At 47.6% G+C, this 60,948-nt stretch overlaps 1 protein-coding gene and 1 pseudogene across 5 annotated transcripts; one reads left to right on the forward strand and one right to left on the reverse strand.

The window, feature by feature from the left end:
- Nucleotides 1-20,351: 20,351 nt before the first annotated feature.
- On the reverse strand, nucleotides 20,352-56,238 carry ZNF674 (zinc finger protein 674). 5 transcript variants are annotated; one of them, XM_047076115.1, is made up of 6 exons: nucleotides 55,740-56,238; nucleotides 54,942-55,044; nucleotides 53,387-53,431; nucleotides 48,604-48,730; nucleotides 48,201-48,296; nucleotides 20,352-22,433 (listed from the first exon to the last, which is right to left on the reverse strand). In XM_047076115.1, the coding sequence occupies exons 3-6, from the start codon at nucleotides 53,399-53,401 to the stop codon at nucleotides 20,941-20,943; spliced, it is 1,731 nt and encodes a 576-aa protein (XP_046932071.1). In that variant the 5' UTR covers nucleotides 53,402-53,431; nucleotides 54,942-55,044; nucleotides 55,740-56,238; the 3' UTR covers nucleotides 20,352-20,940. The 5 variants fall into 5 exon arrangements, with proteins under 5 accessions (XP_046932071.1, XP_046932072.1, XP_046932073.1 ...); XM_047076116.1 differs by lacking the exon at nucleotides 55,740-56,238 and adding an exon at nucleotides 55,551-55,733; XM_047076117.1 differs by lacking the exons at nucleotides 53,387-53,431; nucleotides 54,942-55,044; nucleotides 55,740-56,238 and adding an exon at nucleotides 49,702-50,013.
- On the forward strand, nucleotides 50,765-51,311 carry LOC124509475 (quinone oxidoreductase-like; annotated as a pseudogene).
- Nucleotides 56,239-60,948: the final 4,710 nt, after the last annotated feature.

The following is a 60,948-nucleotide window of genomic DNA, read 5'->3' on the forward strand; positions in this document are numbered from 1 at the left end:
GTATGAGAAAACAATGTAAACCACCACCATGTACCAGGTGCCTGCTGTGGGCTAAGTCCTAGGTTTGGGGTTCTAAGATGTACCCTACATCAATCACAACAGCCATTCAGGCAGGGGACCTCCAGCTATGACTCAAGGGAACAGAGAGTAGTAAGGACAAACCTCCCCTATGGACTGATATATCCCAACAGCCTGGGCTCGGGATAGACTGGAAGAAAAACTTGGCACGTTGCTCGGTTCCAAAATGACAAAGTCACACTAAAAGTGCTGGCACCGCATGAGTCACAAATGTGTGTCCTCTGCCAGGACCCATGCAAAACAAGAAGTCTTGTTTCTCGGTGAGACCCCTTGCTCCTGTGTTATCAGGGTATGGGGACAGTCTGACCAGGGCCAAAGACGAGGTCCTTCTGCAGCTGGGGGTTTCTCTACTGTCCTTGGGACACTATCATATTAATTTTCTGGTCTCCTGATACCGATGTCTGAAAAGGTTAGCAGGTCGCCTCTCCTCTAGAAACAAATACGATGGTCTCTCGAGGACTGGCCATCGCTTACAAATGCGCAAAGAACTGACACTGGTGGCAATGCCCACTCCCCTGAGGGCAAACAGGCTTCTCTCCTGGGACTCCTACACAAGGCTTGGGACACTCACTTCCCAGAACTCTGCGGTGGAAGTTTGGGCTCTGATGCATCCAAACCACCCAGGAATGTCAGTTACCTCGGAGGGAAAAGGGAAAGACAGGGACAGAGCAGTATGCTCCAATGGAGATCCCATACGCCTATGACGGCTCCACCAAGGTTTTGTCACGTGCTTCTCGCAACACTGCCTGGCACCTGCTGGCTCGGGCACAGAAGGAATGGGGTGGATCTGAGCTGGGACCTTGCGGTGCCCGGACCAAAGAGTTCTGCTTCGTGGCAGGCAGCTCCAGGGGCAGCACGCGCTTGGGCCTCTTTCCCCAGACCCTGACGGGAACCAGAAAACTTTCCTCAAGGCACTTACAGGCCTTTTTAGCAGGCCATGCTGCCACCGGCTGGCACACCGGCCGGCACAGAGAACAACACGCTCGGCTACTTTACGCGGTGTTATCAAAAAGCAAACACCAGACTCTCCCTGGACGCCCCGGGTCGCACCCTGGGAGTAACACGATTTATTTCAGGAGACCCGGGCATCGGGGTTTCTCCCACTGAGCGCATCGCCCGCCCTCCCCGCCCGCTCCCAAGCGTTCTTCCGGGCCACTCCCCCGACGGAGCCCGCCCTCTGCTCTCTGACCCCTGGGGCAGGCCCGGTTCCCAGGGACAGGCACCGCCCCCAAGATGGCGGCGCCCATGTGCCGCTGAGAACGGCAGCAGGCCCCACTACCCTTTCTCATCCCGAGAAGCTGAAGGCAGCGGAGAGCGCGGCTTCGGGGGATGGAGGGTGCGCGGCAGACGGCGCGGGAGACGGCGCCTCGGCCTCGGAGGCGGCGGGACCGGGGCCTCTGCGACCGTCCGCCGGCCCCTCGCCGCCCCCCGGCCTCTCGTGCGACTCGTCCGGAAAACGGTCGCCCGCTCCGGTCCCTACATCGTGCCCCAGACGAACCCCGTCGGAATCACTGGCCGCGACTCGCGCCATCTTGGCCATTGGCCGTAGAGGCTCCGAAGCAGCTCCTGCGCGTGCGCCGCGCTCCGACCTCGGGCTGCGGGGCGCCGGGAGCGGAAGTGCTCCGCTGACCCGAGGGCGGCGCGAGGTCGCGCCGCTTGTAGTCCTCCGACCTGGCTGTCGGGTTCTGGTAGCCAAGTACCGGGAGGCGGAGCGAGCACGGGCCGGAGGGCAGGTGGGGGTGATGGGTTCGCGCCCCTGCGACCTCGGGGCCCTGGGCTGAGTGTGGGCGACGGGCCGGGGGCGACAGCCAGTGATACTGTCATTGAGTCGTTGGGTCAGGTTCAGCGGCCGTTTGCTGAGTGTCTAGTACGTGCGAGGCGCCCTTGGGGTGCACGGTCATCCTCCCGAGGGCTGTGAGTAGGTACTACGATTGTCTTCATTATATCGCGAGAAAGCAAGAACAGAAAGGCTCGTAGCCTGTCCAGAGTCACACGGCTAGAAAACCCCGGGAGATCCTTCTAGCACCTATGCGTTTCTAACGAGCGTTCCCGAAATGTATCAACTTTGTGCTTGCTGTGTGCCTTCCCTGCTAGAACACAGCTCTGCAGGGTCGGGGAACTCATTACTTTGTTCACTGATCTACCTGCAACACGTTGGACAGGCCCACAGTAGGCACTCAACTTTTTCACTGAATGAATCAAAGCGACAGAGCGGGCAATCAGTTCGAGTCCACAGCTAGGACCTTATGGGATGACGCAGTGCTTAGCTCCTTGTCTGGTGACAATTAGGCTGCTACTAAGCATTTACTCTTAACACTGAAACGAGGCCTTGTGGCTGCTTCCATAAAGTATTCCATCTGGGTTTTCCTCACTTTCACTGCCTCAGAGAGGTTGCTCACTGCATCTCCTGTGCGGTCGTTGTTTCCAGGGTCAGGGCGCATCAGTGAGGCCACTGCTCACCTCCTGCGGGCTCCGGCTCAGCCGCCCCTGGGCTTCCTAGTCTACAGAAGAGCCAGTCGAGGCCTCAGAAGGTGAGTTCCCTGGCTCAGGGACAGATGCGGTGCTGTGGCCATGGTCCCAACGGAGATGCGTTTGTCTCTGGATCCTTTGGTCCTGCGTCGTTAGGAGCAAGAGAGCTCTTATCAGAGTCCTAGGAGGAGGAGCCTCAGCCCAGAGCCTAGGACAGAGGGAGGAGGCTCATAGGACAGACCCAGACCCTATGGCAGAGGGAAGAGGCTCACAGGACAAGTGGGAATATTGCACTTCCAGGGTAAGGTGTTCTAATAGCTCATCTGTTTCTTTAAAAAGGTTAAAATAATTTTAGTTACATAAACACTGTATACTGGACTGTCTCAAATAGTGTAGGGAGCAGCAAAGAACATTTGTGTAGACAGTGGCAATGCACAGAGCCTGATGCGGGGCTGGAACTCATGGACTGTGAGATCATGACCTGAGCTGAAGTGGGTCGCTTAACGGACTGAGCCACCCAGGTGCCCCTATCAGCCCCCTTTCTTTTTGTGATGTGTTTCCTGGTAAGTTTCAGAGATCAGTACATTTCACCCCTGAATACTTTCACAGGCATGTCATTAACTATGTTTGTGTTTAATGCTTAATAGGTATTTTAATAAAAAATAAATTCATACATAGCACCATCTGGTATTTGATTGTATGTCATCATGTTTAATATAACCCCTATATTTATTTTTCATGTATTTTCATTATATATTTATGCTGATATGACGCTTTTTTAAGTGCTATTTATTGAGATATAATTTATATATCAAAAGTTCACCTTTCTAGGGGCACCTGGGTGGCTCAGTCGGTTGAGCGTCCGACTTTGGCTCAGGTCATGATCTCGCGGTCTGTGAGTTCTAGCCCCGCGTCAGGCTCTGTGCTGACCGCTCGGAGCCTGGAGCCTGTTTCCGATTCTGTGTCTCCCTCTCTCTCTGACCCTCCCCCGTTCATGCTCTGTCTCTCTCTGTCTCAAGAATAAATAAACTGTTAAAAAAATTTTTTTTAAAAAGAAAAATTTCACCTTTCTTCACTGTACAGTCCCATGGATTTGACGGAGATTGAGTCATGGAACCACCACCATCACCACGATATTAGACTTTTTCATGACTCCCCATCAAAACCATTGTTCCCTTTATTCTTAAACTACTCTTTCCACTCCCAGACTTGATCTTTTTTTTTTTTATTGTACTTTAATTCTTTCTAGAAAGTCCTAGAAATGAATCTTTTAGTATATGGCCAAATGCAGCTCCCTTCTTTCACTTAATGCTTTTTAATTTCATCCATGTTGTGGCACATTGTGTTATTTTGTCGCTTTCATAGCCAAGTAATGTTCCGGTTTGTGTATCTGTGGACCACCTAATGCCCACTGCAATTGTTCAAGGTTTCGCGTTATTCTTAAGGAAACTAGTGAACATCTTGTACAGATATTTATGTGGACATATGTTTTTCTGTTTCTTGGGTAAATATCTGGAGTGGGGTTGCCTGGTCATATGGTAAGCATATGTTTCACTTAGAAGACATTTCCAGAGGGTTCTGCCAACTAGCTCTACCATTTGGTTTTCCCACCAACAACACACCTTTTGTGTAGGTGTGTAAAGGTATCTCATCGTGACTTGAATTTGCATTTTTGTAACGAGTCTCGATGTTGAACATCTTGCCACGTGCTTGTCTCCGCCATCTGTTCACCTTTGGTGAGGTATCTGTTGTAATCTTTTGCCTTTTTTGTTTGTTATTAAGTTGTTATTTTTACAATCTTTTACATACACCTATATCTTTATATACATGCACACACATGCAGTATCTGTTACCTTTATATATTGTAGTTGCAAGCTCTTTATCTTCTATGTGTTTTCCCAGTGTTTCCTCCCAAGTTGGGGCATGTTTTGTTCTTAACAGTGTCTTCTGAAGGAGACCTCTTTATTTTTGATAAAGTGCAACTTAGCAAGTATTTCTCTTGTGGTTGATGCTTTTGTGTTCCATTTATCAAATTGCTTTCTACCCCAGGGTAAGAAAGATTTTTCTCATAATTTTTCTAACAGAAGATTACAGTTTGGTACTTGTAATTAAGCCTGTGGTGGATAATGAGTTAACTTTTATATCCGGTGTGAGGTAAGGGTCAACATTCTTTTATATTCTTATTTTTTGCATACTCCTTTCCATTCGATTCAGTAACATTTCTGAAAAGACTTCTTTCCCAGTTTCCCTAGCACCCTTCCTAAAAATGAGTTGAATACGTATGTATCAGTCTATCTGCATATACCACATTGTGTTAATTACTGCAGCCTTATATCAAGTGCTCAAATCAGGTAGTGTGAGTCCTCCAGATTTGTTGTTTGTTTTCACGGTTGTTTTGGCAACTCTAGGTCCTTGCTCTTTTCATATAAATTTTATTTTTTTAATGTTTATTTATTATTTTTATTTTTTTCAATATATGAAATTTATCGTCAAATTGGTTTCCATACAACACCCAGTGCTCATCCCAAAAGGTGCCCTCCTCAATACCCATCACCCACCCTCCCCTCCCTCCCACCCCCATCAACCCTCAGTTTGTTCTCAGTTTTTAAGAGTCTCTTATACTTTGGCTCTCTCCCACTCTAACCTCTTTTTTTTTTTCCTTCCCCTCCCCCATGGGTTCCTGTTAAGTTTCTCAGGATCCACAAAAGAGTGAAACCATATGGTATCTGTCCTTCTCTGTATGGCTTATTTCACTTAGCATCACACTCTCCAGTTCCATCCACGTGGCTACAAGGGGCCATATTTCATTCTTTCTCATTGCCACGTAGTACTCCATTGTGTATATAAACCACAATGTCTTTATCCATTCATCAGTTGGTGGACATTTAGGCTCTTTCCATCATATAAATTTTAGAATCTGGTTGTCAATCTCTGAGGAAAAGCCTGCAGATTTGGAGATTGCATTGAGTCTGTGGATTGTAGTTCTGCCAGCTGTATTGACTCTTCTGATTTATTAACATGGTAAAACTCTCCATTTACAGGTGTTCTTGAATTTATCTCAGTAATGTTTTGCAGTTTTGAATGGACAGGCCTTGCACATATTTTAAGTTATTCCTGTTGTATATTCCTACAGCATTAATGGTGGGAGTGTGTGTTGTATGTATTCATTTTTTTGCATTTCAGTTTTCTATACCGACTTTGTATCCTAGGACCTTCCTAAGCATACATATTAGGGGCTAGTAGCTTTTTTGTTGAAAGTTTGGCATTTTCTACATAAATAATCCTATAGTTGTGAATAAAGACTATTTTATTTCTTCCTTTCTAATCTGGATGCCTTTATTCCTTTTTCTTGCCTTATTGTACTGGCTAAGATCTTTGGTACAATGTTGCCTATGTATAGGGAGAGTGACATCCTTGCCTTGCTCCTGACCTTGGGCCAAAATCATTCATTCTTTGACCGCTGGGTATAATTCAGCTTGTAGGGGTTTTCACAGATGCCAGGTAGCAGTTGAGGACATCTCCTTCTGATCCTGGTTTTGTGAGAGTTTTTATCATGACTGGGTACTGAATGTCGCAAATGCTTTTAGGGATTAACTAATATCACTCTTTTTTCTTAGTCTTACATTTTATGTAATTATGTATCTTGTCGGGTTTAGGCCTGTCATTTCATTATTTATTTTCTTTTTGTCCTCTCTTTTTTGGTTCTTGTTGTCTTGCTTCCCCATTCCTCTCTGGAATATTTGTGTGTGTGTTTTTTTTTTAAAGTTAAACTTCTAGGGGTGCCTGGGTGGCTCAGTCAGTGGAGCGTCTGACTTCGGCTCAGGTCATGATCTCGCGGTCAGTGAGTTCGAGCCCCGCGTCGGGCTCTGTGCTGACGGCTCAGAGCCTGGAGCCTGCTTCGGATTCTGTGTCTCCCTCTCTCTCAATGCCCCTCCCCCACTCGTGCTCTGTCTCTCTCTGTCAAAAATAAACATTAAAAAATTTTTTTTAATAAAAACAATAAAGTTAAACTTCTATTTTGAGATAACTGTAGATTCTCATGCACTTATAGGAAATAATACAGAAAGATTTCCTGTACCCTTAGGCAGTATTCCCCACTGGTGCCATCTTGCAAAACTATAGTACAAAATACAACCAGGATATTGACATTAATGCAGGCAAGATACACAACATTTCTGTCACCATAAGGAATTTTATACCCATATCCCTTTCCTCCCACCCCTACCCTTACCCCCTCCTTAAGCCCTAGCAAGTACTAATTTGTTCCCCATTTTTGTAATTTTTTTCATTTGAAGAACATTAACAAATGGACTCCTACAGTATGTAATCTTACAGGATCGATTCTTTTCACTCAGTATAATTCTCTGGAGATTTATCTGGTTTTTGTATTAGTAGTTTCTTCCTTTTTGTCACTGAGTTGTATTCCACTAAATGGATCCGTTTATCTAACTGTGTAACTGTTCTTTCCATTAGCAATATGCATTGCAGGTTCCTCCATATCTTTTTTTTTTTTTAGCGTTTCTTCATTTTTTGAGAGACAGAGCATGAGCGGGGGAGGCGCAGAGAATGAGGGAGACACAGAATCTGAAGCAGCCTCCAGGGTCCGAGCTGTCCGCACAGAGCCCGACGCGGGGCCCGAACTCACGAACTGTGAGATCATGACCTGAGCCGAAGTCGGACCCTATTGAAGGGCATCCAGGCTGCTTCCAGTTTTGGACCACTGTGAATAAAGCTGCTATAAAGCTGTCATTTACACATGTAGGTTTTTCTGTGGACAGAAGTTTCACCTCGTGGTTCCTTTCCTTTTGAGGTTTTTGTTTTGTTACGTTTATTTAGAGAGAGAGAGAGTACACACCTGCGGAAGGGGCACAGAGAGAGAGGGAGAGAGAATCCCAAGCAGGCTCCGTGCTGCCAGTGCAGAGCCCAGTGCGGGGCTCAAACTCACGAACCATGAGATCGTGACCTGAGCCAAAACCAAGAGTCAGATGCTTAACCGACTGAGCTACGTGGGTGCCCCTCTTTTTGAGGTTTTTAATTTTTTTACTGTGAACTCATTTTCAGTGAGAGTTCTTTTCCATGGAAATTCTGTGTGCTCGTTATGACGGCATCCCTGCCGAACTGTTGGGCCCGTGCCACTGCTGGGGCCCAGCGGTTTCCCTAAGGCAGGACCAGCTGTCGGGAATTTTTCAACCTCTGGGTTTTGTGCTCTGCTTCAGATGTCCGTGTGGAGTGCGTGCCTGCCTGTGGCACAGGACTTGGGTTCTCATTTCCTGTAAGTGACTCCTGATTCTTACTGTTTTCATCAGCCAGCGGGTGACAGCTTTCTAGTTCCTGTTTTAAAAGCCGCAACGTCCTTTATGACTTCCGGCTTTAAGGCAGTATCTCAGTTCTAGTTCTTTGCCCGCCTGTGGCCTGGAATCCACTCCACTCGTGAATTAGAGTCTTAATCCCCCAACTGCAAAGCCATACGGCATCCGTTTGTGTTCACCCCTCACTTTAAATCACATAATAATATTCTTCATTGATCTTCAGCCTGACTGTGTATTAAGTCTTTTAAATACTGGCCAGCATCTCATCGTATTTGCAGTCAGAGGAGGTGGGGGTGGCACAGGGAGAGCCCATTTACATCAGCCCAAGTCCTGTTGATAGGAGCACGCAGCAGGACATTTATGACTTAATTTTATCCCATAACATTATATAGAGTAGAAATGATGATTTATTGCATTTTTCCCCCCTAGAACTCAGGCAAGTTGAAGACCAGCTAGACCGCCCCAGGGAAAGCCAAGACCAACCTGTGTGGCAGACTGCATTCGCAGATAGGGAAGCACAGAAAGGTCCAAGCGGCCAAGAATTCACAACATTCAGAAAAATCATTTATCCAAGCACAGACTTCGTTTCTACAAGACAAAGACTCTCTAAATACTACTCGTGGGGAAGGTGTTCAAAGTGTAATTTAAACTTTCTCTACATAAGTAAAGACTCTTTAGTTGTTTTTTTTTTAATGTTTATTAATTTTTGAGAGAGAGAGACAGAGTGCAAGTGGGGGAGGGGCAGAGAGAGAGGGAGACAGAATCTGAAGCAGGTTCCAGGCTCTGAGCTGTCAGCACAGAGCCTGATGTGGAGCTCGAACCCACAAACCATGAGATCATGACCTGAGCCGAAGTCAGACACTTAAGCAACTGAGCCACCCAGGCGCCCCAAGGCTCTTTAGTTTTATAAAAATATTACATTAATGGATTTTTCTGCTTTTTGGCAACAATTTTAAGGAGGATAATGACAGTCCCACATCCCCCAACCAAACAGCTAAACTGATGTTTTATAGCTGAAGAAACCATCATAAGGAGTGTGTTTATTTTCTTAAAGTTTTGATTTATTCATTTTGAGAGAGAGAATCCCAAGTAGGCTCTGTGCTGTCACTGCAGAGCCTGATGCGGATCTCGAACCCACGAACTGCGAGATCGTGACTTGAGCTGAAACCAAGAGTCAGACGCTCAACCGACTGAGCCGTCCAGGTGCCCCAGGACTGTGTTTAGGACTCAGAGATAGTAAGTGACATAGCGAGCATTAGCCATCTCCTCTGACATTCAGTGCCCTTCATCCCTCCAGACCTCACCCAGTGGAAGCAAGGTGAGGACATCCTGCGTGGTTATTTACTACTGTCTCCGTTTTGTGCTGGGTTGAAACGTCTAGGAGAAAGCAAAAAGCAGACTCGCATTCCCACGTATACTACAGTTGGTCTTGCCAGGCCAGCAGTCTTGCTGGAACGGCTAGGGGGGAGGGAGGGGAAACTGCAAAGAAAAATGCCTTTGGGCAATCGCAGAGCCGTGGAAACAACGAGGACTCGAGGAATGAAAATTCTAGAGAGTGAAGTGCCTTTTCCAGGTGAGCGGATGATCGCTGTCCGTTATCTGGAGTCATCTGCTGAATCTGGGGGCAAGCGGAGGATGGGGCTCGGCCCGGGCTGATGGACTTTCAGGGGGGGCGGGTAGAGATCCAGAAGAGCTTGTAGAGGTTATATAGGGCCAACTGGGAAACGAAAAGAGCTCCAGGAGCATGACTGCCTTCGTCCAGGGGTGCTTGCCGAGTTTGTGACGGCGTAGGAGGTTAGCGGGCCCAGGCCAGAAACACAACGTGAGCCCTCTTGTGGTGTCGCGTGCTTTGCAAACAGTCTGGACAGAGCACGAGGTCCGCGCGATCGTGGAGGAGGAGGCTGAAGAGCTCAGCTCAGTACCTATGAAGGGGGAACTAAATCTCCAGAAGTCTCACGTCTGAGGAGACAGAGAGCCAACAGGCTCTCTCGGGCAGAAGTGCAGCAGGGACAGCCTGAGGAACGGTGCTGGGGAGAGCTAGGTTATCTTCACCCAGCAGTCTGACCCTGCTCGATCGGAGGTGATCGGTCCCAGGCCTCGTCTGCTGAATGAGGAAAAGGCAAACCCAGGCACCTGTAACCTCCACGGTTTTTTAACATACGCTGATACAGAAGCTTACTAGACATGAGAAAAGGCAGAGAGATGCGGTTGTTGGGACAAAATGAACAATTGTGGTAGGCACACTTCTAAGGATGACGCCCACGGACTCTCTTCCTTTTATAATCCGTGCCCCCTCCCCAGCCCTTTGACTGGGTGAAACGTGTGAATATAATGATAGCTGTGGTTACGCTATATTCTACGCCCAAAGGGGGATTATCTGAGTAGCCCTCATCTTTTTTTTTTTTTTGTACTTTTTTTAAGTTTATTTACTTTTGAGAGAGCAAGCGAGGGAGCAGGGGAGGAGCAGAGAGAGACAGAGAGAGGATACCAAGCAGGCTGTGTACTGTCTGTGCAGAGACCGACACGGGGCTCAAACTCACGAACCGTGAGATCGTGACTTGAGCCGAAACCGAAAGCCAGGACTTAACCAACCGAGCCACCCAGGTGCCCTGCCTCATCTTTTCATAGGAGCTTTTTAAAGGCCGTTGTGTCCAGCTGGGTGGCAAAAGAGGAAGTCAGAGATTCGAAGGTGTGGAAGGGATCCAACACGAGAGGGATTCTCTGTTGCTGACGTGGGGAAGGATCCGTGAGCCTCATCCAGGATCTGAGAGCGGCAGCCAGCCAGAAAATGAGGACCTCAGTCCTCCGGCCACAGCAACTGAATTCGGCCAATAACATGAATGAACTTAGAACTAGATGCTTCCCCACAGCCTCCAGCTAAGACCCAGCCCAGACTATACCTTGATTCCCGCTTTGTGAGACAGAGAGTAGCCAAGCCCGCCAGGATTTCTGACCTACAGAACTATGTAAACGGGTGGTGTTCTAAGCCACTGTTTGTGGGAATTCGTTTCAACTACAGTAGAGAACTAACACACAAAAAAAACCCACACGAGTTTGATGCTGGAATCCACAAAAGGCACTTTTCAGTATCCATTAATATAACAGAAATAAAGGAAAAGACAAACGGGGTGAAAGTTGCTGGCATCTCTAAAAATGGGTAAAATATGTATGCTATAACTGAAAACAAATACAGTAACCAAGAACTCCTTGTGTATGGGTTTTAACAGTGGATTAGACATAGCAGAAGACGGGATTCGTGACTTTGAGGACAACAGGCTTGTCCCAAAGCGAGGGGGCGAAATGCAGAAAACCAGAAGCAAACTTCGAGAGGCATTTGGGAAACAGCCAAAAGGTAAATAAAGCACGTATGTTGAAGGAGATCTAAGCCAGGGAGCCAAGAAGCTCTGCGAATCCCAAGCAGGAGTGATAAACTCCTACCATTCCATTTCCAGCCGTGATGGAGGAGCCAGGACTGAACTTCTTCCCCCCTACAGTAAACAACTAGATGGCACCAATACGGTCCACGAGGTTAGCAGTGTTCATACAGCGGACAGAGGCCATGCGGGATTGTGAAGCTGAGAGTGCAAAGGTAAATGAGGTGGGCCCCTCACTCTGGCTCTCTGCTGGGAGGCACTTAGCAAGATGTGATGTAGGGAGGGGGGGGATCCCAAGAAGAGTTCAGCGGTTCATGGGGTAGAGAAAGAGATCAGTGCTCAGGACAGCCGAGGCTACTAGAAATGTCAGGGCACAGTACTACAAAGGAAGGCGTTCTCGACAAGACAGAGCAACAGAAATGGGGAGGCCCCCCTCCCCGAGAAGAATTCACCCAAATCTGCAGGGGTTGCAGAAAAAGCCTGGCAAGGATTTGGTGCGTGTTTTGGCTCGGCTTCTGGCCTCAAGAGGCTATTAAAAGTTCAGTCTAGGGAATCCTTATGAAAAGTTCCGACAAAGCAGATTTATTTTTTTCGGTTCTTTCTTTTTTTTTTTTTAGAGCATGAGCAGAGGAGGGACAGAGAGAATCTTAAGCAGGTTCCACTCTCAGTGCAGAGCCCAACCTGGAGCCTGACCCAGGGCTCAAGCCCGCGACCCTGGGACCATGAGCTGAGACGAAACCAAGAGTCGGACTCTCAACCAACTGAGCCACCCAGGTGCCCACCAACAAAGCAGATTTAAAAGAACCTATATGGCCAATCACTGTTCTTGCTGAGCTTATGTAAATAATTAGGCCAAGTTGTTAAAACTAGACTTAGTTTGGGGCACCTGGGTGGCTCAGTCATTTGAGTGTCCGACTCTTGATTTCGGCTCAGGTCACCATCTCATGGTTGGGGAGTCCGGGCCCTGCGTCGGGCTCTGTGCTGACCGTGTGGAGTCTGCTTGAGATTCTCTGTCTCCCTCATTCTCTCTCATAAAATAAATAAATAAATAAATAAATAAATAAATAAACAAAAATAAAACTAGACTTATTTTACAAACAAATGGTAACTTGCCTATCTTTGGCAAAAATTAGGGCGCTTATAGAAGAGAAACATGTTTCAATGACCTACCTGAGTAACCGTTAGACTCTAATACTCTTTATTATAAACTGGACTAGAACCTGATTTCTTCTGGTGTCTGACTACAACTCTCCAAACTCATTTCTTTAATTTGGATTCACTTGAAGACTAAAGCCGCCCCTTTTTCCTGAAGCCCTGCAAACTAAGTACGAACGACATGATGTAAACTTCCAAGAAATCACCACCACAGCTCACGTGGAGGCAGTGTTCATGCCCGTTGCTGTGTGAGCCATTCAAAGATGTCGAGATATTTGAACTGCAAACCAGGAGAGCCCATCAGACTGCCACCACTGCCCCTGCTGTATCTGAAGGAGCTTCGAGCCTGACATCTCCAAGTCTTCTCTACTGGCCATCCTCAGGACTCAGAGACTGATTTATATTACGATCTAATCATCGGCCATGGGTGGTTCTTTGGTTTCCATAGAAGGGCCTCTTGTTTGGGGCGCCTGGGTGGCGCAGTCAGTTAAGCGTCCGACTTCAGCCAGGTCACGATCTCGCGGTCCGTGGGTTCGAGCCCTGCGTCGGGCTCTGGGCTGATGGCTCGGAGCCTGGAGCCTGCTTCCGATTCTGTGTCTCCCTCTCTCTCTGCCCCTCCCTCGTTCATGCTCTGTCTCTCTCTGTGTCTCAAAAATAAATAAATGTTAAAAAAAAAATTAAAAAAAAAAAAAAGAAGTGCCTCTTGATTAATACCACGGGCCTAACTGTGAAAACACATCTGCGTCACCACCTCTTAAAATGACTTTAACTAAACTGACCTGTGGTCAGGACTAAGACGGTCTCAATGAGACCAGCTATTTTCTAGATGAACTTTTAATGTGAACTTTTAACATGAACGTCCAGGGAAGTTCCAGATGGGGGAATTGAAGGGGTACAGGATGACACATCCCGAAATGTGCCACTTTGGCATAAAAGTTGTTTTGAATTAAAAGTAATTAAAAGCCTGGGTGGCTCCGTCGGTTAAGCGTCCAACTTCGGCTCAGCTCATAATCTCACGGTTGGTGAGTTTGAGCCACGCGTCGGGCTTTCTGCTGTCAGCACTGAACCTGCTTCAGCTCCCCTGTCCCCCTCTCTCTCTGTCCCTGCCCCGCTTGCACACGCTCTCTCTCAAAAATAAACAAACATTTTTTAAAATTTTTATTAAAACCCAGCAGAGGAAGGAAAGGTACTCTGCCTCCCCCATAACTGCCTAAATTTACCCTGGAAAGGGGCGCCTGGGTGGCTCACTCAGTTGAGTGTCCGACTCCTGATTTTAACTGAGGTCATGATCTTGCGGTTCATGGGTTCGAGCCCCGCATCAGGTTCTGCACTGACAGTGCAAAGCCTGCTTGGGATTCTCTCTGCCCCTTCCCCACTCATGTTCTCTCTCTCCCTTTCTCTCTCTCTCTCTCTCTCTCTCTCTCCAAATAAATAAACTTAAAAAAAATTTACACTGGACTGCAATCGAAAGAAAAGTATTAACAGGCCCCCTTTACCATAGGAACTCATCTGCATATCAGAACAATGTTATTTTTCCAAACATCTCTCACTTTCTTGCTAATGAATTTTCTCCCCATTGTTGTGTCCTCAGGCCCCTGCCTTTTCCCTTAGCTCATATAAGCTTTGTGTTGCCTCATTGTCTTTGGAATTTCCTGTCTGTGTGGATTCCCCACACGTAGGCCTATTAAATTGGATTTTCTCCGTTTAAAAAAAGAAATAGGGAGTGGTCGTCTTCAGAGTGCCTGCTTGGGATTCTCTCTCTCCCTCTCTCTCTGCCCCTCCTCTGCTCACGTACTCTCTCTCTCAAACTTAAAAAAAAGGAACAGGAAATCTGAATTGCCTTACATCTAGTAAAGAAATTGGCCTTTTTTTTTTTTTTAATATCCTAAGAAAACTTCAGGGCCCAGGTGACTTCACTGGCGAAGCTTAGCTAACATTTCAGGATGCCTGTACAGTAAAGAACTGAATCTTGCCCAAAGAAAGGTCTGGCCTGTGCCCTTGGCTTCTGGGAGGTAATCTCTAAGCTCTTGGAATGTCCTGCGTGACAGGAGTGCTTTTATTTGTTGGGGTGCCTTGGGCCAGGCAGACAGTAAGGGCGTGATTTAGGCTGGGAGGCCTGAGTCACACCAACAGCATGATTTAGGGTGGGGCCTTTGGGTCACGTAGTATCCACTCACCTTCCTGAGGGCCTGGTCACCGGGCATGTGGGCATGAGCTCAGGTGACGGGGCCCCAGTAAAGCCCTGGACGCCAAGGCCCAGGTGAGTTCCCCTGGATAGCAGTCCTCTGTGCCTCTCGTTACACATCAGTGCCGGGAAAGTAACGCCGTCCAGGATTCCCTGGGGAGAGAACAACTGGGAAGCTCCACGTTTGAGATTTCTCGGGATCTTGCCCGATAGTCTCTCTCCCCTTGGCTGATTTTAGTCTTTATCCTTTAGCTATACTAACCCATAATCCGCAGTCTAACAACTTTTAGCGGATTCTGTGACTCCTTCTATATAACTATTGAACGTTGGTATTCGCTGGCCTTGGGGTCCCCTGAACTTTCAACTGGTGTCAGAAGTGAGGGTGGTCTCATGGAGACTGTCCTCCAAGACCTTTACAAGGATCTGATGTCAATCCTATACAAACTCTTGAAGAAAATGAGGAAGACCTAATTCCGAATGAATGTGTCAGACCAGCATTACCCTGACACCAGAATCAGACCAAGAAATTACAGGAAAAGAGAATCACGGACTAAATAACCCTCACGAATACCGATGTAAAAACCCTTAAAATATTCACAACTAGAATCCAGTAATGTGAAAATGAACACAAGTTTAACATTAAGAGTTCAGTTTAGCTACATTAGCAATAAGGGAAAAGAACATCTCAACGGTTACAGAAAAATAACATGACAAAATTAATATAAAGTCATTATTAAAAAAAAAAACTTCTCAGTAAAGTAGGAGTAGAAAGGACCTTCCTCAGTTTATCAGAAGACATCTACAGGGGCGCCTGGCTGGCTCAGTCGGTGGAATAGGTCACTCTTGATTTCGGGGTTATGGGTTCAAGCCCCAAGCCTGGCGTACAGATTAAAAATTTTCCAAAAAATAAAAAGACACCTACAAAAACCCACAGCCAACATCACACTAAATGGCAAAAGCCTAAACACACCCTCAAGCTCATTAAATTTTCCTTGTCTATACGGACTCTGCTGATAAGCCTGGCATCTCCAGGAATAAAACTGATGGGCAGTCAGTAGGGCAGCTGTTCAACAGGATGATCAGAAAAGGGCAACATTCAAAGAGCAGGAGTCTGGGGGCAATTGCTTCATCAAAAAGTAAGGGTCCCAGGGCGCCTGAGTGGCTCAGTCGGTTGAGCGTCTGACTTCTGCTCAGGTCATGATCTCACGGTTTATGAGTTCGAGCCCCATGTCGGGCTCTGCGCTGACAGCTCAGAGCCTGGAGTCTGCTTCCAATTCTGTGTCTCCTTCTCTCTCTCTAAGCCCTTCCCCTGCTCTCTCTCTCTCTCAAAAATAAATAAACATTAACAAAAAAAATTAAAAACAGAAGTAAGGGTCCCTTGCTCAGTTCCCAGATCTGAGCCAAATTTCAGATCTGGAACCAATGGTCTGGAGAGGTGCCCATGTCCCTCAAAGGAAGGATCCTATAGCATTGTAGCAGGGGTAGATTATAATGCTTATCCTAGCCCCCCGCCCCCATCCCTGAACCTATGGCCATTTATTGGGGCGACCGCGCAATGACCAGATGTTTTTAGGACTATTAGACATGGCTTTTTGAGTTCACTTTAATACCCGGACACTCGAAGCATCATCATGGCCCTCCGATTAGACCGGGGGGGGCGGGGGGGGGCTGAGTCCCAGCTAAGTCTGACTCACAGTGGCCCACTGCATCTTGGTCATTGGATGAATGTCCCTGTTGGGTCCCTGGCCTGTGCGGCAAGATCCTGCACAGCAGGGAAAACAGAACGGAAAACTCTGACTTCCTTCCTCCCCCACCACCCGAGACGGTAAACTGAAAACAATACTGCACCCCAGGAGATGATGGAGATCAGTGCCACTATTGGTCCTCATCATAGTTCTGTTTAACCCGTCATCCTGGCCCTTGCAGAAACCAGCTGGAACAGGGGGATGATGAGGTTAAACTGCCGCAAGCTCAACCACACAAAATTCCACTTCACAAAAGGAGGTCACGTAGTCCACACCTAGAGATGCTTCCCCGGCCCGTGCACCAGGTGACAGAAGGCTGCCAGCCTTGAGCGGGGCCCAGGGCAGGAAAGCGCAGGCTGTAGCGCAAGCGGCCTTGTCGCTTGGACCATATGAGGTGGCTGACCCTACGGTTGTCATGAGCGTCAGTGGTGGGAAAGGCTGCCCCGGGAGAATCAGGTCCCTGTGAGTTTGGTGCGAGGCCATGGGATCCGCAGTTGAGAATACCACTTTGGAGAAACCACTGCTGGGCCCTGGTAGGGACCAGAAACGCCATTTCATCACACTGCTCCAGACCATTTACTGAATGACACAAAACTGCCGAGTGCTAGTGTGGAGCAAGGGTATACTTGGAAATGGGTCTGGTCTACCATGGGCACGGTCCCTTGGGCTAGATGACCTAGCTTGTCGTACTGAGCTCGACAAGGTAAGAAATGGCTGCGGCAGATAAGAAATGATGGATGGAGCGTCTGGAAGGGCCCTGCATACGAGTCACAGTACCGTCCGTGAGGATTTGGGAGCAGAGCAATACCACCTTCTGCAGATAACTATTCTTTGGAGAAGTTTCTAGCCTGCTACTGGCACTCCTCCCTCTGCCCTGAGCCACCCCCCTCAAAGTACTTCCAAGGCACCTAAGGTGCTTTTAAGATGAATTCTAATACCAGAGGGGGAAAAAAAAATCCATACATTAAATGGTAGGTTTGTGACCCTGGAAAAACAGAAGGCAATTGGAAACTCCAGGAAAATAAAGTACCAGGGAAAAAAGCAAATGACTGTTGGAAACAATTTGCATTTTCTGACGAATTTCCTCATTTTATGTTTTCTTGTTCATATTATGCACTTAAAGACCATGACTTGTATCTCCTATGTCTGAATTGCCTGTGGGTCTGCTTCTACTGTTCACTTTTTTTCTTAACTTGACTCAGGGTGCGCCCGGCAATTTTTAAGATCATGTATTTATTTTGAGAGAGTGAGCGGGGGAGGGGCAGAGAGAGAGGGAGAGAGAGAATCCCAAGCAGGCTCCGTGCGGAGCCCAACACGGGACTCGAACCCACGAACGTGAGATCATGACGTGAGCCGAAACCCAGGGCTGGAAGCTTAACCGACTGAGCCACCCAGGCGCCCCAGCAATTTCTGACTGAATACCACGATGCGTGAGAAATTGTAGGAACTCTAGATGAGCTTTAGTTCCTGACAGGCTAATTATATAAATGACCTTAATTCAGTTAGGTGGTGAGCTAACTCAAGTTGGGGTATCAATCTTTTAAAGATCCGGTCTATAGCCACTTCCTCCTAATTCCTAAAGTCCTTCAGAGATTCCAGCGGAGAGTCTTGTGGTATTTTCCAGGGCCCTTCATCACTGCTGGGATCCGAACTCCAAGTGTGGTCACCTTGGCACAGAATTCTGCTGAAAGCTCTCCTTGGTACCTCAGGCACTTGGCTGTTCCCCATCTCTGAATTTGTCTCATGCCATTTACCAGTGACCCCCTTGTGGGGAAAAGCTCAGTTTATCTCTCGTCACTTGCCTCCAAGATTTTGCCACTCAAGTTCTACTGTCTTAGCTCAGGGTGCCCTCAGGTCCTAGAAGCCAGCTGCAGTTTTTTGGCACATGAGCGTTTTCAACATGGCTGCTTACTTCATCAGACCAGCAAGGAAAGGCTCTGTCCAATCTACGAAGATGGCAGTCTTATAGGGCATACTCGCAGGAGCGACATCACATCACATCACTTTTGCCATAATCTAGTGTTTAGAAGCAAGTCTCAGTTCTGCCCACACTCAAGGGGGGAAGGTTACATAGGGCACAATTCACTGGGGTCACCTGGCACGTGCCTAATACAACTGCTGATAAAAGGACCAGTTGAGGGAAGACGAGCATTCGAGCAGCATTCACGGATAGCACAGTGAAAAGAGCTTTATATTTGGTGTCAGAAGTCAGTTTCGTCTCCTTACTTGTGGTACTTTTGACCATTCGCGACATCTCTTCACATCTGCAAATCTGTTAGCTGGTAACTTACGTCACAGGATTTGGTGAACTATGATGGTACTTTTATTTTTATTTTTAAAAAATTACATACAAGGGCACCTGGGTGGCTCAGTTGGTTAAGCGTCCGACTTCAGCTCAGGTCATGATCTCACGGTTTTTGAGTTCGAGCCCTGCATCGGGCTCTGTGCTGATAGCTCAGAGCCTGCAGCCTGCTTCGGATTCTAGGGCTCCCTCTCTCTCTCTGCCCCTCACCCACTAGTGCTCTCTCTCAAAAATAAATATACATTAAAAAAATGGAAAATAAAAAATCACACACAGATATTAAAAACAAGGGATACCCATTCTCAACACACAAAACATATTCTCAAAACCAGAGACAAAGCTGAATGGGAAAACAGATGTGAAGACAGAAGCAAGTATGCACAGAATTATTTTAATCAACTTATTTTATTGGTGGTTTCTGGAAACTATATTCAAAACATTTAAAAATCGATGATCTCAACACCCAAATGACAATTTGCTTAATAATTTGGTATATTTCGTTCCTAGATTTTTGTTCTACATGTCTACCTACCTACTTACAACTAAACAGCAATAAATATAATACAAATATATATGTACATATGTGCATATAATTTTACTTAGCATAAAATTGATATAGTTCTACCACCCAGAGTCACTGATACAATAGTATTTGTACAATATGTTATTTGTTTGCAATGTAAATCATATGGTATAGTTTTATAATCTGTTTTTCACAATAGATTACCACGAACATTTCCCCAAATCCTCAAACATAAGATCACTTAAAAAAAATTTTTTTTAATGTTCATTTATTTTTGAGAGAGAAAGAGAAGAGAAGAGTGGGGAGGGGCAGAGCGAGAGGGGGACACAGAATCCGAAGCAGGCTCCAGGCTCTGAGCTGTCAGCCCAGAGCCCAACGCAGGGCTCGGACCCATGAACCGCGAGATCACGACCTCAGCAGAAGTCAGATGTTTAACCGACTGAGCCAGCCAGGCGCCCCAAGCAAAGATAATTCTTAATTGTCCACATTATCCCACCTTAACGATATATCGAATTTTAATCACTTACCTATTGTGGGATATTCAATTTCTGATTTGTTTCGCAATTTAAATAATATTGCTGTCACAGGAGATGCTCTGACAATTAAAAATCTTTTATTGCCTCACCATAAAGTGACTACTCTTTCTTACAAGGCAAAGAACGTTAAATTGTAAGCACTGTTTCCAAGCAAGGTGTGCCTTTTCTGTAAGGGATTTGCATTTTTGCACTGAAGATGATGGGTAACATGTGTAAGATCTCTTTGAGCCCCTTTGTGACAGGGACCCTGATGACTCATCTCCCATTCTACTTAAGGGAGCAATTTTTCTAGTTGTTTAAGAAATAATAGGGGGTGGGGTGCCTGGGTGGCTCAGTCAGTTAAGCGTCCAACTCTTGATTTCAGCTCAGGTCATGATCTCACCCCTGAGACCGAGTCCCGTGTTGGGCTCTGCGCTGACAGTGTGGAGCCTGCTTGGGATTCTGTTTCCCCCTCTGTCCCTCCCCCACGTGCCCATATGCATGCGCCCTCTCTCTCAAAAATAAATAAACATTAAAAATAATAACAGGGCTGGGGCGCCTGGGTGGCTCAGTCAGTTAAGCGTCCGACTTCGGCCCAGGTCATGATCTCGAGGTTCGTGGGTTCGGGCCCCGCAGCGGGCTCTGTGCTGACAGCTCGGAGCCTGGAACCGGCTTCCGATTCTGTGTCTCCTTCCCTCTACCCCTCCCCCACTCACTCGTGCTGTCTCTCAAAAAATCAACATTAAAAATAAAAAAATAATAACGGGGAGTTTGCCCCAGCTGGGATTAACAGTTTATGCTCTATACTGTTCTTTCAAAAGTGTGTTCTATTCCAGGGTGAACCTCACTTTTTTCTATTTGACTCCTTGTTACAAGCAGCCTCTGCACCTTTCCCACAGAATGTTACAGAATATGGAACACATTTCTCTCATAATTGCTGACATAGTTTTCTAAACTCATTCGACTCTTAGTTTTTCCTCAGCATAAAGACTCTGTTAGGCGATAACATTTACATTCTTTCTCAAGGTTGTCTCACGTCAATACACTCATAATTCTGCCACCGTTGAATTCCCTGATATACAATTCACTCGTAAGACCTTCTGGGTGAAAAACTGGTCGCATTTATTACATGCTTCTGGAATTATATTTTTGAACCTTTTATTACATTAAAGGAACATTAATATCTGAAGAGTTTCTGACATTCTTGACATTGCTAAGATTACTCCCCAGGATGAACTGATCTATAATGAGGTATAATAGGGAAATTCTCCCACGCTCAAGTATATTAATAGGTTTTATCTCCTGTGTGACTTCTCTGATGTTTAATCAGAGTTGACTTCCCACTGAAGGCTTTTCCACAGTCTCTGCATTCATAGGGTTTTTCTCCCGTGTGAGTTCTGTGATGTACAATGAGAGTTGATTTCACACTGAAAGCTTTCCCACATTCACTACATTCGTAGGGTTTTTCTCCTGTGTGAATTCTCTGATGTTTAATGAGAGTTGACTTCCTACTGAATGCTTTCCCACAGTTGCTGCATTCGTAGGGTCTCTCTCCTGTATGAATTCTCTCATGTTTTATCAGTGGTGACTTTTCGCTGAAGGCTTTCCCACATTCACCGCATTTGTAGGGTTTCTCTCCTGTATGAGTTCTGTGATGTACAACAAGGGTTGACTTTTCACCAAAGGCTTTCCCGCATCTTCTGCACTCATAAGGCTTCTCTCCTGTATGAGTTCTTTGATGGACAGAGAGGTGTGATTTTCCACTGAAAGTCTTCCCACATATGCCGCATTCGTAAGGCTTCTCTCCTGTGTGAGTTCTCTGATGGACAGAGAGGTGGGACTTCCCCCTGAAGCTTTTTCCACATTTACTGCACTCGTAAGCTTTCTCTTTTATAGGAGATCTCTGGTGTTTAATGGGGTTGGGTTTCTCATCAGAGGGTTTCCCATGTTTATTACAGTTAGGTTTCTCACCCGTATGAGTCCTCGGGTACGTAAGGCTGGATTTACCACAGTGGACTCCTTCATAAAATGCTTGTCTAATGTGTGTTTTTTCATGTCTAGTAAGGTGATAGGAACTCTTAAAGGCTTTTGCACATTCACCACATACAAACGGTTTCTCTGCTGTATGAGTTCGCGTATGTTTCATCAGCGTTGACTTCTGGATAAAGGTTTTCCCACATTCACTGCACTCATAGGGCTTCTCCCCTGTGTGAGTTCTCTGGTGTGCAATGAGGGTTGACTTCTGGCTGAAGGCTCTTGTACATTCGCTGCACTCATAGGGCTTCTCTCCCGTGTGAGTTCTCTGGTGCACGACAAGGTTGGCTTTCTGGATAAACACTTTCCCGCATTCAGAACACTCAAAGAGTTTCTCCCTGGTTTGACTTCTTGGAGGTTTATCGAGGGCTTGCTTATGGTGGAGGGTTTTTCCACGTTGATTAGGCTCAAAGAATTTCTCTCCAGGCTGCACAGGATAAAGATTAGGGTGGAAGCACGACTTCCAATGTGCCTTACGCTCATCACCTTTCTTTCTTACAGAACTTCTGCTTTGACAGAGAAAGTTTAAATTATGTTTTGAACACCTTCCCCATGAATAATATCTAGGGAGTCTTTGTCTTATAGAAACAAAGTCTGTGCCCGGATAAATGATTGTCCTGAATGTTGTCAATTCCTGGCCACTTTGGTCCTTCTGTGTTTCCTGGTCTACGAATGCAGTCGGCCACAGACGTTGGTCTTGGCTTTCCTTGTGGTTGTCCATCTGGTCATGCACTTGCCAGAATTCTGGGAAAAAAAAGCAAGGAACTCATTGGACTTGTAATGGGGTAAATCTGGAGCTGAGGTGGATGGGCTGTGTCCATGCCCCACGAGCACCGCCTCCCCTCTCACTGTGAACATGAAGAACTATGCTGGCCCGTGTTGAACAAAAATAATTGAATCCACAGTCAGGCTCAGAACCAAGAAACTGGGTGTCAAAAGTGAAGTGGAAATTTAAAGTGACGGGGTGACCAGAAACAGAAGCTTCGGGATTTGCAGTGGTAATCCAGACCACAGGGCAAAAATCTTCAGGAAACTGGTATAGGTAATTCCCGCTTACAGCTAGAAATCACAAGGGCCTTCCATGTTTGTCAAAGAGGAGCCAGGAAAACTCCCCACTGGACGAGGAAATTGGAAAGAAAGATGTTATATATAAGAAAGCAAAAGCCTAGTTGTGCGACTCAATCCAAAACGATGAGTACAGAGTCCACAAGCTGACAAATTAACATGAAAAACTAGGTTCCTAGATGTGGCAAACCCCAAAAGATATATCTTATGTTTTTATAGCTTAGGACTCACACAACTTCTGTGGAAAGCCAATTCTCACTGAAGAATTCACAGTAAAACAATTTAAACCTCCCAAGGATATGAACCATCTTGATACTCCTGGTGTCAGCAGATAATCCCATTTCCTAGAACTGTAGCTAACAGAACACTCTAGACTTTAAAATAAATATATTTCAAATATTCAAAGAAATAAGGTAAGAGCTATACTATCGGGACGGGAAAGGAACATTTGAGAAAAGGAACAAATATAAATATAAAAGAATATATAGGCATTATTAAAGCTCTAAATAGAGAAGTTGAACAGAGTAGGCACAGATAAAAACCAACTTAATGAATCAGATGACATCTTAGGAAATCACCCTGATTGCAGTGTGAAGAGCTAACAAAATGGAAATATGGTAAGACAAATAGAAAAATGGTGAGTTCCAACACAGGTTTAATAGAAAGTCCAAATGGAAACGGTAGAAAGGGACAGGAGCAGGGCACGCGGGTGGCTCAGTCAGTTAAGCGTCCGACTTTGGCTCAGGTCACGATCTCATGTTTCATGAGTTTGAGCCCCGCATCAGGCTCTGTGCTGACGGCTCAGAGCCTGGAGCCTGCTTCGGATCCTGTGTCTCCCTCTTTCTTTGCCCCACCCCCACATGCGCTCTGTCTCTCAAAAATGAATATACATTAAAAAAATTTTTTAAAAAGACAGGGACAGGGGCAATACGCCAGGAAAAGGGAAAACAGAGCAGCCCTGAGGCTGCTAGGCTTAGAAAGGCTGGCTTGCAAGGTTCGGCCCTGCAGTCTGGGAAACTGGGAGTTCAGCAATGTCTCCACCATTCCCTAACTGATAAGGCTGCTTGTACAAACAATGTGATTTATGCTGAACATTTCCCTTCCTTCTGTGTGCCTGAAATTCTGGTATGTGCAAGGCAGGGCAACTGAGGGTGCTGAGTTTCTACTGGGCCTCCCCGGGCACACGTTGCTGCATTTTTTCCGCTGGGACAAGTGTGCCCCGGGTGACCCTAGATGGGAGGGAGAGAGCATAAGGCATCCTGTACATGGATTCATCCAGACCCTGCTAGTGTCTTCCCCCCTTATGACCTAGGGGTGTATGTTTACTACATCGCTGTAATAGATCGGAGCTGTAGATACAACTATATGCTGAGTCCCACAGATCCTTCTCAAAAATCACTAAATATGGTCTTGGGGACCCCTGATCTAGGCAATATCTGAAGAGACGATGACTGGTAGTTTTCTAGAAGGGAAGAAAGGCATGCATCCTACCACTGAATGTCCAGAGTCCTGAGTGTGGTAAATAAAAGCAGATCGGTACCTGGACACAGTTTAGTGCCACCGCAAGACTTGAGAGTCAGAAAGTAGTGAAAGCTACCATGGAGAAATTTTTAAAGTCACCTATAAAGAAACAATCAGAGGGGCGCCTGGGGGGCTCAGTCGGTTAAGCGTCCGACTTCAGCTTAGGTCACGATCTCACGGCTTGTGGGTTCGGGCCTCGCATCGGGCTCTACGCTGACAGCTCGGCGCCTGGAGCCTGCTCGGGATTCTGTGTCTCCCTCTCTCTCTGCCCCTCCCCTGCTGTGTCTCAAAATAAGTAAATAAACTTTAAGAAGAAAAAAGAAACAATTAGAGCAACCCCAGACTTGATCAGCAATAAAAGAAGCCAAAAGATTAAAGAATATACTCAAAGTCCTGAGAGAAGCCTGACGTCATCTATAAATTATCACAAAGAAAAATGGCAAATGAATATGTTTTTAGACAAGAAAAGGCACGGAATTTGCCACACACAAAGCCTGGCTGAGAATAATGCTTGGTGCTTGAATTTTTCAGGAGGAAAATACCAAAGCGGGTGGAGGTAAAAAAAAAAAAAATGTAGTAAAGGCAGGAAAAAAGGGGTAAAGAAAAAGCAGGATATATAGAAAGTACAATAAAAGCAGAAATACTATCATAGTAATAGCACAATAAATTTATATTAACCCCATTTGTTAAAGGTCAACCATATTAAATTTTATTTTTAAAAATCAGCTTTATGCGGGCGCCTGGGTGGCTCAGTCAGTTAAGCATCTGACTCCAGATTTCCACTCAGGTCACGATCCCGTGGTTCATGAGTTTGAGCCCTGAGTCGGGCTGGGAGCTGACAGTGCAAAGCCTGCTGGGGATTCTCCCTCTTGCCCTCTCTCTCTGCCCCTCCCCCACTCAACTCTCTCTCAAAATAAAAATGAAAATCACCTTTATATTTCCAAAAGACAATTAGAGCAAAATGAGAGAGGAACTTTGAAAATAAAATTATGGAAAGACATGTACCTGGTACTGAATAACCAAAAAAATAGCTGGTAAAACAATGCTTATGTCCTATAAAACATAAAATGACCTTGATGCCAAAAGAAAATAAGGACAGAATATGAGAATATTCTAAAGCACTTTCATTTAAATAGATTCAAGACTCGGGGCGCCTGGGTGACTCAGTCGGTTAAGCATCGGACTTCGGCTCGGGTAGTGATCTTGTGGTTCGTGAGATCGAGCCCCGCGTCGGGCTCTGTGCTGACAGCTCAGAGCCTGGATGGAGCCTGCTTTATGATTCTGTGTCTCCCTCTCTTTCTGCCCTGCTCCCCCTTCTCACTCTCAAAAATAAATTTAAAAAAAAACATTAAATTTTTTTAAAATTAAAAAACAATAGACGCAAGACTTTTTTTTTTTTTTTAGAAAGATTTTATTTGTAAGTAATCTCTAAACCCAACATGGGGCTCAAATCTACAACCCTGAGATTAAAGGTCAAATGCTCCACCAACTGGGCCAGACGGGTGCTCCAAATAGACAAAAAGCTCTTTTTTTCAAGTTTATTTATTCTGAGAGAGAGAGCGAGGGCACACTACAGCAAGGGAGAGAGAGAGAGAGAGAGAGAGAGAGAGAGAGAGAGAGAGAGAATATCCCAAGCAGGCTCTGTGCCATCAGCACAGAGCCTGATGTGGGGCTGGACCTCATGAACTGTGAGATCATGACCTGAGCCAAAGTGAGACACTTAACTCACTGAGCCACCCGGGCGCCCCTACGTGCAAAACGCTTAAATATACAAAGGAAACTGATTCTATTTATGGGAGAACAAAGGTAAATAATATCCAATAATGTTGACAATGTACGTGCCCTACTGTGTATTCCATTTGTGGCTATAACACAGAGAAAATCCTACAAGTGTGAGCCAGGATACATGTATAAGAATGGCAACAAATACAGGAAATAAATTCCCAGTAACAGAGGTATGGGTTGATGGACTGCAATACTCCAACGCTGGAATGCTATACCAGCATTGAAAATGAATGAACTAAATGTAATGCACCAGCTCAAAGGGCAACGCTGAATACAGAAAGAAAGTTTTGGAAAGAACCCTAAAGTTCAAGTGCACTAAGCTGGTAGATTTACAAAAGGAACACCATACAGATTACAGATGCAAATAGATGTAGTCCAAGTATAAAAACATGGATGAGAAGGGTACTCACCAAATTCATGGTACTGTTTGCCCAGGGAGTGAACGAGAGGAGCGGGACTCGGGACAGGAAAAGGACACCTTTATTTGTAAAGCTCTATTTCTTTTATTAAAAAAAAAAACCCACCACCACCAAGTATCAAAATACTAACATTTGCTAATTCTGGGAGGTAAGCACAAAGGTATGTTACAATGATGATTTTCTGTACTTCTCTTCAGTTTTAAGAGAAATGCACTAAGGCAAGACTTCTGGAAAGGGGGAGTGAGGATCTCAGTAAATCTTTTCCCCCCATGAAAGCAATGAAAATACTGGCAAAATTATCAAAATCTATCCTTTGAGGAGTTAGGAAATTAACCAAAGGCATACAACAAATTAAGAAGCGTTTATTCAGGGCCACTGGGTGGCTCAGTCGGGTGAGCGTCTGACTCTTGATTTCACTCAGATCACGATCTCACAGTTGATGAGTTTGGGGCCCGCGTCGGGCTCCATGCTGACAGTGTGGAGCCTGCTTGGGGTTCGTTCGTTCTCTCTCTCTCTCTCTCTCTCTCTCTTAAATAAACATTTTTTAAAAATTTAAAAAGAAGCATTTATTCAAGAAGAACCAGTGAACCTCAGTGAGAACAGCCCAATCTGTGGTGTTTCAGTTGGTGCCACTCACCTCTTCTCCCTGTACCCCAAACCACTGGCTCCCCAACTCTGCCCCGTAAGCAGTGAAAACTGGCAGCCTCACAGCAGCCTGGGGGGCTGACCTGTTTTGGATCTCCACCGAAAGCTCCATCTGTACATCTGCTGTCACTGTGTGACCTACCTTGGAGCTCAGCTCTAAGAAAGAAAGTTTACAATATGGTAACTCAAATCCACATGAAGAAATAAAGAGCATCAGTAAAGAGAGCGTGCAGGGAAATGGTAACACAGCAAGCCTGGCTCCTGGCTGAAGTCTGGAAAGTCAGTTTCTAGAATGTTCCCTACACTGATAAGACTATCTTGCCTGCTTGGGGCACTGAACACCTGTTGTTCTTCTGGGAGTCCAGATGTCCGACCATTAGGGGCTGATGATTTTGTGGCCTGAGGTGCCTATTGTTATAGGGTCAACTTGGAATCTTCGACAAAGTGAAAAGGGCTTTTTTTAAAAAACAAAAAAACGAAAAACAACTTGCTTGCCACTTGGACTTGAAATGTGGCTGTCAGTCTCTGCAGCATCTTGGCTCTGTACAAGAAAGGAGCAACTATCCCTGTGGGGATTGATCTCCTACCCAAGTGCCCAGGAATACTGGTGAAAATGATCCCATATCAAGACACATGGAGAAACGTCACCAAACATGAGATAAACGGGCGGGGGTGGATCTTATAAGCTTACAGACAGAAAAAAAAAATTGATACCAGGTATCAATAATCAGAATAGGGGCGCCTGGGCGGCTCAGTCAGTTAAGCATCTGACCTCAGCTCAGGTCACAATCTCAGGGTCCGTGAGTTCAAGCCCCATGTCGGGCTCTGTGCTGAAGCTTGGAGCCTGGAGCCTGCTTCGGATTGTGTCTCCCTCTCTCTCTGCCCCTCCTCCACTCACACTCTGTCTCTCTCAAATAAGTAAATGTTAAAAAACAATAATAATAATAATCAGAATAGATTCAGAGTTCTCAAAAGGAACATTGAAAATCAGAAGACAATGGTGCAATGCCTTCAGAAGTCTAAGGGAAAGAAACGTCCATCCTAGAACTCTACCCCAAGCTCAACTCTCCATCTAGGACGAGGATAACCAACACTTCTAGATATTCAACAACCTCAACAAATGTACCTCCCATGGACCTACGTTCTTTCTGAGTCGAGTCCTGGAAGACGGTGCTCCAATGAACCGTGGAAGAGGGAGTGGCATAAAGCGAATGGGGACTCCAACAAAGCAGAAAGTGGAGGGAGCCCCCAGAATGATGGTGAAGGATGTGAGGGCAGCCACACGAGCAGCGATGAGGATAATCCACCCAGGAGGGAGAGGGTCAGATGGCTCCAGACAAGCTCAGGGGTTATGACATTGATTGGAACACCTGATAGCTCTGGAAAGCATCCGGAGCCACTCTAGATGGCTGGTTATGGAGTGTTCAAGTTGAGCTGGCAGGAAGTACGTAGAGAAAGAAGCAAAGCAAAGAAATAAAGCAAATATTAACCAAAGGAAGCAAAGAGTTACGCGGGAGAGCTAAACTAATCACAGATTACCGCACGGCTCAGCTGCCTATTATGTTTACACAGCCATAACGTTGTGGACAGAAGTACTGTCGGGAACCACATCTATGGTAGAATCATACTGGGAACACCGGGGAACAAAACGTCTTGGTGTGAGGATGTGTGTGAGAGGCAGGAGAAATGAAGTGAGCTAAATCTCAATCTTCCGTAGCAGAAAATTCTACATAATTATCGTGAGATACATATAAATTATAAGGAAGAGTGATACAAAAGACACCTGCTATCCACCACTCACTAAAAACCAAATTATCGTGGGGTGCCTGGCTGGCTCAGTGAAAAGAGCATGTGACTCTTGATCTCAGGGTCATGAGTTCAAGCCCCACGTTGGGTGTGGAGCCTACTTAAAAAAGAAAAGAAAAGAAAAGAAAAGAAAAGAAAAGAAAAGAAAAGAAAAGAAAAGAAAAGAAAAGAAAAGAAAAGAAAAGAAAAGAAAAGAAAAGAAAAAGAAAAAGAAAAACAGGGGCACCCAGGTAGTTCAGTCAGTTAGGTATCTGATTCTTGATTTTGGCTCAGGTCATGATCTCATGGTCGTGGGACTGAGCCTCACATAGAGCTCCGAGCTGGGCCTGGAGCCTACTTAAGAGTCTTTCTCTCCCTCTGCCCCTCTCCCACTTGAGTGCACGTACACGTACTCACTGAAAAAAAAACACCCAAAAAACAAATTATCATTACCTTTGAAGTTCATGTGCCCATTTCGTTTTCTTTCTTCTCAGATAATCACTATCCTGCATTTTATGTTTATAATGACTTTGACTTTCTTTATAGCTTTGCCACACTTCTCTCATTCTTTAAACCTCAGCCATGATCTACTTTGGTAAAAATGAAACCTATTTTTCTTTTAATCGAAAGAGAATACTGCCTTAGGTCAGTAAATCTGAAATCTCAGATGAAACACAACTGTCTAGAAAAATGACCAGAATTGACAGAGGATATAGGAAACAGGAATAAATCAGTAATGATTTTGAAAATCATAAAATTCACCCTGTAATCAAAAGTCTTGCCCTAAAAAAGGGCATCCTACCCAGAAGTTTTTTTTTTTTAACATTTATTTATTTTTGAGACAGAGAGAGAGAGAGCATGAACAGGGGAGGGTCAGAGAAAGAGGGAGACACAGAATCCGAAACAGGCTCCAGGCTCTGAGCTGTCAGCACAGAGCGCGATGCGGGGCTCAAACTCACGGACCGCGAGATCATGACCTGAGCCGAAGTCGGACGCTTAACCAACTGAGACACCCAGGCGCCCCTGGAAGTTTTCATAGATGATTGCCATCAACTCACAAGAACAGATATACTGCAGTCAATTAGTTTCAGAAACTAGAAAAAGAAGGAAAAGTGCCCAGTCTGTTTTATGCAGCCAGTATAACCTCGTATACCAGAATAAGAGGACAGCACAAGAAAAGAAAATCGAAGCTCTTTCTCACTTCTGAACATTAATGCAAGACTCTTAAACGTGAGCAGACTTCAATTTATTAAAAGAAATGCATCACAACCAAGTAGAATTGAGCAGACGAGTGCAGGAACAGTTCAATATCAGAAAACCTATTAACATAATCCACCCCATGAATAGATCAAAGGAGAAAAATTACCTTGTCAACAGAGGCAGAAAATAAGCATTCGAGAAAATAGTAACACTCATTCATGATGTTTAAGAAAGTCTCATTAGCAAACGAGGAATACAGAAGCAGCTTCGGATGGAAGGGATCTTTCAAGATAGCACAGCAAATACATGTAATGGTGGGTTTTATGAGTTCTGTCACCTCTCTGGGCCTCAGTTTTCTCATCGATAAAATGAAGCTAACAGCCAACCGACTTGAAAGGGTTGTCTAAGGATTAAGTGTGTGAAAAGCATCCAGAACGTAGCAAGCACTCACATACTTCCTATCATTATTTTCCTATCACTGTCCTCATTATTTTCATTAAAATCAGAAACAAAGAATTCACTATCACTGCATCTATTAAACACTGTACTACAGGCCCTGATAGAAGACAAGAAAAAGAAAGAAAATGTACGATTGGGAAGGAAAAGACAAGATTGTTTTTATGAAGAGAACTCTTTACATAGAAGACTCAAGAGAATCTAAGAACTATTAGTATTTTTTTGTTGAGAGACAGCATGATCGGGGAGGGCTGGAGAGATAGGGAGACACAGGATCGGAAGCAGGCTTGAGGCTCTGAGCTGTCAACACAGACCCCAACATGGGGCTCGAACTCACGAATCGTGAGATCATGACCTGAGCCGAAGTCAGTGCTTAACCAACTGAGCCACCCAGGCGCCCCTAAGAACTATTAGTAGTAATAAAAGCCATCTAGAATGGTTTCTGTTCACAGGTTGATTATATCAACATCATTAGCATTCTCATGCACTGATATTAGCCAGTTAGAAAATGTTATAGGAGGGGCGCCTGGGTGGCTCAGTCAGTTAAGTGTCTCTCTCTCTCTTCTTTTTTTTTTTAATGTTTATTTATTTATTTTGAGAGAGAGTGATATAGAGGGTGAGCAGAGGAGGGGCAGAGAGAGGGAGACAGAGAATCCCAAGCAGGCTCCGTGCTGTTAGCACAGAGCCTGACCCGGGGCTCGAACGCACAAACCGTGAGATCATGACCTGAGTCGAAACCAAGAGTCAGACACTTAACTGACTGAGCCATCCAGGCGCCCCAAGTGTGTGACTCTTGATTTGGCTCAGGTCATGATCTCATAGTCATGGGATCGAGCCCTGTGTCGGGCTCTGCGCTGAGCACGGAGACTGCCTGGGATTCTCTCTCTCCCTCTCTCTCTGCCCCTCCCCGGCTTGTGCATGCTGCTCGCTCTCTCTCAAAATAAATAAATAAAACCTTAAAAAAAAAAAAAAGAAAACATTACGGGAAAAAAAGATCCCAATCACAATTGCCGCAATAACTAAGAAGTATCTGTGAATAAATGTAACAAGAGATGTGCGAGCACTTTCTGAAGACAAACAACAGAAAAGAGAAGCTAAGGGTTCGCCGATGAGACAATTCAACAGTGTAAAGATGCCAATCCTGAGCCTGTGCCCAGCTTGTCTTTAAACGCGGTGCAGGGGCGCCTGGGTGGCTCAGTCGGTTAAGCGTCCGACTTCAGCTCAGGTCATGATCTCACGGTCTGTGAGTTCGAGCCCCGCGTCAGGCTCTGTGCTGACAGCTTGGAGCCTGGAGCCTGTTTCAGATTCTGCGTCTCCCTCTCTCTCTGCCCCTCCCCCGTTCATGCTCTGTCTCTCTCTGTCTCAAAAATAAATGTTAAAAAAAATTGTTTTAAATAAAAAAATAAACGCAGTGCAATTGTATTCAGGAAGCCTCAACAGGGTTTTCCACAGACGTCAAGAAACTAACCCTACGATTCCTATACGGATGACCAAAGAGTCAAAGAAGATAAGGGGGGGGTCCACGTGGCTATGAACAACATCAATAAGGATGATAAGAATGGCATAGCAGGGGACATTTATGTGTCCGGCACTGTTTTAAGGGCTTTACATTTTTTTTTTTTTGAGAGAGAGGGAGAGAGAGACACAGTATGAGCAGGGGAGGGGCAGAGAGAGAGGGAGACACAGATTCCGAAGCAGGTTCCGGGCTCTGAGCTGTCAGCACAGAGCCCGATGCGGGGCTCGAACCCACAGACTGTGAGATCATGACCTGAGCTGAAGTCGGACGCTTAACCGACTGAGCCACCCAGGTGCCCCTAAATTTGTTTTTAATGTGTATTTATTTTTGAGAGAAAGAGAGAGAGAGAGAGAGAGACAGATCATGAGGGGGGGGAAGAGCAGAGAGAGGGGGAGACACAGAATCCGAAGCAGGCTCCGGGCTCTAAGCTGTCAGCACAGAACCCAATATGGGGCTCGAACCCGTGGACCACAAGATCATGACCTGAGCCGAAGTCGGACGCTTAACCCACTGAGCCACCCAGGTACCCCCGCTAAGACAGTAAACCTTAAAAGTTCTCATCAGGAGGGAAAAAAAAAGCCCACTCTTTCTCTTTCAGAGGCTGCTAATATAATACTACTAAGTGCTTCTCTAGTCCAGCGATCTTAGCAGGACTTAAAAGGAGCAGGTCCGAACCACTTAATGTCCCTCAGTAGTAACACAGGCCTTAAAAGTCTGAGAGGTTAAGGTGGAAGGAGCAGGGGAAGGAGACCTCTTCCAGGAGAGCTGTGGGAAAACTGTGGCATTTTGTCTCCCCAACAACACGGGAGGGAGGAGCGTATTCACCTGACCCCTCGTCTAGTAAGGACTCCAGGAGACAACTTGCTTGATGTATGTCTGCTAGAGTTTGGGGGACACACAGGGCGTGGCACCCCAGCTGCACCCAAAAAAACTACGGGCGCCAAAGAGGCCACATAGGGGTGTGAAGAGATCAAGGAGCCAGGCACGGGTACACACACGCACACGGTCCACAAGCCAGATGTGGCCCCTCTGGGTGTGAACAGGGCGGGGTTACTTTGGGAAGAAGGCTTCCTGCTAGCATCGAGGGGACAGCAGCAAAGACAGACTGGGCATGCTTCTTTTGCCCCCAAAAACTTCCAGCCTGCAGCACCGAAGCCGGCGTTAGTTGGCAGAGAGGTTTCCCTTTAAATGAGGTTCACAGTTTTCACTGTTATCTGTGATTAAACTTTTTTTTTTTAAGTTTATTTATTTTGAGAGAGAGAGGGAGTGCGTGAGAGCAGGGGAGGGGCAGAGAGAGAGGGAGACAGAGAAATCTCAAGCAGGCTCTGCGCGGTCAGCACAGAGCCCGATGCAGGGCTCGATCCCACAAGCTGTGAGATTATGTCCCAGCCAAAATCAAGAGTCAGACGCTTAACCGACTGAGCCACCCAGGCGCCTCTGATTACACTTTTAAAACTAGAACAAGGCTACCAGGGGCTCTCAGAAATTAAAAAGATAATACAGGAGTATTATCAACAACTTTTGTTAGGATGTCCCTGGAACCACAGTGGAGGGGACAGCCATCTTGCCAGTGCAACCCAACGGAAAGCCCCAGAATGAACTGAAGGTCAACCAATCACCGAGCAACAGCACGACCTGGCGCAAAAAAGGCCCACCCGGACCTAAACCCGGAACCGCTGCAGCTTAAAAACCCTACCCCACCACACCTGGGCGCCGACTTCCCTGACTCCTCTCTCTCTCCCTGAGTTACAGAACCTCGCCCGAGACCTTAATTCCCAATAAAGCCTTTGACTGCTAAAATTTTTTAGCTTCTGACTTTATCTTTACCCTGCCCTACGCCTGACCTTAACATTTGACCTGAAACCCGGGGGAGGCAGTAGCTCGCCTCCCTTGGCTGAACTCCCTCCTCGCCAAGCCAGACGCCAACCACCCTACTCACAAGCGCCTACAGGAGCCGGTAAGTAGGACAGACCCCTCCCTCCCTCCTCCAACTACTGCTGACACCCAGGAGAGATGTCTCGCAAGTCAGTCTCCTTTCCTCCACACGCCGTAAGGCTCGCACGCCAACAGACCCCTTATTGCAGCGCGAGGGATGCCTCGCCCTGCCACGCCAATGGGGAGTAACGAGTCTAAACCACCTCGATCTCTTACCCCACCCCCCCCAATGTCTGTTAAAAAACTTCCTCGGCTTACAAGGCGAACTTCGTCGTAACCGACTCATCCGCCTTTGCACTGTAGTCTGGCCTCAGTACAAATTAGATAATGATCCTCAATGGCCACCCGAGGGGTCTTTACAATACCAAATCTTAACCGATCTGGACAATTTCTGCCATCGGCTGGGAAAATGGGGAGAAATACCCTACGTCATGGCCTTTTGGGACCTCAGGTCTCGCCCCTACCTATGTTCCTCCTGCCCCTCTGCACGCATGCTCCTTGCCCGCCCACAACCCCCGATGACCCCACCTCACCAACTTCCCCGATGTCCGACCCGTTAGAGAATCTAGCCACGCCGCCCACCGGCCCTCACCCACTGGCCCTCGCCCCCCTCCGTACTCACTACCTCCAGCCGTCCCGCCTTCACCTCCCATATCATCCCGAACTTGTGCTCAGGCCCCTCCCATCGAACAGGCCCCAGTGGCCATCTTGCCTCTCCTAGAGGTGGCAGAACCTGAAGGCCTGGTTCCCGTTCATGTCCCCTTCTCCCTCCAAGACTTATCCGCCATTGAAAAGCAGCTAGGGTCATTCTCGGCTGACCCCACCCAATACATTAAGGAATTCCAATACCTTGCTCAAGCCTACAGTCTCACGTGGCATGACATCCATGTAATCCTCACCTCTACCCTCACCCCTGAGGAGAGGGAGCACATCCAGGCCGCAGCCAGAGAACATGCAGACCAAACCCACATGACTGACCCCACTATGCCCGTAGGGGCCGATGCTGTCCCGGCGGCCGACCCCTATTGGAACTACCAATATGTGGGCAACAGTCACCGGCACCGGGACCAAATGATCCAGTGCCTACTAGCAGAAATGAGGGCAACCTCAACCAAATCAGTAAATTTTAACAAACTTCAAGAAGTCATACAGGACCCCAATGAAAACCCCACAGCCTTCCTCAGCCGGCTCACAGAGACACTTACCCAGTATACCAGACTGGACCCTACCACCCGCCGGGGCCACCGTATTGTCTACCTATTTTATTTCCCAATTAGCCCCTGATATCCAAAAAAACTGAAAAAGGCTGAAGATGGTCCTCAGACCCCCATGGCCGACCTGGTAAAGATGGCCTTTAAAGTTTTTAATGGCCGAGAGGAAGCTCAAGAACAACGGCGACAGGCCCGTCTCCAACAAAAGGTACAATTACAGACCCAAGCCTTGGTAGCTTCCCTAAGGCCAGCCACAATAAAGCCCTCTGGACCACAGCCCCCTCCGGGGCCAAGCTTTAAATTTGGCCAAGAAGGCCATTGGTCTCATCAGTGTCCCCATCCCAAAAAGCCTACCAGTCCATGCCCATTGTGCTAGCAAATGGGCCATTGGAAATCCGATTGTCCTAACCCAACGGACGACAGACTCGAAACGCCTCCACGTGGCGAGGCTTCACCCGGACTGGACTCTGCCTTCCAGCTGCTGGAGATGGAGGATGATGACTGACGAGGCCCAGACACAGTAACTCCGGTGACCCACGCTGAGCCCAGGGTAAAACTCCAGGTGGCGGGTAAGTCCATCTCCTTTCTGTTGGACACGGGGGCTACCTATTCCGTCCTGCCGAGCTATTCTGGCCCCACCACGCCATCCTCCGTTTCGGTCATGGGCATAAGTGGCACCCCCTCCATTCCCCCATGCACACCGGTACTCACCTGCTGCCTGGATGGCTTCCACTTCTCCCACTCCTTCCTAGTCATCACCTCCTGCCCCATCCCCCTGTTGGGCCGAGACATCTTCAATAAATTAGGAGCCTCTATACACCTACCAGCTATCTGCTCCTCTCCCTCCCCCACTCATCTTCTACTGGCTGTTATCACAGACAACACAGACCACAGCTTCAACCCACACCCAGACCTCCCAGTAGACCCAATCGTATGGGATACATACACCCCAACAATCGCCACCCACCACCAACCTGTCCTCATTAAACTCAAAAATCCATCACAATTCCCATCTAGATCCCAATACCCAATCTCCCACACCCACCGACTAGGCCTAAAGCCCATCATAGATCGCCTACTCAAGGAAGGCCTGCTAATCCCCCGTCACTCCGTCACTCCCCCTGCAACACCCCGATCTTGCCTGTAAAAAAGCCTAATGGCTCATATAGACTAGCACAAGACCTCCGAATAATCAATGAAGCTGTAATCCCCATCCACCCAGTAGTGCCCAACCCATACACCCTCCTCTCCCAAATTCCCCCATCCACAACCCATTTTCCAGTGCTTGATCTCAAAGATGCCTTTTTCACCATTCCCCTACATCCCGAATCCCAATTCCTCTTTGCCTTCATATGGCAAGATCCAGTCACCTCTCTGGCCTGCCAACTCACATGGATGGTACTTCCCCAGGGGTTCCGTGATAGTCCCCATCTCTTTGGGCAGGCCTTGGCCAGGGATCTCCTCAAAGCCCCACTCTCTAGTCACTGTACTCTACTACAATACATAGATGACCTCCTACTATGTGGAACCTCTTTCGACCACACCAAATAAGATACAATCCATATCCTAAACTTCCTGGCTAACCTGGGGTATCGAGTCTCCCCACACAAAGCCCAAATCTGTACTAATACAGTCACGTTCCTGGGATTCTCACTCACACCTACCACCAAGGCCCTAACCCAAGACCGTCTCCAAGCCCTCCAAACCCTGTCCCCACCTACCAATGCAGATGAAATCCTCTCCTTCCTGGGCTTAGTGGGCTTCTTCCGATACTGGATCCCTAACTTTGCTGTACACACAGCCCCCCTATACAAAGCAGCCAAGGAAACCCCCCAAGGCCCACTCTCCAGCCCGGGATCGGTAGCAAGGGCCTTCCAACGGCTGGTCACATCTCTAGTCACTCAACCGGTCCTTTCCCTCCCCAATGTTTCAAAGCCTTTCCTCTTACACACAGATGAAAGGGCTGGAATTGCAACAGGACTCCTAGTCCAATCATGTGGCCCCAAGTTACAAGCTGTCGCCTACCTCTCTAAACAACTGGACCCTACCATCAGGGGGTGGCAACCCTGCCTTACAGCACTTGCAGCAGCAGCCACTCTAACCAAAGAGGCACTCAAACTCACCCTACACTGCCCCCTAACAGTACTCTCATTGCACCGTCTATCTGATCTCCTTACACATAAGGCCCTGGCACACCTCTCCCCATCACGCATACAATTGTTCAATCTGCTCTTTGTTGAAAATCCTGAAATATCTCTCCAACTCTCCCCCAGACTCAATCCTGCCACCCTACTTCCACAAATCAACACCCTCCAAGCCGCTGCACACATACAGCCCGCTATTTGCTTTTTATATGGCCAAACCAACAGTATATGTTCCCAAACCTCCCCCACCCAATATGGAGGATGCCCCTATAGCTATTGTAACATGCACTGGCTCAACTGAAACTGTTTCACAGGGAAAAAGACCGGCCCCTTCTGCTTACAAGATAGCAACTTTACCCTTACTATCCCTGATCCATGGGATATCCGCTGGCAAACCGGGACAAGGGGCAAACTGTATCAGAACGGCCATCACTCTAACCCCGTCTCCTCTTTAACCATCTATCGAACCTATGAACCCTCAATGGCTCCTTCCCTCTCCAACCTTAAAGATCTTACCCAAACGATCACGGACCAAGAAAACCAGCTCAAAACCCAACTGCAGACACCCCACACACAACATCCCTTCTCATGGCTTACACTAATCAGACAAGGAACAGTCCTGCTTAACCACTCAGGCTTAACTAACCTGTCACACTGCTTTCTTTTGCGCATCCCTCCAGTGGGATCCAGTAATAGCCGTCCCATTACCCACCCCCTTTCCCAACGCCACTAACTCCACCAACCACCCCAGAAGTCAAATCTCCCTACAGGTTCCCATCCTCACTGAGACCCCTCAATACAACACATCTCACCCAACATGCTACTCTTCTTATGCCTCCCCAACCTGCCCCTCCCCCTTGCCTATGCCTAGCCACAATCCCCCCCCAGGGGGATTCTATTGGTGCAATGGCACGGCTTATAAACAAATACCCAAAAACACTTCTATCTGTCTCCCAGTCACCATCATCCCCCAACTCACCCTATACGGACAGGAAGAACTCCATCAACTCCTCGAATTCCATCTCCAAAAACGAGCCATTTTCCTCCCACTAAATGGTCGGACTATCCCTGGCCACCTCCCTACTGGCCACCGGTGTTGGGACCAGCTCCCTAATACGCTCCATTAGCTCCTCCGGGGATCTGTCAGACAGGCTCCAAGTCACAATAGAAGCCTCAGGAACCTCCCTAACCGCCTTACAAAGGCAGATCAACTCCCTAGCACAGGTCACTCTACAAAACTGACGAGCCCTAGATCTCCTGACAGCAGAAAAAGGGGGAACATGCCTGTTCCTGAGGGAAGAATGTTTCTACTACCTCAATGAATCAGGCTTAGTTGAAACCAATATAGAACACCTAAAGGAAATCCAAAAAACTCTATCCGCCCACCCAGGATCCTCAGACCCCCTAACTTCCTGGTGGCAATCACCCCTCCTAACTTGGCTCCTCACCATAGTCACACTAGTTGCTATCTGTATAATACTTATGCTCTTACCTTGCATTCTCCGTTTCGTACGAAAACGAATTCATGAAGTTTCCCAGGTTGCATTTCACCAGATGGTGGTCCGGCCATTATCCCGCATTCCAACCTCAGACCCCACAATACCATGACGTCGCCCTTACACCCGCAGGAAGCAGCCAGATCAGATCCGTCGCCCATTATCACCAATAAGAGGTTGGAATGTTAGGATGTCCCTGGAACCACAGTGGAGGGGACGGCCATCTCGCCAGCGCAAACCAACGGAAAGCCCCGAGCAGCCCGCCAGAATGAATTGAAGGTCAACCAATCACCGAGCAACAGCACGACCTGGCGCAAAAAAGGCCCACCCGGACCTAAACCTGGAACCACTGCAGCTTAAAAACTCTACCCCACCACACCCAGGTGTGACTTCCGTGACTCCTCTCTCTGTCCCCAAGCCACGGAACCTCGACCGAGACCTTAATTCCCAATAAAGACTTTTGACTGCTAAAATTTTTTAGCTTCTGACTCTTATCTTTACCCTGACCTATGCCTGACCTTAACAACTTTATCCCAATAAATTTGACAACTTAAGTGAAACAGACAAACTCCTTGAAAGACACAAATTACCAAAGCTCGTTCAAGAACAAATAACATGAGGGGGACCTGAGTGGCTCAGTCTATTGAACGTGCAACTTCGGCTCAGGTCATGATCTTGCGGTTCGTGGGTTCCAGCCCCATGCCAGGCTCTGTGCTGACAGCTCAGAGCCTGGATGGAGCCTGCTTCAGAATCTGTGTCTCCCCCTCTCTCTCTCTCTGCCCCTCCCCTGCTCGTGCTCTGTCTCTCTCTCTCTCTCTCAAAAACAAACATCAAAAAAAGAAGAAATAATATGAATAAACCAGTAAGTATTTAAAGGAATTGAAATAGTAGCTTAAAACCTTTCCACAAAGAAAACTCCGGGTGCAGTTGACTTCACTGGAGAATTCTACCGGACGTTTAAGAAATAATACCGGCTTCTATACAAATTCTTCGGAAGAGCTGAAGAGGGAGGAAATACTTCCCAACTCACTCTATGACTTCATTATCTTAGTTGTGGTGATGGATTCATGGGTGTGCATGTCAACACTTAGCAGATTGTGCATTACAAAGACATGCAATTTCTTCTCTGTCAATTACACCACAATAAAGGGGTGAAAACAGAGAAATCAGTACTCAGAGACTGTGGTAACTTTCCAAATGCTTACATTAGAAAAGGAAACTATCAAAGCAACGACCTAAGCTTCTACCTTATGAAACTAGAAAAGGAAAGAAATTTAGTTGAAATGAGCAGGGACACGGAAATAATAGAGATAAAAGCAAGAATGAATAAAATCAAGGTTTCCATTACTGGCCACCGTGGAAGATGTCTACTATAGCCTCTCTCTCCTGCTGATTCTTGCAACTAAAATTTACTCTGGACAAAATTATGTAAAGCCGACTACTTGAGGACTCTGAAAAATAAACGAAAGCAGGCAGACTCTGAGGGGAGAGTCAAAAGGTAGAGAAGCAGCTCATATAGTGAGTTTCCTTTTATTTTTTCTAGTGAATTTCCTTTTTGTCCCTCCCTCATTTTTTGCAAGATTCTGTCCCCATGGCATATGAACTTCCCCAGTCCTGTGGCTTGTGTGCAAGGGCAAGAAAAGCCTCACGCCAAAGCTTTAAGAACTGAACTAAACTAAGATTTAAACCACAGCTCAAGAAAGTCTAACACCTGAGTGACAAACGCATGAGACAGACCTGAAGCAGGACGGCAAGGTCTCTGATAACTGCACAAAGACTTACATCACCACTCAAGTCTCAGACCAAGACTTGAATGGTGCATACGTAGGGAAGATCCAAAGAAGCACACGAAAGTCAGTGAAAACCTAACTGATGAATTAACATCCATAGAAGATGAGACAAAACTGGTGATCCGAATCTAACAGGGTTTATTACATGACAAACAAAGATTAAAAACAACAAAACCATCGCCATTATCTAAGATAGAATCCAAAATTATTCAATATAACAAACAACCAGCAAAATGTGACCAATTCTTCCTAAGGGAAGAGATGCCAATCCTGAGATCACTCAGATACTGGAATTATCAAAGACATTTAAGCAACTATTGTAACTAAGCTCTATGAGATAAAGGCAAACACACCTGAAATAAATGGCTAAATTTAAAAAATGGATAAACAGAAGTTCTCAAGAGATACAGAAACCGTAAAAAAGAAACTGAAATTTAGAACTAAAAAACACAATTTGAAATTAGAACACCAACTCACGGGATGGACTTAGAAGAATGGCAACAACAGAGGCAAGAGTCAATGAACTTGGGTGTTAAACTGACAGAGATGATCCAACCTGCCAACCTGCAGAACAGACAATATCCCAAGGCCCAACATTCATGTCATTAGAGTCCTCAAAGGAAGAGAAATTCGTGCAAAAAAAAAGATCTGAATAAAGGTCAAAAAATTTTCCAAATTTGGAGAAAGACATAACAGATTCAAGAAGCTTAGCACACCAGAAACAAGATGAACTCCAAGAAACACCCAGAAACATTACAATCAAATGGCTGGTAAGCAAAGTTAAAAAAAAAAAAAAAAAACAAAACCTGGGGCTCAGGTGGTTCAGCGTCCGACTTCGGCTCATGTCATGATCTCACGGTTCGTGGGTTTGAGCCCCGTGTCGGGCTCTGTGCTGACAGCTCAGGGCCTGGATGGAGCCTGCTTCGGATTCTGTGTCTCCCTCTCTCTCTGCTCCTCCCCTGCTTACACTCTGTCTCTCTCTCAAAAATAAATAAATATTTTTAAAAATTTTTTAAAAATTTTGAATAACAAGCACACCGTGTATAAGGAAACAGTGATTCAAATGACTGTAAAGTTGTCATCAGAAACAATGGAGGCCAGAAGTTAACGGAACATCTTAAAAATACCAAAGATGAAGAACTGTCAACCCAGAATTTTAAATACAGCAAAAATTTCTTTTAGGAATGAAAATGAGGGGTGCGTGGGTGGTCCAGTCGGTGAAGCTTCTGACTCTTGGTTTCACCTGAGGTCATGATCTCACGGTTTGTGGGATCGAGACTCACGTTGGGCTGTGTGCTGACAGCACGGAGCCTGCTTAGAATTCACCCCCTCCCTCTCTCGCTGCCTCTCCCCTGCTTGTGCGCGTGCGCTCTCTCTCTCTCTCTCAAAATAAATAAATAAACTTAAAAAAAGAATGAAGATGAAATTTAAAAACTCACAGAAGGAAAACTAAGAGATATTGTCACCAGTAGACTCGTTCTAAGAGAAATGATACAGAATCTTCAGAGTGAAGGGAAATAGTATCAGAGGGAAGCACAGAACTTCAGGAATAAAGAGCAGCAGAAATGGTAAAATATCTGGGTAAATATAACAGATTATTTTTCTCCTTTTGAATTAAGATATGAATGGTAGTTGACAGCAAAAAATATAACACTGTCTGGGGGGAGTTAAAACGTATGTAGATATAATACATTTGAAAATTATAACATAGGGGCGCCTGGGTGGCTCAGTCAGTTGAGAGTCTGACTTCAGCTCAGGTCATGATCTCATGGTTCGTGGGTTCAAGCCCCGCTTCAGGCTCTGTGCTGACAGCTCAGAGCCTGAAGCCTGCTTCACATTCTGTGTCTCCCTCTCTCTGCCCCTCCACCGCTTGCAGTCTGCCTCTCTTTAGTCTCTCTCAAAAATAAAGAAACATTAAAAAAAATTTAAATAAAAAAATAAAACAAGAAGATAGTGACAAAGACTAAATGTTTAAAATAGAATGTTTAAATTGCAATTGCACTTCCTACGCAAGACCTGTGCATTCAAAACTACAACACTGCTGAGATAGATGTTAAAAGACCCAAATAAGTTGAGAGATACATCATGTTCATGAATTGTAAGAGTCAATGTTGTTAAGTATTTCAATGATCCACAGACTCAAGGCAGTCCCAGACAAAATCCCCGCAGGCTATTATGTGGAAACTGGTAAGTTGATTCTAAAATGTATATGAAAACATCAAGGACCCAGAATAGCCAAAACATTATGAAAAGGAAGAACAAAGTTGGAAGATTCATACTACCTGATGTGAACACTTAATACCAGGCTACAGGAATTAAGACAATGTAGTATAGGCATATAGGCCAACGCATATGTGTTCACCTGTTCTCAATAAGGGGGACAAAGTAAATCGATGGAGAAAATATAGTCTTTTCAAAAATGCTGCTGGAACTGAATATGCATATGCAAAGAAAAGAACATTGATCCTTACCTCACACCAGATAAAAAGAATGCTTATCTCATTATGCCCATTGGCCTAAATGTAAGAGCTAAAATTATAAATCTTCCAAAGGAGGAATCATATGAGAAAAATCTGTGCTACCATGGGTTAGACAGAGAATTGTGTGATGGGGCACAAAGGGCATGAACCATAAAAGAACCATAAACTGGACTTTATCAAAATTAAGAATGTCTTCTTTTGAAAGACACTAGTAAGATAAAAACAAGCCACAGCCTGGGAGTAAATACACAGAGAACACACAGCTGATAAAGGACTTGCATCTAGAAAACGTAAAGAGCTCTTACCATTTAATAGCAACAAAAATGGCAGAACATTACCACAGACAGCTCGCCCAAGATGTCCGGATGGCAAGTGAACACATGAAAAGACACTAACCGCTAGTTATTGGAGAAATGCAGGTTCAAATCACAGTAAGGTGCTCCCTACACATCTACTAAAAAGAAAAACTAACAACACTCAGAATACCAAGTAATGACGAGGATACAAAACACCCAGAATTCTTATGTTGGGGGTGGTCAACGAAAATGGTACGGCCATGCTGAGAAGCAGCGGGGTAATATCTTGTGAAGTTAAATATACATTTACCACATGACCAAGCAATACCACTCCAGGTATTTATCCAAGAATATGAAAACGTGCCCATGCAAACACCTGGATGTGTATGCTCATACCAACTTCTTTCATAATGACCAAAAATTCCAGAAGAATCCAATGTGCATTAACTGCTTAATGAATAAGCAAATATAACATCATTCACCTTCAAAAAGGAACAAGATGCTGATACATGTCAAACATGGTTGAAGCTAAGAAGCATTAAGTGAAAGCAAGACCCATAAGGCAGGACACTATAAGATGCATTTATAGGACATTCTAGAAAGAATAAAACTAGCAGACTAGAAATGAGAAGAATCCATTTCCAAATCCCAGATTTGGGAGTGAGGAAGACCTTTAATTATATAGAGGCACAACGATATGCTTTAGGGGAATGAAAAGGTCCAGTATCTTGGTTCCATGACTAAATCTCTGTCAAATCTCCAGGACTGTACACGTAAGAAAGGTAGCTTACGGCATATAAATTATACCTCCATAAATATCACTTAAGAACAGTCATCTCAGCATAAATATATAATGAAAATACATGAAACATATACATGGGGATTATGATAAATGTCATCACATACAATCAAATACTATATGGTGCTACTTATGAATTTTTTTATTAAAATACCTACTAAGCATTATGGACAAACACTACTAACAAATCATGAATTCTAGTTAATGATATGCCTGCAGAAGTATTCAGGGGTGAAGTGTCCAGATCTCAGAAACTTAGCAGGAAACACATCACAAAAAGCATTCAACACAGGGGCGCCTGGGTGGCGCAGTCGGTTAAGCGTCCGACTTCAGCCAGGTCACGATCTCGCGGTCCGGGAGTTCGAGCCCCGCGTCGGGCTCTGGGCTGATGGCTCGGAGCCTGGAGCCTGTTTCTGATTCTGTGTCTCCCTCTCTCTCTGCCCCTCCCCCATTCATGCTCTGTCTCTCTCTGTCCCAAAAATAAATAAACGTTGAAAAAAAAAAATTTAAAAAAAAATAAAAAAAAAAGCATTCAACACAAACATAGTTAATGACATGCCTGGGAAAGTATTCGGGGTGAAATGTACTGGTCTCTGAAAGTTACCAGGAAACACATCACAAAAAGAAAGGGGGCTGATAGGGGCACCTCGGTGGCTCAGTCAATTAAGCGACCCACTTCAGCTCAGGTCATGATCTCACAGTCTGTGAGTTGGAGCCCCGCATCAGGCTCTGTGCTGACAGCTCACAGCCTGGAGCCTGCTTCGGATTCTGCGTCTCCCTCTCTCTCTGCCCCTCCCCTGCTCATGCTCTGTCTCTCTCTGTCTCAACAATAAATAAAAACATTAAAAAGAAAGAAAGGGGGCTGATGGGAGGACAGAGGAATTAGGACACATAGAGATATGAGAAAAAGCAAACAGAGGGTGGGTGATGGGTATTGAGGAGGGCACCTTTTGGGATGAGCACTGGGTGTTGTATGGAAACCAATTTGTCAATAAATTTCATATATATATAAAAAAAAAAAAGAAAAAGCAAACAGAGCAAAATGTTCGCTGTAGAACCTAGGTGGAATTCTATGGGTATTCAAACTATGATTCTTTCACTTGTTCAGTGTGTGCATTTTCATGATAAGATGTCAGGAAGATAGCTAGAAAAGAACAGCAAAAGAAACCCAAAGTAAATAAAGGTAGAAGGAGAAGGAAAAAGAAAACAAAAGACAGGGAAAACGAAGAAAGGCAAAGACTTTTCTGGGAAAAGCTCAACCACCATCAATGAAGTTCAGACTTCACGCCACTACCTGGGACTGGACAACCCTGATGACCACCGTGAGGCCACTCTGCAGACTAACGGTTCCTAGAAGATTTCTGTATCTCAGCACAAGCAGAGAAGTTATGGGACCTGCCAGAAATTTCCTCCAAGGCCCAGGGAATGTGCAGTCCCGGAGCGGCCTGAGGTCTGGGGGAATGAGGGAAGAGGGGCAAAATGCCCAGCAGTGAGTCCACACACCCTGCCTTCTGTCCCAACGGATCCCAGGCTCCTGGGGGAGGCCTGGCCGTGTGTCCCCGTGCCCCTGGACCCCTCGCCGGGGATGGTTAAACTGCGGATCTTAACTAGACACGGAGTCAGATCTACCTGGAGTGTCGCTCAAAACGCACAGAACCGGGCCCACCCCAGGCTTTCTGAAAACATTTCCACTGGGAGGGACCACCTCGTGGGGTACCCTGAGGGGTCCACAGGCCACCAGGTGACACACGTCTGGTTAACCATGACTGTAATAAAAACTATTTTCCATGCACAACAGTGACAACAGTGATGACATTTACCGAGGGCTTCCCCGGGGCCAGGCTTATGTTCACCCGCTCCTTCAATTCAGACCGTCCCGGAAGTTCTAGCATCAGCTGCCTCCACAAACAGGCAAAGAGACTCTGGGGCCAGCGTGCGGAGGGAGGGACGGCCAGTGAGCGAAGAAGCCAGAATCTGAACCCCGCCTGTGAGCTCCAAAGCCTAGGTTCTTGACTACTGGGCTGTGGATGAGCCCCGAAACCCCTTCCTCTGCCCTCCTCCCAAACAAACGGTATCTGCCGAACGTGCCCCCAGCCTCACAGCTGGACAGATAAGATGTAGGCGCTCTCCCAGGGGTCTGTGCTCTCGGCAGAGGATAAGCCACCCCCACAGAGCGAGGTTTGAAGAAGTTACCTGCTGGAGTGCAAACACAGCAGCTGAGACTACCACCTCCCCTTCCGCACGGAACCCGCACAGCAACTACCAACAGCACCCAGCTTGTACAGAGCTGGGACCCGCAAGCCGAGGTGTAACGAGCTCCATCCTGAGTGTTCAGAGGGGAGGGGGTGGGGGGGCAAAATAGAATCCGCCAGAAATGCAGGTGTGGAGGTATGCCCGGGCCCAGGAGGTGCCACCAGCAGAATTACAGACACGAACCTGAGAAGAGGCAGCCCTTGGAGGTGGGGGGGGGGGGGAACGCGCCGGAGGACCCCGTGTCCCGCACTGCGCCGCACCTACACTGCACGAGCGGATGGTTACCCTAACATAATACAGTTCCGAACCCGAGGGAGCGGGGACCCCAAGAGGGGGCCGCGCCTCTGAGTGTGGGCCTCCTCCTTCCAGGGCACCGCTGCGCAGACAACTAGACATTTCGATTCCCGGAAACGCGGCAGGTGGGAAAAAGCACGCCGCCAGCACAGCAGGAATCCTCACAGATCTCCGCAAGGCCGCGGACGTGGGGTAGACTGAGCGAGAAAGCGGAAGGCGCACCCCCAAACGGCCGTGGGAGGAGGGAGGGGGTGCAGGCCCCGAGAGAGACGGCGCACAGCCCAGCCGGCGCAAGCCGCGGGGAAGGCTTCAGGGGACACGAGGGTGCGGCTGGGCCCGCGTCCAGCGCAGCCGGGGCTCTGCCACCAGTGTCTGAACAGCCGCTGCAGAGCGGATTCACATCTGTGACCCTGAGGTGGACCCCAGCGCGTGACCTTCTGCTTAGGGCCCCGGCTGCTGGTCCACGGAGCACGCGGGGCAGTCCCGGAATCCACGCGCACGCCCTGCGGACCGGCCCACGGACCGGCCGCCGTGCGTGGGCAACAAACGGAGGAAGATCTGCATCTGAAGAGTGTGGGGGTCCCACGAGGGGCCCAGAGCAAAACCAACCAAACCAGCCCCCCACCGGACAAGGGCAAGGGCAGCTGTGCCCAGGCCTGAGGCGGCGCTCACTGGAGCGAGCCGCCTGGGGAAATGTCCTCTCAGATTGACCTGTTTTCAGTGAATACAGAGATGACACAGAAGACAGGGGAGTGGGAGGGAAGCATTGATGCGAGCAGGATCCTGACAACAGGCAGGGTCGAGTCAGGTCTGGAAGGGACTGAGGAGCTGAGACGAGAGGACACGGTCGTGGGAAGGTTGACACCGTCCGCACAACCTGAGCACAGACAAGGCCATGGTGGCTGCCCGGCCTGGCCTAGCTGAAGGTCACTAGCAAAGCTTTTGGTCCACACCAGCTGCAAGGAACCAGGCGGATCGTTTCCCTGGGGCTGAAGAAGACTACAGGTGTCAATGGAAGGGCCCGCAGGGTGTAAATAAAGAGGAACCCTCACGCCTGCACCCACGTCTTCTGAGGAAAATGCAAACGCCCAAGAGAGAGGAAATGCCCTGCGAGCTTCCAGAAAGCAGGGGTAGCACACAGGGGGAAGGCTCGGTACTTCCCCAGCCACCGAGGATACTGGGAGCTAGAGAGGGGACCTGAACAAACGGGGTGCACTGCCTGAACCCCAGCAAGAACAAGGGGGCTGCAGGAGGGCGGTTGGTGGGGGCACCGCGTGGATGTGATAGCAGCTCACTTCATTGAACCCAAGTTGTGTCCCCGAGTCTAGGGGCGTGGAGAAGAGCTCCCAGGCGGGCCCCCCACGCCAGGCTCTCACTGACCTACCAGGTCCCCTGGCCTGACTGGCCCGGCACCTGCTCACCCGGAGGGTTCTGCGTCAGGGTCTCTCCCTCTGCCGTCCTGGCCTCTTCTCCTTGTCCCAATCTGATGACCACATCGGGTTTGGGAACTAGCTGTCCTGAGGGGAAATGACACAGACTTTGTTATTAACGCCACATGGGTTCCAGAACCGACACCAAACCCTGCCGACCAAAGGTGGTCCGGCCTGGGTGCCCGCCCAGGAGGACAGCTATGCCCCTCAGTGCACCACACCACAGAGCAGGCGACGGCACAGTGTCCCGTGTGGGGTGCAAACAGGGTTACGACTTCCCAACAGTGAGCCTTAGGCCCGAACTCGTCCGGGGCTCCAGACGCCCCTGAACAGGTACCAGCTAGGTGACACGTGTATGTGTGTATTCCGGTCACACTGTGGCACGGTCCCTCACCCACGGAGACCAGGTGGCTGTAGTTCTCCAGCATGACGTCCCTGTACAGGTTCTTCTGAGCCGAGTCCAGACATCGCCACTCCTCCAGGGTGAAGTCCACAAACACGTCCCGGAAGGTCAAGGACTCCTGCAATGGCACATTCCTCATTAGCCCAGAGGGCTCAGCTGGGGGACAGACGGGACAACGTGTCCCATCCTAGGTCTTTCTCTCGTGGTAGAGGTTCAGTATCGCCACCATCCCGGGACAGCCCTGACCGATGAGGACAGTAACGCGCACAGAGTGTAAAGTCACTTGTGCACGGTCACACAGCTAGGACACGGGGATGAAAAGACATGCCTTCTGCTTTCCAAACCCACGTGTTAGGGGTTTTTGTAATTAGAAAGAGAGAGAAAGTGTACATGGAAGCAAGCGGGGTCAGGAGCAGCGGGGGAGAGAGAAAGAGAATCCCAAGCAGACTCTACACCCAGTGTGGGGCCAACACTCGGCTCGATCTCACGACCCTGAGATCGTGACCACAGCTGAAACCTAGAGAGCGACACTCAACCAACTGAGCCACCCCAGCGCCCCATCCACATCCATGTTTTTATCTTATTCTTTTTTTAACGTTTTTATTTAGTTTTGAAAACAGAGAGCACGAGTGGTGGAGGGGCAGAGAGGGAGGGAGACACAGAATCTGAAGCAGGTTCCAGGCTCTGAGCTGTCAGCACAGAGCCCAACACGGGGCTCGAACCCATGAGCCGTGAGGGCACGACCTGAGCCAAAGTCAGATGCTTAACGGACTGAGCCACCCACATGCCCCGACATCCACATTTTTCAACATGACACTGCATTGCTCTTGTCTACACAAATGTTCTTTGCTGCTCCCTACGCTATTTGAGACAGCCCAGTATACAGTGTTTATGTAACTAAAGTTACTTTAACCTTTATAAAGAAACAGATGAGCCATTAAAACATCTTACCCTGGAAATGCAATATTCCAACTTGTTTACCAAACAGAGACGAGCAGGTAAGTCCCGAGGATGTAAAGATTAATAAAGACAAAAACACACTTTCTGAACAGAAGGAGCTGAGCCTGCCAGAGGGAGAACGACACTTACACACTCACGTATGAAGGGGAGGGCGGGCAGCAGGGTGGGCTCCTGTCTTCTGAGGGCAACGGTGGGGGGAGCAGAGGGAACAGAGAACAGAAAGAAGTCAGGTCTGCGTGGGGCTGGCGGAGAAGGCTTCGCAGGGGACGCTGAGCTAGAACAGTTCCAAACACAGCTACTCAGGACTATGAAGCAACAGGAAACATATTCTGGTCTCTCCTCTAGGTGCCCAGTGTGGAGTTCCTAAAACCCTTGTAAATCCCCAAGTGAGAAGAACAGAGGGAGCATCTCTCGTTCCTGTTTTTTTTTTTTTTTTAATTTTTTTTTTTCCAACGTTTATTTATTTTTGGGACAGAGAGAGACAGAGCATGAACGGGGGAGGGGCAGAGAGAGAGGGAGACACAGAATCGGAAACAGGCTCCAGGCTCCGAGCCATCAGCCCAGAGCCTGACGCGGGGCTCGAACTCACGGTCCGCGAGATCGTGACCTGGCTGAAGTCGGACGCTTAACCGACTGCGCCACCCAGGCGCCCCATCGTTCCTGTTTTTTTTTAATTGATGAGTTTTGTCCTATGCCAATTATACCTTGAGAAAATCCCAGCGGCACGGGGGTTGGGAGCTTCCTGGTGGGTGAACATCCACATTCCAGAAGAACGATGCTTGCCAGATCCACAGATCCATATTCGGTGACTCGTGAGTCTCATTTATCTTCTGTAGTATCGTTATCACATTTTTTTAATTTTTTAAATGTTTTTTTTTAATGTTTATTTTGGAGAGAGAGAGAGAGAGAGAGAGAGACAGAGCACAAGCGGGGAAGGGCAGACAGGGAGGGAGACACCGAATCCGAAGCAGGCTCCAGGCTCTGAGCTGTGCGCACAGAGCCCGATGCGGGGCTCGAACCCGTGAACTGTGAGATCATGACCTGAGTCGAAGTCGGACACTCAACCGACTGAGCCACCCAGGCACCCCAGTATCGTTATCACATTTAAGGTTAAGTGGCTTCGGTCCCCTTTTTTGTGGAATCTGAGTGAGCCCTGGCAGAATTCGCTTCCCCTCTCTAGAACCGGGTCACCATGGCAACTGGACTGAAATTGATGAGAGCAATTGGAGTTGTTGAATTTGGTGGACCAGAAGTGCTGAAACTCCAGTCGGGATGTGGCAGTACCAACTCCAAAAGACCATCAGGTTGTAATCAAGGTCCATGCATGTGGTGTAAACCCAGTGGAAACATAGATTCGTTCTGCTACTCACAGGATAAAACCACTCTCACCCTATACTCCTGGTTCAGACGTGGCTGGGGTAACAGAAGCTCTTGGACGTAACGTATCTACTTTCAAGAAAGGTGACGGAGTTTTCACTCCCAGCACCATCTCTGGGGGCTATGCTGAGTATGCTCTTGCGGCAGACCACACTGTGTACCCACCACCAGAAAAACTGGACTTTAAACAAGGAGCTGCCATCGGTATCCCATATTTTACTGCTTATCGAGCTCTGCTCCACAGCGCCCGTGTGAAAGCTGGAGGAAGTCTTCGGGTTCATGGGGCTAGTGGAGGAGTTGGATTGGCCGTATGCCACACTGCCAGAGCTTATGGTTTAAAGGTTCTGGGCACAGCCGGCTGAAACCTGTAATAGGTTCTCAATATTCATTGGAGAAGGTGGCCCAGGCTCATGAAAATATCATCCACGGCAGTGGGGCTACTGGGAAGATGATTCTTCTCTTAGAATGATTCAGTCTTTCATGTATTTCCCTGTGCGATTAGAAGTTTCCTGCCCCAGTTTTACTTATACTACTTTTGCTCCAAGTAGCATTCATTTGATTTAGTGAGTTTCTTATATTGAAAAACAAGATTTATCTTTCGAGATCTGGGCATTGGAGTACAATTTACTTTATAGTTCACAATATGTTTCATGCCTCCCACCGACCTCTAATCAAGGAGTCATCATAGTAGGAAACAGAATGTTAGTAGCCATTTGGCATTGGATACATTACAGAAATTCCTGGTACTTGATCATTAATTCCCTACCTTGGACTAAAGCAAGCTGATTCAAAATAAGACTGCGTGATTTCCAAGCCTACCTGTCCTTGTAAAGGATCTTCAGTTATCTGTTTAGCCCAGAACTATATTGGACTCTGAAGGTTTTCTAGACTAAACAAGACCCCTTTCCCAAACTAATCTCATCGGCAAGGTAAACAATGTCCACAGAACTTTGTTGTTTAAAAAATAGTTTCCCAGTATTTCCCCAAATATTAGAACATTCGCTATGTTAATGGTTGATTACTAATTATCCATATATTCTGTGAAGATAGCAGCCTTATCTTTGTTACAGTGTGACAGTAGGTCTGTAGTCTCTCCAGATAGATATTTCTTGATGATTTGATTTTCAAAGTAGATTTAGAATTATCTGTGTGATGGGAGTCATATATTTTTCTTTAAATGACTAAACAAATTTGACATATTAAGAGTGGGCGGCTTTTGTTTTCATAGCATGGTAACTTGCAGTAAATTCTGTAGGAAAATAAATACTGTTGATCTATTTCATCTTTATATATATATATATATATATATATACACGTACTTAATACACATATATACTTTATATATAATACTTGCCTTACATCACATCTCTTTTACATAGTTCCTAAGGATTAATTCCTAACAGTGTTCTGTGTTGGAAGTCTTTATCTAAACTAAATAAATGCCATCAATGTTAGGGGCAAGGAAAAAAAAAGGTTAAGTGGCTTCAAAACATGAATTGGATCCCTTTTCTTCTTGCAACAGCCTGGAAAAGCTGAACACAGAAATTATATGGTCTTTAACATTTCGTGAAAGTAGTAACTAGTCCAGGATCTGGGACTGCCAGTTTAACGTGTGAGTACCTTTGACCCACAAACCCAACTTCCAGGTGAATTCCCCATCAACACCTGCGCTAATGAGCACACACATACAGAGTCAGCCGAGAGGCACGGTATAGAACAGGAAAAGAGGGGTAAAAACCCGAATATCCACAGAGAAACAGTTCAAATGATGCATCCGTCTCCCTGCCCAGGAGCTGAAATCATCTGTACGAGTGGATGAGGACCACCACCCGGGATACAAGCGGGTGGGGAGAGCAAGACGGGAGTGGGGCAGGGTGGTGTTCGTGCAACCTCACGCCCAACACCGCACGTGTTCCTGCTTTCAGTGGACGAAACATACGTACACGCGTCTATCCCTCGCCGTCACCCAACTGTTACCAGCGGGCATCTCTGAGGAGAAACGGGACACCAGGGGAGAAATAGGGATGTTTCAGCTACCCTCTAATGCACGGTAAAACGCCAAGCATGGATTTCCTTTCAACGGTTTGAACATAATGAAAAAGCCAACAGTGAAGTGGCCATGGAACCGGGGAAAAAGGAGACTCTGTGCTTCAACAAGTATCTCTGAGAAGGAAAAGAAAAAAGCGGAGGGGGGGGGGGGGAGGTGCACGTCCCAGAGAAAGAAGGAGATGAGAGCGCTCCTTTCTTGCTCTCTTGTTTTTTAAATTTTTTTTGTTGTGGCCAGGGGAAGGATCGGAGAACCCCGAGGTGGATGACAGCGTGGACAGAAAAGAGCCGCAGCGGAGGAGAGTAATGCAATTGTCAAGGGTACAATACGGGTGCCCCAAAGCTGCCTCAAGGTCACTGGACACAAAGTAGGGGGAAATTAGGAACTCACCTGGAACATGGCCATCCTGTTCTGCTCGAGACAAAGGGCAGAGATCTAGGAAGACAGAATTGGGGCATCCAGATCAGTGCATTCAGCCAGGAGAGCATCCCCACCAGCCTGATAATAATCACCCTTGCACCCTGGGGAGGATGGTGTGCAACCATGCCTGGCAGCCCCAGGCCGTTCCCTTGGGCTTTGGATAAGCTTGTGTGGGCTTTGCAGGTGACCTGTGTTTGTGGGCCTCCAAAATACATTGGAATATTATTTCATTTCTTAACCTATTTAAGAGCAGGTTACAAAAAAGGAAGTGCAACGCAATCTCACTCCTTCGGCAATAAGTACGTGCTGAGGAACAGCGGTGATTAAAATGTTGATACTGGTTTTCGCTGATGACTGCAGTCCTCTTATTTTGTTTACTTGCATTTAAAAAAATTTTTTTCACCCTCACATCCCTTGTTAACTTGCATTTTTGACTGTGACTATTATTACTAATAAAATGGAAATGAACAGTGATTACGCTGAGCCCTGAAAGTGACAGACCCTTAGCAGAGTCTGGAGGACAGGGATACCTGGCTGCCGTTTGCAGGAAGGAGACAAACTAGGGTTGAAGAAGGGGCAGAGGGGCAGCCGGGGGCAGGGAGGCAGGTGAGGAGCCCAGCACCGGTCGTTCCGCAAGGAGCTGGAAACCACTGCCCCTACCGCCCTGTGCACCCTGCCCTCCACTGGCCGCCCCCACCCAGTTCCTGGCCTGTCACTTTCTCCTTTCCCACGATGCCCATTCAACTGCCTGCTCTTCCCGCTTTGGCGGTTTTCTAAAGAAAGTGTCAGCAAGGAGCTTTTGCACAGAGTAGCTGCTGTCACTGCAGCAACCCCTGCGGCGGCCTCGGGACAAGAGGGCTTGGCCCCGTGCAGGTGAACGACTCGGGCTCTCAGGTCCAGGGACAGTGGCACCAAAATGAGGCAGCAGAAACAGCTGACAACATACCTCTGGACCACTTGCAAATGTTCCCAAGTGAAAAACAAAACCATACGAGAGCATTCTGTACTTGAGTCAGACTGGAGGGAGAGTCCACATTTCTGCTAGCGGCAGGTGGGAGGTTCTCACTCTGGGGCTCACTCAAATCCAGAAACACCCAATGGCAAAAGCTGTGTGCACAGAAGTGTCAGGAGAGAGTCCTGTGCAGCTGGCAGTGATCCCTGTCAGCCTGATCCGACCCTCACAGGCACCACAGCAGGCCGCCCTCCTCACGGCAGCATTACTCCACCTGTCTGTGCATTTCGTCTCTCTCCCCCAATGGGGTCCAACTTCCCACAGTCACACAGTGGGCATGGTCTTTCTCCGCTGGAGGGACAAAGGCCACTCCAAGTCCAGCTCTTCTTCGACCTGCTGTCCTCTAAGCCTCCTCCCTCGGCCCTGGGCTCTGGGCTGAGGCTCCTCCTCCTAGGACTCTGATAAGAGCTCTCTTGCTCCTAACGACGCAGGACCAAAGGATCCAGAGACAAACGCATCTCCGTTGGGACCATGGCCACAGCACCGCATCTGTCCCTGAGCCAGGGAACTCACCTTCTGAGGCCTCGACTGGCTCTTCTGTAGACTAGGAAGCCCAGGGGCGGCTGAGCCGGAGCCCGCAGGAGGTGAGCAGTGGTCTCACTGATGCGCCCTGACCCTGGAAACAACGACCGCACAGGAGATGCAGTGAGCAACCTCTCTGAGGCAGTGAAAGTGAGGAAAACCCAGATGGAATACTTTATGGAAGCAGCCACAAGGCCCCGTTTCAGTGTTAAGAGTAAACGCTTAGTAGCAGCCTAATTGTCACCAGACAAGGAGCTAAGCACTGCGTCATCCCATAAGGTCCTAGCTGTGGACTCGAACTGATTGCCCGCTCTGTCGCTTTGATTCATTCAGTGAAAAAGTTGAGTGCCTACTGTGGGCCTGTCCAACGTGTTGCAGGTAGATCAGTGAACAAAGTAATGAGTTCCCCGACCCTGCAGAGCTGTGTTCTAGCAGGGAAGGCACACAGCAAGCACAAAGTTGATACATTTCGGGAACGCTCGTTAGAAACGTATAGGTGCTAGAAGGATCTCCCGGGGTTTTCTAGCCGTGTGACTCTGGACAGGCTACGAGCCTTTCTGTTCTTGCTTTCTCGCGATATAATGAAGACAATCGTAGTACCTACTCACAGCCCTCGGGAGGATGACCGTGCACCCCAAGGGCGCCTCGCACGTACTAGACACTCAGCAAACGGCCGCTGAACCTGACCCAACGACTCAATGACAGTATCACTGGCTGTCGCCCCCGGCCCGTCGCCCACACTCAGCCCAGGGCCCCGAGGTCGCAGGGGCGCGAACCCATCACCCCCACCTGCCCTCCGGCCCGTGCCTGCTCCGCCTCCTGGTACTTGGCTACCAGAACCCGACAGCCAGGTCGGAGGACTACAAGCGGCGCGACCTCGCGCCGCCCTCGGGTCAGCGGAGCACTTCCGCTCCCGGCGCCCCGCAGCCCGAGGTCGGAGCGCGGCGCACGCGCAGGAGCTGCTTCGGGGCCTCCACGGCCAATGGCCAAGATGGCGCGAGTCGCAGCCAGTGATACCGACGGGGTTCGTCTGGGACACGATGCAGGGACCGGAGCGGGCGACCGTTTTCCGGACGAGTCGCACGAGAGGCCGGGGGGCGGCGAGGGGCCGGCGGACGGTCGCAGAGGCCCCGGTCCCGCCGCCTCCGAGGCCGAGGCGCCGTCTCCCGCGCCGTCTGCCGCGCACCCTCCATCCCCCGAAGCCGCGCTCTCCGCTGCCTTCAGCTTCTCGGGATGAGAAAGGGTAGTGGGGCCTGCTGCCGTTCTCAGCGGCACATGGGCGCCGCCATCTTGGGGGCGGGGCCTGTCCCTGGGAACCGGGCCTGCCCCAGGGGTCAGAGAGCAGAGGGCGGGCTCCGTCGGGGGAGTGGCCCGGAAGAGCGCTTGGGAGCGGGCGGGGAGGGCGGGCGATGCGCTCAGTGGGAGAAACCCCGATGCCCGGGTCTCCTAAAATAAATCGTGTTACTCCCGGGTCTGCGACCCGGGGCGTCCAGGGAGAGTCTGGTGTTTGCTTTTTGATAACACCGCGTAAAATAGCCGAGCGTGTTGTTCTCTGTGCCGGCCGGTGTGCCAGCCGGTGGCAGCATGGCCTGCTAAAAAGGCCTGTAAGTGCCTTGAGGAAAGTTTTCTGGTTCCCGTCAGGGTCTGGGGAAAGAGGCCCAAGCGCGTGCTGCCCCTGGAGCTGCCTGCCACGAAGCAGAACTCTTTGGTCCGGGCACCGCAAGGTCCCAGCTCAGATCCACCCCATTCCTTCTGTGCCCGAGCCAGCAGGTGCCAGGCAGTGTTGCGAGAAGCACGTGACAAAACCTTGGTGGAGCCGTCATAGGCGTATGGGATCTCCATTGGAGCATACTGCTCTGTCCCTGTCTTTCCCTTTTCCCTCCGAGGTAACTGACATTCCCGGGTGGTTTGGATGCATCAGAGCCCAAACTTCCACCGCAGAGTTCTGGGAAGTGAGTGTCCCAAGCCTTGTGTAGGAGTCCCAGGAGAGAAGCCTGTTTGCCCTCAGGGGAGTGGGCATTGCCACCAGTGTCAGTTCTTTGCGCATTTGTAAGCGATGGCCAGTCCTCGAGAGACCATCGTATTTGTTTCTAGAGGAGAGGCGACCTGCTAACCTTTTCAGACATCGGTATCAGGAGACCAGAAAATTAATATGATAGTGTCCCAAGGACAGTAGAGAAACCCCCAGCTGCAGAAGGACCTCGTCTTTGGCCCTGGTCAGACTGTCCCCATACCCTGATAACACAGGAGCAAGTTGATGGGCATGTGGTTGGTTATTGCTCACGCAGTGCCAGTTTTTCCTAGCAGTGAGTCAGGCGACTAGCAAGTAAGAAACATGCCAAGCTGGGGCGGCTGGGTGGCTCAGTCGGTTTCATGTCTGACTTCGTCTCAGGTCGTGATCTCACGGTTCGTGAGTTCCAGCCCGGCGTAGGGCTCCATGCTGGCAGCTCAGAGGCTGGAGCCTGCTTCAGATTCTGTGTCTCCCTCTCTCTCTGCCCCTCCCCTGCTCACGCTCTGTCTCTTTGTCTCTCTCAAAAAGAAGTAAACATTCAACAAAATTAAATTAAAAAAAGAAAGAAACGCCAAGGTGCCCCTCCAGCCCATACTATGCCCCATACTCAGCTCAGGCTTTCAGGTTCTTCCTGAGGATTACCTGGGCACACAGCGATTGATGGTTCAATCAATCAAATCAGTTGATTGTATCTCTTAGAGCCCGAGACTTGACCCATGTTAGCCACCTGGCAAATGGTGGGTTTTTGGTTCTCTCCCACAGACTGGAGAACATGCTGTTGGCCTTGCTGCACTTTCCTGCACCGTGGGCTCCCCTTTTGGTATCTTTTCCACAACTGGCCCTGTTGGTAAGGAACCATCTTCCCACCCTGCCTAGAATCACCACTCACCTCCAACTTAAAACTTTTTTAATGGTAATTAGGCTGTTAGTTAAGTTCAAATTCATTGTGAAGGAGTAACTCAGTGGAGCTTGGTTACTCAAGCTTTTGAAAGAAAAGCCTGTCTCCGGAGCATTGGCCCTTTTCCAGCTCCTGGGAGGCCGCCGCTAAGCCCCTGTCATATTCTGCCCGATCAGACTGTTTTTGGGTTCCAGCCATCGCCGTCCTAGTTTGGCCAGATCGTTTCTACATAGATTGTGACTTGCGGTGAACATCTGCGTTTGTATGTGTGAGGCCCTGGGCCACGCTGTGTTCGTTTGACGCCTGGGGGCTGTCGACTGAGTAGCTGATGTCAGTCACGTGGTTGCCGCATGCCTGCATGACCTCCAGTAGAGTCCCTGCACCCCAAGGCTTGGCTGAGCTCCCCTGGCCGGCAGCACTTAGCAGGTTTTGTGACGCACCATTCCTGGGAGAATTAAGCATTGACCCGCGTGACTCCTTTGGGAGAAAACAACTGATCTGTCACCACGGGTTTCTACTGGACGTCCCCCGTGTGCCTTTTTCCCCTTGCCGGTTGTCCTGTGCGCGCTCTCACTGTAATAGGTCATCACCGCGTATAAAGCAGTTCAGAAGGACTCGCAGGACTCTGAAAAGTAGAACAGCTCTCCTGAGTCCCAGGGAATCTTCGAGCCTGACGAGGGTCTCGGAGACCCGCCTCACGCTGTTGCTACAGGTGCTCAGATCGGTTACACGCTCTACCGTGTGATTCAAGCATCCCAGTAGGTGGACCTACTGAACCCAGTTGGACTGTGCCCTTGGCAATCCCCAGGTTGCAGACCTGATCCGGAACATCCTGAGGGCACTCGGAGGAGCGGAGCGCGTGCGCCGGGGCAGGAGCTGAACGGGCTTGCTTTCTTGCCACGTTCTGCTGAGGGTCCCTGGCACCTGCCAGAACACCTTCCTGGAGTTCTTCCCCGCGATGGCCGAGGTGACAGGCCCATGGCGCAATGCCTTGATGGGATTGTGCTCTTTGAACTGCATGAGTTGCCCTAAAGAATGCAAGGCCAGTTGCAGGCGTTCGTCTCCAGGCTTGACTGCATGGCCCTTTCCACAGCTGGCCCTGCGGATTTCCGCAGGCAGGAGGGCACCAAGAGTGAGTGGCTGCTATAGTCAGAAATGAAGGTCTTTTCTCTTGTGGCAGTTCCTGCAGTCATTTGCGCTTTAAAGTCCCTTTCTATGGTGAAGTCACCATCTCCTCTGAACGTAACAGATGTTTTTGCCAAATATCTTTTCAATGGGTAACTTTTGCTGTAACACTGGTTCGTGTAATAAAATTACTGCCTACAATCAAATACATTTTTACACTTCCGTCAGCTCTCTCTGTATGGATTTCCTACTGGTTAATAATGTTGAAGCACAAAACCAAATTCTCTCCTAAAAAAATTTACTTATTTAGAGAGAGCGAGCAAAGGAGGGGCAGAGAGAGGGGGAGAGAAAGAACCCCAAGCGGGCTCTGTGCTGCTAGCACAGAGCCTGATGCGGGGCTTGAACCCACCAACCATGAGATGGTGACCGGAACCAAAACCAAGAGTGGGACACTCAATCTACTGAGCCACCCAGCTGCCCCCAAAACAAAATTATTCATGTCTATCTGCAGTGTGAATTTCACATGCTAAGCCAGAGATGACCCATGGGTGACAATGATTGAAATTTCATTTTGTTGTCTGGAATTATGATGAACAAAGTATGAGCTGTGGGTGAAATAATATACCCTAGATTCATACCCTCTCTGTTTTATATGAATTATCTGATGCTTGAGTAGGAGAGGAACACATTCCTTCCAATCTACATTCATTACATTCATAGGGGTTTCTCCAACATGAATTCTCTCATGCTTGGCAACAGTTCGGCCATGTTTATATTTGGGATTTCCCAAATTTGGCACATTTGTAGGATTCTCCCCAGCAAGAATGGTCTCATATTGGCATGGGTGAAGTCATACCTAAAGGTCTTTTCTCATTCACCTCATGTATAGTTTCTGAGATGTGAGGATTGGCTAACTTAACACATTTGCAGGATTTCCCTCCAATGTGAATTCTCTAACATTAAGTAACGTGTGAGTATTGGCGAAAAGCTTCCCATGTTCCTTACTTTATTTTTTTTAACATTTTTATTGTTTATTTTTGAAAGAGACAGAGCATGAGTAGGGAGGGACAGAGAGAGAGAGGGAGACACAGGATCCGAAGCAGGCTCCAGGCTCCGAGCTGTCAGCACAGAGTCCAACACAGGGCTCGAACTCTAGAACCTGGAGATCATGACCTGAGCTGAAGTCGGATGCTTAACTGACTGAGCCACCCAGGCACCCCGTATGTGCCTTACTTTAACAAGGTTTCTACCCAATAGGAATTTTCTAGTGCTGAGTAAATTGTAATCCAGAACTCCATGCATTTGCAAATTGATGTACACCCTAGGTTTTCTCTGTATCGTGTGTCCCCTGATGTTGAGTGAAGTCTAAGCATTATATGCAAGTCTTTGCCATGTCTTGAGTTAGGAACATTTTCATTTTTTTCTAATTTTTGAAGTTTATTCATTTTGAGAGAGAGAACGAGCGGGGGGAGGGGCAGAGAGAGAGAAGGAGGGAGAGGATCCCCAGCAAACTCCGTGCTGTCAGCACAGAGCCCAATGTAGGGCTTGAACTCACAAACTGCGAGATCATTACCTGAGCTGGAACCAAGAGGTGCACGCTTAACTGACCGAGCCACCCAGGCGCCCCAGGAGGATTTTCTTCACAAGACAATCTCTGTCCTTGAGCAGACAAGTAGAATTCTTTTCGTGTCCGTTTTATTTCAGGGGTTTTTCTTCTGCATAAGCAACTTGCTTTGTTGTGACTAAATGTATTTGGGAATTTTTGATCCTACGTATAATATTGTGGTTCTCTAATTCCTTTCGTGAAAATGTTCTTGTTTAACAACCACTGACTGCAAATGGAAACCTTCCCCAGGTTTGTTACATTTGCCTCTTCTTTTTTCAGTGTTTTTCTTTAGTATGGATAACTCTCTTTTACCTGAAATGCTTCCCTTTTCCCCTCTGCATCTCAAATCAACCTTTGC

This window comes from Lynx rufus, unplaced genomic scaffold, assembly GCF_022079265.1.
Source record: "Lynx rufus isolate CCGP_SWC_20201006 ecotype Redwood Valley unplaced genomic scaffold, mLynRuf1.p SCAF_14, whole genome shotgun sequence".
NCBI lineage: Eukaryota > Metazoa > Chordata > Mammalia > Carnivora > Felidae > Lynx > Lynx rufus.

Bases quoted from the DNA above. Each gene is read 5' to 3' on its own strand.
- ZNF674 (XM_047076114.1), bottom strand. From the start codon at position 48,751: ATGAGGAATGTGCCATTGCAGGAGTCCTTGACCTTCCGGGACGTGTTT. The intron at 48,297-48,603 runs GTGAGGGACCGT...ATTTCCCCTCAG, and splicing joins CAGCCACCTGGTCTCCGTGG to GACAGCTAGTTCCCAAACCC. The intron at 22,434-48,200 runs GTGAGCAGGTGC...TTTTTTTCCCAG, and splicing joins CCTGACGCAGAACCCTCCGG to AATTCTGGCAAGTGCATGAC.